General features: G+C 49.1%; 3 protein-coding genes across 7 annotated transcripts; 1 reads left to right on the forward strand and 2 right to left on the reverse strand.

The window, feature by feature from the left end:
- Positions 1-5,636: 5,636 nt before the first annotated feature.
- RSAD1 (radical S-adenosyl methionine domain containing 1) lies at positions 5,637-15,956 on the reverse strand. 2 transcript variants are annotated; one of them, XR_011145170.1, is made up of 11 exons: positions 15,822-15,956; positions 15,310-15,443; positions 15,000-15,204; positions 12,214-12,579; positions 11,964-12,027; positions 11,407-11,557; positions 11,142-11,196; positions 10,150-10,253; positions 9,810-9,970; positions 7,089-7,327; positions 5,637-5,647 (listed from the first exon to the last, which is right to left on the reverse strand). XR_011145170.1 is itself a non-coding variant. In XM_068977042.1 (10 exons), the coding sequence occupies exons 1-9, from the start codon at positions 15,954-15,956 to the stop codon at positions 9,853-9,855; spliced, it is 1,332 nt and encodes a 443-aa protein (XP_068833143.1). In that variant the 3' UTR covers positions 6,897-7,327; positions 9,810-9,852. The 2 variants fall into 2 exon arrangements, 1 of the variants encoding a protein (XP_068833143.1); XM_068977042.1 differs by lacking the exon at positions 5,637-5,647 and having other exon boundaries at positions 6,897-7,327.
- Positions 15,957-17,658: 1,702 nt separating this feature from the next.
- On the reverse strand, positions 17,659-49,633 carry ACSF2 (acyl-CoA synthetase family member 2). Of its 4 annotated transcripts, XM_068977105.1 has the most exons (19): positions 49,499-49,633; positions 48,941-48,969; positions 39,194-39,205; positions 35,429-35,455; positions 30,415-30,610; positions 29,911-30,039; positions 29,613-29,666; positions 29,192-29,310; positions 28,920-29,085; positions 28,271-28,366; positions 27,981-28,138; positions 27,608-27,699; positions 27,226-27,302; positions 20,707-20,814; positions 19,379-19,530; positions 18,421-18,562; positions 18,229-18,339; positions 18,028-18,096; positions 17,659-17,767 (listed from the first exon to the last, which is right to left on the reverse strand). In XM_068977105.1, exons 1-19 carry the CDS (start codon positions 49,631-49,633, stop codon positions 17,717-17,719), a joined length of 1,923 nt encoding a protein of 640 aa, XP_068833206.1. In that variant the 3' UTR covers positions 17,659-17,716. The 4 variants fall into 4 exon arrangements, with proteins under 4 accessions (XP_068833206.1, XP_068833207.1, XP_068833205.1 ...); XM_068977106.1 differs by lacking the exons at positions 35,429-35,455; positions 39,194-39,205; positions 48,941-48,969 and having other exon boundaries at positions 29,613-29,642; positions 29,926-30,039; positions 49,506-49,633; XM_068977104.1 differs by lacking the exons at positions 35,429-35,455; positions 39,194-39,205; positions 48,941-48,969 and having other exon boundaries at positions 49,506-49,633.
- Positions 22,924-26,957, forward strand: CHAD (chondroadherin). The gene is made up of 4 exons (XM_068978451.1): positions 22,924-23,715; positions 25,734-25,897; positions 26,164-26,309; positions 26,521-26,957. The coding sequence occupies exons 1-3, from the start codon at positions 22,936-22,938 to the stop codon at positions 26,303-26,305; spliced, it is 1,086 nt and encodes a 361-aa protein (XP_068834552.1). The 5' UTR covers positions 22,924-22,935; the 3' UTR covers positions 26,306-26,309; positions 26,521-26,957.
- Positions 49,634-59,290: the final 9,657 nt, after the last annotated feature.

Below are 59,290 nucleotides of genomic sequence, written 5' to 3' on the forward strand. Positions count from 1 at the left end.
CCTTTATTTGTGTATATGTTTTTGTGTGGATATATGTTTTCAACTCTGTGGGATATATACCTAGAAGTGGAATTGTTGGGTCACATAGTAACTCTCTATTTAACTTTTTGAGTAACTGCCAGACTGTTTTTCACAGCAGCTGAATGATTTTGCATTCCCACCAGCAGTGTGTGAGGGTTCTAGTTTTCCCATGTACGTGCCAACATTTTCCTTTTCTAAAATTTTAACTACTTTGGTGAATGTGAAGTGGTATCTCATTATGGTTTTGATTTGTATATCCTTAATTGCTGATAACACTGAGCAGCTTTTAATCTGCTTATTGTCCATTTGTATATCTCCTTTGGAGAAATGTCTATTTACATCTTTTGCCCATTTTGGGGGGGTGGGTAGGCTATGCTGTTTGTTTATTGCAGCATGTAGGCTTTCTCTAGTTGCTCAGGGGGGTCAGTTGCCCCTGACACGTGGGAATCTTAGCTCCCTGACCAGGGATCAGTCCTGTGTTCCCTGCATTGGAAGATGGACTCGTAACCACTGGACAACCAGGGAAGTCCCCTCTGTCCACTTTTTTGGGTTGTCTTTCGGTTGTTGAGTTGTAGGACTCCTTGATATATTCCGGATATTAGACCCTTTTCAGATACATGGTTTGCAGATATTTTCTCCCATTCTGTAGGTTTTCTTTTCACTTTCTTTTAAAAATTTATGCTTATTTATTAAGTGTTAGTTGTGGCACATGGGATCTTCAGCTGTGGCATGTGAATGCTTAGCTGTAGCTTATGGGATCTAGTTCCGTGACCAGGGATCAAACCCAGGCTCCTTGCTTTGGGAGGTCAGAGCCTTAGCCACTGGACCACCAGGCGAGTCCCTTTTTACTTTCTTGATCGTGTCCTCTGAGACACAAAATTTTTAAATTTTGATGAAATTCAGTTTATATCTTTTCTTTGGTTTGTTTCAGCTATGTGTTCCTAACTTCTTGAAAGTTTACAAAAAACAAGTGAGGTAGACAGTATCTTTAGCACCCCCATTTTACAGATGAAGAAATTAGGGTACAGAAGAGGGAAGCACTGCCTGAGATCAAGCAGCTAACAGGTGGCAGAGCTGAACACACGCATTCATGCTCTGGGTCCCCAAGCGGGAAGACCTCACTGCTCCCCTGCTCAATCTCAGTTTGAGGAAGAGGATCCTTAAATTATTCTTGGACCATCAAGACTTGCTCAAGATTAGGCTAGCCAGGCTGACAGTTTTCATGGTTCATCTTTTATTGTTCATGAATTAATCTGAAGGGTAAGTGCGAGGGGAGGGGTCCTCAGGCGGGGCATGTCTACGGCAGCTTCCCCAGTGCTGTGAAGCAGCCTCTGTGAGCCCAGGCCCTGCCCACCTTGCCCTCCATCGGGACTGCCAAGGCCTCAGACGGAGGATCTTGCCCCTCACTTTGGTCCTAATCAAAGTAAGAAAGTTCAGCCAAGAAAGTGAGGCCTGTGTAAGCTGGTCAGGTTCAATGGTGGGGGGAAGTCCCATGCTAAGTCAGGGAGAGCAGGAATGGAGGTAAGGAGACCCAAGGTCTCAGAAGAGTGAGCAGTGGGCACCAGGAACGACCTAATCCAGAGGCAGGGGCAAAGGAAAGATATGCTCTGGTGGAATTGTCTCCCAGGTTTCAGAGCCTGGGAGGCAAGTAAGGGCAGCGCCACCTGCATAGGTAGCCACCTGAGGAATGGGGCCATTCCTGACTGACCTGCTGGGGGAGGGCAAGGAGCACTGGTCTGAGGAGTCACCTAATGAGGGGCCTTCCTTCTGCTTGAGTGACACTGCATGGAGGCGGTCAATTTGCCCTGTGGCCCACATCCACCTGAAAGGTAGCAAGTTCTACACTGGGCCAGAGGGGATTTTCCAGAAACCCAGGGCTACCTACTGACAAGTTTCAGCATCACAAAGAAATGACAGGTGTTCCTTCTGTCTTGTCAGGAATCAAGAATTCTTGCTTGGAACCTCTTTCCCTAGGGCTAGCATGCCCAAGGAGAAGGCGATGGCACCCCACTCCAGTACTCTTGCCTGGAAAATCCAATGGATGGAGGAGCCTGGTAGGCTGCAGTCCATGGGGTCACTAAGAGTCGGGTTCACTTTCACTTTCATGCATTGGAGAAGGAAATGGCAACCCACTCCAGTGTTCTTGCCTGGAGAATCCCAGGGACGGGGGAGCCTGTGGGCTGCCGTCTATGGGGTCACACAGAGTCGGACACGACTGAAGCGACTTAGCAGCAGCATGCCCAAGGCCCTGTAAATCACAATGAAAACCCTAATAGTAATAACTACCACATTTGGAAAATGTGCATTTTGTGCTAGGAACTGCACTAGGCTCTTTCCATCCATCCATCCATCATCTCCAACCCTATTAAAACCCTGACTGAGGTGTGATCCCTGCTTGCCGAGGTGAGGAAATGGAAGCTCACAGACTGAGTGACTTAACTAAGGCCACCAGCTAGTAATGACACTGACCCCTCACAGAGGCATTGCTGTGGCAGCCTCTCAGGCCATAGCCCAGGAGCTGGACTACCACCCAATCTTACCCCCACCCCCGAGGAAGTAGGAAGAAGGGGCTGCTGCTCAGGCTGGATGTGAAATGGGGGCTGTGACCCAAGAAAAAGGGGCAGGGTTAACTGGTTTCAACAGACACAACAATGGCCAAGGACCGTGGCCTCCTCTCACTTACTACTCAGAGAGCCCAGCCCAGGGAACAACCTCTGACACTGGCTGGTCCAGAGCTTCTGAAATATGTCTGAGCATCAGGTTCACTGGAGAGTATTTAAAAATACAGATCCCTGGATACAGAGATTTGGATTCTACAGATCTTAGGGGAGCCTAGGAATGTGTGTGGAGCCTCTGGTATTTCTGATGCAGAGCCAGGTTTGACAGCCTGGGGCTGGTCCAATCCCTTCATTAAAGTCAAGAAAACGGATCTCAGTTGAGGGAATTCTTACAGGTAAGAAGCAGAACAGTGGAGATTTGGTCCCAGGAAGACACACCCTCAACATTAGATGGGTCTCCTGGGAGGAGAAAGCCAACTTGAAAGTTGACCATATCTCTGGAGCTCGGAACTGACAGAAAAAGTCCCAGGGCAGAAGACAGACTCGATATATAAATATTTGAATTTTCTAGAAAACTCACTTTCCAAAAAGCAAAATCTACACAAGATAAAAAGGACAACATGGTGGAAGTAATACTTGCAGCAAATATGACAAAGAGTTAATATACTTATAATTATTTATCTATGAAAATATTTCAACCTGATCAGGAAATAATCAAGGCTAAATAAGCAACTGGCTAAATAGAAATAAGCAATGAGCTTAAATGTGCACAGAACACACTATTTAGTAAACAAATATTAAATGGAGGGGCTTCTCTGGTGGTCCAGTGACTAAGACTCTGCACTGCAGATGCAGGGGCCTCAAGTCTGATCCCTGGTCACATGCCACAGCTAAGACCTAGTATAGCCAAAACATTTGTTTACAAACAAATACTCAATGGAGAACATTTGATCTGGCCAGAAAACTTTAAAATGTAAATTGAAACAAGGTACCATTATGACACATTAGACTATTTTTTAAGCTATATTTGTATATATGTACATACATATGTAAATAGAATAGGATTTGGAAAGAGTTGTTTTCTGATTGCCTCTTAATATCTATTTTTACCGCCCACCCCCCCTTTTTTTTTTTTAATTAACCAAGCCCTTCTATTATGGGGAATGGTGAGGAAGCAGCAACATGCTTACTACCTGGAATGCAGACATGATGGCTGGAGCTCCAGGGACCACATTAGACCATGTGGAGACCTTAGGGATGGATGCTATGAAACAAGGATACAGTGTATAGAGTTAGAAGCCTGGATTCTTCGTGAACAACAACCTTGGGTCTACTAGGCTAGCCCTGAAATGTTTTGTCCAGACGTCTTCTCTATGGAAGAAGAAGACAAGCTTAAGCTTATGTTATTTTCTGCTATGTGCAGTTGAACCTAAACTTATCTGATACATGTATCAACCTCTGTAGAAGTAGAAAGGTGACTATACTATGGTAATGTTTACATTTATTATTATTACCATTTTACATTTAGAATATATTCATGTATTATGTATGTAAATATCTGTTTTGGAGCCTCAGTGAACTCAGCTTGCCTATCACCTCCTAGTGATGTGACCTGGGGCAGTCAATTTGTTTGAGCCTGTCTGCTCATCTGTAAAGTGGGCATGATAATAACAACACTTATCTCACTGGGTTGTTGTGGTACTTAAATGAATTAATGCAGATAAAATTCTTGCACCATGCCTGGCTTACAGCTATTACTGTACTACATTATGCTATCACATTACGGCAGATCCAACCAGAAAAACCTAGGACATATTGTTGAGTAAAAGAAACAGGTTGCAAAGCTGGCACATGAGTATGATCCCTTTTGTGAAAAATTATTTTTATTTCTACATAGATATGTATATCAAGAGATGTCTCGTGGGATGGTTGGCCAAATGTTGTAGTGGTAATTCCTAGATAGTAGAAGTTTTGCTTTCTTCTATATGGTTGAAAAAATCGTTATTATTTTTTGAGCAGGAAAATTTCTAAAAAAAGAAAAGTCCCTTGGAAAACAATATAACAACTCATACCAAGAATCATTAAAGCATCCATACCCTTTGACCCAATCACTCTTGGGAATCGATCTGAGGAAATAATTCAAGTGCAGGAAGAAGCTATATCCATAAAACCATGTACTACAATATGATTTGTAGTAGAGAAAAATGGGGAACCATTTAAATGACATATTAGGGTAATACTTACTACAATTATCTACTTACTGGAACACTGTGCAACAATTAAAATGAGTAAGATGATGACCATGTAACCATATGGGAAAATGCTTATGACAGACTGAGAAGGAAAAGGAGCAGAATGCAAAATTAGGTCTGTGTCAGGAGCATAACTAGGCGAGAGTCTTGGATGCATTTGCATGAGGACTGGGAGAGAACACAGACACAGCTGAGTTTGCTGGGACCACTGACTGTGGACATTTTTTTTCACTTAAAATTCTGACTGTTTCTATAATGTTCTTTGTATAATTTTTAAAATTGGCTTTGGGACTTCCCTGGCAGTCCAATGGTTAAGACCTTGCGCTTCCAATACAGGGGTGCAGGTTCGATCCCTAGTCAGGGAACTAAGAGGCCACATGCCACGGGCCAAGAAAACAAAACAAAAATTGAAAAAGTGGCTTCAAAAATCCCCTCAGGGAAAATAAAGGAAAGCAGGAAGGAGAGGACGGAGAAGATGATTCTCCCAGAAGTGGGGTCTGGATGAGGAGTTCAGAGGCAATCTGAACACACGGGCACAGTTTCAGCTGGGTCTTCCACCAGGGGGGAAGTGATCAGGTGGAACAAAACAGTTGCCCGAGTTAGGGAGACAGTACCTTAGCTGATACTAACGTCAGAATTAATAGTGCTCTCCAGACTGAAATCCTCTGGAAAAACTGACCATGCTTGCCATTGATGACCAGTGAGCTGGCAAGGGCGTGAACTGCCAGGCCTCCTGGAATGCGGTTTGGCACTGTGTATCCAAATGAAGGATGCGAATCTCCTTGGAATCAGCAACCCCACTCCTTGGGATTTAGCCTACATGTAAGGAAATGATTGAGCCAGTGCATAAAGATATTTACACAAGACATTCATTATAAATGAATTCATTATAAAGTTTATAAAAGTAAAAAAGTAAACCTTCTGCTTCACCAAAAAGAAACTGGAAAGCTAACTTTGGGGATGACCATGCCGCGGTGCACTAAGAAGCTACACTAAAAATTGGGGTGTAGATATGAATTTGACAAAATGCCCACCACATCTGAGGGAGAATAAGAAGGCAACGAAAGCAAGATGCATGTTATCCCCTTTTCGTAAGACTTTATCTAAAGATGTTCATTCGCATATAAGAATCTCTGCTAAGATACACACCAAGAACTAAAAGTAGCTGACCTCTGAATGGCGGGATTACAAAGGGGGTCAAGCAGTACAGCCAACTGTAATCAGCAACCCCAAGTCTCCTGGTTTAAACAGTGAGTGTTACCACCCCCTCTTGCTCCTATTTGCTGTGGTTGGCCACTCCTCTGCCCAACATCTTCTCCACTCTAGGACCCAGGTGAATGCAAGGGCCTCTATTTTAACACTGCAGGTCTCTGTGGTGGAAGTATTAGGGGAAGCACACTGGCCGAAACCGCCCACCCTGGCCAGGCGTCACAGTAACTGTTAGAATGAATTGTTCTATGACAGGAGGTCCTGGTAAGGACCACGGAACTAATAAGCCACCATGAACTGGGAGAGTTCAGGAAAGGTCAAAAAGGGACACCACATGTCCGACCACCTCCCAGAATCCTCCTCACTGGCATCCATCTTGGCTGAACAAGGAGTGCACTCAGGAAGGACTCTGAGTCAGAATGATTGGCTAAAGACAACTTGGACACTAATCCCATCACCATAAACCCCGAGACTGCAAGCCACTGTGGCAGAGTTCTCTGGGTTCCCTGCTGCTCTCCGCCTGGGCACCCTTTCCCAATAAAACCTCTTGCTTTGTCAGCACATGTGTCTCCTCGGACAATTCATTTCTGAGTGTTAGACAAGAGCCCAGTTTCGGGCCCTGGAAGGGGTCCCCCTTCCTGCAACAGGAGGAGATGGTGGACCACCCACTGGCTCTTACAATCTGTGTTGGGCAAGTTTCCTGGCCCTTCCCAGGTTCAACAGAGCAGGAATATATACTCGTAAATATTTTGAACAATAAAACAAGTTACCATGTAAGTTATTTCATCCTTGTCTTAGCACATTCAGGCCGCTAAAACAAAAATACCATAGCCTGGGTAGCTTAAAGAACAAAACGTTTATTTCTCACAGTTCTGAAGGCTGGGAAGTTTAAGATCAAGGTGCCAGGAGATTTGGTGAGGGCTCGATTCCTGGTACATAGCCATCTGTCTTCCCTCCATGTCATCGCATGGTGGAAGAGGCCAGGGAGCTCTCTTTCATAAGCACATTAATCCCTTTCATGAGGGCTCTATCCTCATGACCTAATTACCTCCCAAAGTGCCGTCCCTGAAGACCGTGCCTCCAGGGATGAAGTTTCCACGTATGGATTCGGGAGGAACACGAACATTCAGTTTACAGCAATCCCATTACTTAAAAGTCCTTTCTTTGCAGGATGCAGTTCCTTTCCAGGAAGTGGATGGTCTCTCACAGATGGGACACGTGGGTTCTCCAGCAGGGAAAACACCGAAACTGAGACCAAGCACCAAGGCAGAGACGCCAGCTTTAGGCCTGAAGCAGAGGGGCCAGAGAGAGGTCAGGATTTTGGCTAGTTTAAGAGACAGGTCAGTCAACCTGAGCCATGGTCAGGATAAAATGACAATGTGACAGAAAGTTCTAAATGTGCACAAGTGTTACACCAGGTCTGCTGCCTTGCTGCTTATATGACTTGGGTCGACTTAGATGGCCTCTTCAAATGTCCCCATGTGTAAAATGCAAGTCAAGACAGCTGTCCGGCTTACCTTACTTGGTTGTCAATGAGGGTGGGGGTGGGTCCACTGTCAGCCCTAAAGCTGCCAGCACTCCAGGTGGGGAAGGTTGGTCCTGCAAGCTGTAACCACACTCACACACACACACACACACACACCACATTTCTCTAACTCCTCTCATCACCTCATCATCAGAGTAGTTTGTTCACCCTTCTTATTTGTATCCATATGCCTTTCAACAAGGCTTCCCTGGTGGCTCAGACAGTGAAGCGTCTGCCTGCAATGCGGGAGACCCGGGTTCGATCCCTGGGTCGGGAATATCCCCTGGAGAAGGCAATGGCAATCCAGCAGAAGTCTCCACATGCAGGAGGAGAACCCCTCTGATGAACGACCCTGAGAAGGCCTGGATGCAGAGGCAAGGACCGCACTCCACTTGGCCATGTCTGGAACTAGCCTCATTCCCCTTGTTTCTCCAGATCCCCAGCTCTCAGAATGGAAGGCAGGACAGGATGGGGTTTCTCAGCCTGGCCTGACTACTAGAGCCACGATTGAAAACCAGATTCCTGGCTTCCACCTTCTGGAGACTCTGATTCACATGGAGATGGGGGGGGGGGGCGGGCGCTGAATCACAGAAGGTGACCTGTGCCATCCCCACTGTACTCCCATTCAGCCCCTCTGCACAGGCCTCGTGAGGTGCCCCCGCAGGGAGGACCCAGGCGCCTCAGGCGGCACGAGCCCTGGCAGCGGGGAGAAACCCGAGCGGGCCCGGGCTATCTGATGGCACACCCGCACTGGCCCTGTGCTCGCGTCTTGAATGTCACGATCAGGGGAAGGCTCGAGAAGAGGCTCCCGGGCAGAACGCACAGGTCACCGTGCAAGCTATGCTGGGGTCAGAGGAGGTAGTAGGAAAAAGGCATTTCTCCTTTTCCGCTGTCAGTCCCTCAGAACCAAAGGCACTGCAGGCTTCCCCAGCTCCTCTGTACACATTCACTGATAGCCCTGGAGTTTCTCTCTTTATGTCTGTCAACATGGTGGTTAGTGGCTTGAGGGCTGGGTTAGGTCTTACTCCTCTCTGCTCAGTGCTGGCACACAGTTAGTGCTTGCTGAATATTTCATGAATAAAGGAGAGGTGGTAACACTTACCATGCTACCACAGGTAAAAAAAAAAACTGATACTCGCACCCACTAGGCACACGGGAAATGCATGTGCTCACCTCTGAGGGGTGGGGAAACCACCCAGCTAGAGGCTGAGCTTTGCATGCCCTGATTTGCGAGGGTACTAAATTACCTTTGGCAACAGGGAACCCTTTGACATGATAAATTATTTGCCTCTTCACAGGAAATACCTTCCTCTCCACTAGCCTCCCCACACTGCATAGAATTATTAGGTTAAGAGTATCTGCCCTTAAAAAAAGAAAAGGAAAGCTTTTTTTTTTATGGACACATGCCAGTTATTGAATGTAGATGGAATGATAGAGTCAGAAATTTACATTTTGCAACTTCCAACCTAACCACTGATTCAGGCAAGGATAATTGATAAAAGCTAAGACCACAGCCACATGATGAGGTTCAGGAAGGAATCTCAGCTCTACACTGATCCTCAAGCCCCCAAATCAGGATCCCACACTCCACTGAAGCCCAGACAAAGGAGAGGACCACAGTTAAGACAGGCTCCAGACAGGCTTATTAGGTTATTTAAATAAAATCAGGTGACCATTTCTGCAGGTAAAAGGCCAGGGGAGAAACACCAGGCTCTGATCTTTCCTGAATTCTCCCCTCCCCTTTCCCTCTCAGCTCCCCGCATCTTTACTCTTTCAAGGGAAGGGCTGCAGTGGGAAGGGAGAAGCCTGGGGAGCACTCTGGAAGATCCGAGGCTCCTGACACCCACACATACCCTGGCTGCCCAAAGAGTTGAGGCAAGTCTTGCTCTGATCTTTCCCATTGTTCTCAGAGTCCAGCAGGCTGCAGTGCTGGACACCCATGTCCTGTCCTGTCCTGTTGGGGCAGGAAGCCTGAGAGCTCTATTTCTCAGAATCTTCTGTCACCCAGGATTTGTTTAGAGTCTACTGATGAGAGGCACCCACAGAAACCACTGTCCCTTCTTTGGAGTAATGCTTCTCTGGCAGTGGTGGGTGCACTTGATGCCAGTCCCCAGGCCAGAGAAGTCCTCCCATCCGCCTCACTGTAGCCATTCCCCTGGGGATGCCAGGGCTGGGCAGTGGTCAGAACCAGGACAGCACCTGCCAGCGGTGATGTCCGCAGTCACCCCAGCCCCCAAAGCCTACCTGCAGAGTCCTGGCTGCAGAACATGTGGCTCTCCTCCAGGGGCTATCCTCTGGGCATGGAAGAGGGGGTTCTCTGCTGCCAGGCCTCTTGGAGCCGAGATAGAAGGGACAGCAACAGAGAGTCCAGCACAGCCAGCCCCTCCCAGGAACACCGAAGACCCCTGCAACAAGAGGCCTGGCTGTGACTGCCCCCTCTTACTAGTTTCAATCCTCACCCTCTGCCAATGCCAAGGCCCTGGCACCAGAGGCCCTTCCTTGTCAATCTTTCTCACTTCTCTCTGGTCTGCAGATGTGTAATCAGGGTTCCCTGGGGTACCTAACCACTGTCCCCACAACACACCTGTGATCCAGCAGCAACAGGCCCTGCTCCTGTAGCTCCTTCACCTCCTTGCTGGCTCCAAACAGGTCCCACAGGGTCAGCTGGGGCTCAAACTGCTGCCAGTGCTGGGAAAACAAGAAGGGGCAGGAACCACAAGGTGGGGAGCGGGCAGGGGCTATTCTAGGCCACCTGCCTGGGGGTATAGTGAGGGGTGGCTCCAGTCCAGCACAGAGATCTTAGAAACTGACTATCACGTACACCAGGACCAGGTCAATGGGTCAGCAGGGAGGTGGGCTCCTTCACTCCTATTCCACGTCCAAACCAAATCTGGCTCCCCGCCAGGCCAGGTCTTCCTTTGCTCATTCCCCTCCCCGTTCTGGTCAGAGTATGGCCAACCCTAGTTGGAGCTCTCACTGGAAACGACCCCAATGATGGAAAAAGTTGAAGGCAAAAGATGAAGGGAGTGGCAGAAGATGAGATGGTTAGATAGCATCACCAACTCAATGGACAACATGAATTTGAGCAAACTCCAGGAGATAGTGGAGGACAGAGGAGCCTGGCACGCTACAGTCCTTGGGGTTTGGAAAGAGTCAGACGTGACTTAGCAACTCAACAACAAGTCCAGGTGCTATGGCTCTGATTTCATCTAGAGCAGTTCTGGGCTTCACTGATCTTTATTGCACATACTATCTGAGCTTTTAGCTCTGCTTAAAAAACATTTGAAAATTCTTGTTCTAGCCAATTCCCTTGGATGGCTGAGAAAGTTAATATTCAGAGGTGAAAGGCTGTGCGCCTAAGGGTGTAGTAGACAGGGACTAGAGCCCAGGTCTCTGTAGCCCTGGTCGAGGGTTCTCACCATCGCCTTCCTGCCCAGTGCTCCCACCCATCAGGTCTCAGCTAGACCAAGGCCCTACCTCTAGCTGCCAGTGCCAGAGGAATGGGAGGGGGTGTGTGTGTGTATAGAAGAGAGAGTGAGACAGAGTGATTGTTACCAGGTAAAATAGACCTCCTACCTGGTGAGTGATGCCCACGTCTGTGCGAAGCCCCATGGCCAAAACTTCCTCCAGCCTGAAAGAAAAAGCAATAGGGGGTCTTGGAGAGGAGACTTATACTTCTCCCATTCTTCAGACTCTAGTTGGGATATGTGTACGGGGGATTTATGAGGATCACACAGCATGGGACAGGGTGGCGGAAGGGCAAGGCAGGAAACAAAGATGTGTAGGTGGGTGGTTCTTGGGGTACAGGGGAAGCCTGGGTGAAATGCCCTCAAGCGCTTACAGCTCCAGCTCACTCAGGGGGATGCGCCTCCGGGTGCCGTGACCAAACAGCATCACCTCCTTCATCCAGCTGTCAGGCTCTAAGGTCTGGATCCGAGCCTCTCGGGTGTGGCCCCCGGCGGCCCCCTGGGGTATAAATCGCCCATGGGCCCCTGACAACATAAACAGGTTAACAGCAGCTAACACTGTGTGTTTGCTAGATGTTAAGTCAGTGGTTCTCAAAGCGCGGCCTCTGGACCAACAGCATTTCATATGCTAGAAATGTAAATCCTCAGGCCCTGTCCAATTCCAGAAATTCCAGAATTTGGTTGGGATTCAGTTAGGTTGTAACAAGCGGTCCAAGTAACTCTGATGCATGCTAAAGATCAAGAACCACAGTGCCAGGTACTATCCCACGCGCCTCAAAACGCATACTTAAGAGCTCTACCAAGTAGCTAGTACTTTTTGCCACACATTACATATGAGGAAACAGAGGGCCGGGGAGGTTAAGTGGCGCAAGAGCACACAGCCATGACTCTGCTCTCCTGAGTCATCCCATCTGTGGTTCATGGCACTCACCAGGCCCAACGCCAAGGTACTGACCACACTGCCAGTAAGTCCAATTGTGGGTACTAAGCGCCCCCTGTCGGGAGGGAGGGAACAGTCAATGGAGAAGGAAGTAGGTGGGCCGATCCCTGTTCAGCTAAGAGGCACCTGGTTACAATGTCCCACCATCTCAGGCCTTGGAAGCACCCTTCTCCCCAAAGGGCCACAACTGCACTGTCACGCCTTAGCCCGCCCAGGCCCCACCTTCAGCTTTAGGACTTACATTCCGGGCAAAGTTGGAGACCTCATACTGGCGAAAGCCAGCTTCCCGCAGGACTGCCCGTCCCTCCTGATACATCTCAGCGGCCAGTTCAGGGTCTGGGGCAGGAAGGGCACCCTGCTGCACCTGGGTGAAGAGTGCGGTGCCCCGCTCCAGGGACAGCTGGTAGAGGGACACGTGGTCATCACAGCAGCGCAGCAGTTCCTGCAGCTGCCTGAGCCACGGCCCCACCTGCTGTGCCGGCAGCCCTAGCATCAGGTCCACAGAAACACGCCCTGGGAAGAGGCGCTGGGCCTCCGCCAGGGTCTGCAGAGCGTCCCTGGCCGAGTGTGTCCTCCCCAGCAGCTGGAGCTCAGTGTCATCTAGAGACTGGAGAGAGAGGGTGGAGCATAAGCATGCAGGCCAGCTCAGAGGGAGACAGAAACACCTGGCTGGACTTACTGAAGACACAGATCCAGGGGAAAACGCAGGACATGGCAGGGAGCCGGAAGGTGGATGGTCAAGCCAGTAGCAAGGGTACCATTCACTAAAGGGCTACCATGTGCAAAGCATTCTTAGGCAATATCTAATTTATGCCTGGAACCCTCCAACACTAGCTCCATTTTACAGATGACAAACTGGAGTTCGTTAAGTAGCTGGCTCAAGGTCAAACAATGGTGAAGTCAGACCTGGAAATTAGGATTGTCCAACTCCAAAGCCAACAATCTTTTTTTTGATCTTACTTTTTATTTTGAAATTTTCAAACTTATAGAAAAGTTGCAATTAACATTTTTGCCACTTTTGCTTTGTCTCTCTCTAAATATGTGCCAAGTTGCTTCAGTTGTGTCCAAGTCTTTCCAACACTATGGACCGTAGCCAGTCAGGTTCCTCTGTCCATCGGATTCCCCAGGCAAGAATACTGGAGTGGGCTGCCATACCCTCCTCCAGGGGGTCTTCCTGACCCAAGGATCAAACTCGTGTCTCTTACATCTGCTGCATTGGCAGGCGAGTTCTCTACCACTAGCACCACCTCGGGAGCCCCCTCTCTAAATACACACACATATTATTATTATGTTGAATTTTCTGAGAGTAAGTTATAGACCATGCTGTCTAAAAGAACCATGTGGGATGACGAAAATGTTCTGTAATTGCACTGTCCAATATAATAGATACTAACCACATGTAGTTGTTTACATTTTAGAAGTTAATTAAATTTAAATACTCACATTCTAAGTGTTTCCTAGCATGAGGTCAGTGGCAACTATACTGGTCAGTGAAGATTCAGAACATTTTAGTAGAATATGGTAGCCATTGTTCACAGGCTGGTAGGCACTCGTAATATCGTTATCTAAATGCAAAAAATATTTCTTAAGAATAAGGACATTCCCTTACACAGTCACAATCTAATTACAGAGTTAGGAAATGTAACATGGACACAATCCCCTTATCTAACACACAGTCTTATTCAAAGTTGGCCAACTGTCTCTAAATGTCTGTTGTAGTGATTTCCTCGTCCCACCCCAATTCAGTATTCAATCAGGGGTCACACATTGCATGCAGCTGTCACTGTCTCTTTAGTCTCCTTTAGTTGAGATCCTCATCCTGCCTTTGTCATTTATGATACTGACATTTTTGAACAGTACAGGTCAGTTGTTTTGAAAACTGCCTCTTAGGGAATTCCCTGGCAGTCCAGCGGTTAGGACTCAGCGTTTTCACTGACAGGGGCCCAGGTTCAAAATCCCTGGTCAGAAAACTAAGACTCCACAAACTACACATTGTGGCCAAACCCCACCCCCTCCAAAATCTCTTAATTAGTCCTAGAGATCTCCTGTACATCACTGTGTTTATAGTCAGCAATACTGTACTGTACATTAAAAAGTTAACAGGGTAGATCGATCTCATGTTATCTGTTCTTATCCATACGTGTACAAAGTCTCTTAGGTGTCCTGATGTTTTCTCACAATTAGATTCAAGATATGTAAGTATTTGGAGGCCAGAAGAAATGGTGTGTCCCTTTCAATATGTCCCATAATGAAAAAGCCCTGACCCCAAACTCTTTGGTAAGTGGTACACGTACTTGAAATGGGTGTGTGTGGAGTCGGGGTGGGGATACTGGCTATAGAAATACCAAGGGCCAACCTGAGAGGAACACATGTCTCTCCCCACTTAAAACCCTTCAGTGACTCCCTTGTCACCATGAGGCAAAACTGCAAGTTTCCTAGTCTGGTGCTGAAGACTTCTGGGCCCCAGCTTGCAACTTTGTCCCCAGCCTCTCCAGTCACAAGTAAAGGCTCAAAGGTCCTCCCAAACAGGCAAGCTCTTCCAAATCCTATCTTTCCCCCTCAACACCCTCCTCTGATGGACTCCTCTTCCTTATTCAAACATCACCTTCTTCAGGAAGGTTTCCATGATTTTGTCAGACTGACATGCCCTTCAGGCCATACTCTTGAAAGCCTTTTCTGGAGACCCCATTCACAAGCAGACTTTATCATGCTGCAATGATCTGACCACCTGTCTGCCTCCTTCTGTGTCTCCAGTCAGGTAGTAAATCTTTCAAGCATCTACTATGTGCCAGGAATTGTAGTGGCTGCTTGTAATACCGGGATGAACAAAAAGGCACACATGATCCCTGCCTATTAGGGCTTGTAGTCTAGCATTCAAACAGGCAAGTAGGTGTCACCACACACTTTTCAGTGCCTACAGGGCCCTGGCACAAAGAAGGAGCTCCACAAATATTTGCCCTATGAATGAATGTGACTGGATGAGAGACATCCTGGATGCCCCAGGATAAGGTGGGTGAGATGGGTTACCTGGAGGCCAATGGACAACCTGTTGACTCCTGCTGCCCCAAATGCTGCCAGCCTGGAGCCTGAGGCCGAAGTGGGGTTGGCCTCCAGTGTGACTTCAGAGTCTGCAGGCAGGTGAGTTGCCTGGGCCACTGCCTCCAGGACCGCTGCCACAGTATGGGGGCTGGCCAGACTGGGGGTACCCCCACCAAAGAACACAGACTCCACTCTAGGGAAAGAGAATGGAGATGAAGACGTGGGGGAGCCCTCCAGGATGCCTGCAACCTGTTCCGCTGCCCTACACAATTCCCAAGACCCTGCCCCCAGTACCCACCGTGGCACTCCGCTGAGTCTCAGCAGCGTCTGAGCCTCGGTCACCAGACAGCGCCTCAGAGCAGCCTCGTCCACACCACGGGGGATGTACTTGTTGAAGTTGCAGTAACTACAGCGCTTCTCGCAGTACGGCCACTGGGGGCAGGGGGCATGTGAACCGGATGAGAGGTGACCCTGGGCTGCCCCGGCCATTTCCAGGGTTCAGTCGCACACACCCCCATCCTGATTCCGAGGTCCGTCAACCTCTTAGCCACACAACTCTCCAAGGGGATTAGTAAGCCCACTTCAGTAGGAGAAAACTGAGGTTCGGAAGGGAAATCACTTGCCAAGGTCAACGAGATTGTGCACACCAGAGACTTCAGTTCTCCAGACCAAGACCTTTCCCAGCCAGGGAACAGGTCCCAGACCTCGTCTCGGGCCGGTGAAGGACGGCAGGCGGGCCCGCGGCGTGACAAGCGCCACGGGGGCCCGCGGCCCTGCGCCCGCGCGACCCCGCCTCCCCTCCCCACTCACGTGGACGTAAAGCGCGGCGCGCTGGCTCCCGGGCGCAGGACCCCGGGGTCCTCCCGCGTCCTCCGCGCGGCGGCGCCTCTGAGCCATCTTGGCGGCCTTCACCCAGCCGCGGGCCTGGGACCGCGGGAGGGCCATGGCGCCCGCTTGGCTGAGCGGCCCGTCGCGCGGGTCAGGACGCGAGCCCGAGAGAAGCCCAGGGTAGGGCGTACGGTGCGCGCAGAGCCGGGCGGGGCGGGGGTGGGGGTAGGGGAGCGGCCGCCCCGGCGGAAGGACTGGGGCTGCGTGGCCGCGCCCTTTGACGGAGCACCGCGCTAAGGGCTCGGGGGCGTAGCGCCACCTGCTGGGCACCGACGCCCTCACCGCAGCCGCTCTGCCGTCCTTTCTCGGGCGGCTGGAGGTGTAGTGGGGCAGCTCCGCACTTTTTGGCACCACATCGCGAGCGAGTTCCTGGATCGATCCAGGACCTGTTAGTTCGTTCAGTAGGTTTCTTCACGTTTTATGTGCCTGGCTCAGAGTTTCGGCGCTGAGGACATCCAGATGCATAAGATTAGGGCGAAGTGCAGGTACACGAGACAGAGGAGACGTAAACCAACAAGCGACAACAGGCAACCGATTTAAATCAGCACCTCCTGGACGCCAGGCCAGTGTGCTTCGTGCTGTAAGGTTGGTCTGTTACAAGGGCTGTGGAATCAGTGGAGGAGGAGAGGGCACTTGGACTGAATGCTGCAGGGACAGAAAATCCCTGCTTGGTCAGGAGCGTAGGCTGTCACCAGGGTCGGGCCAACCCCAGGCATCTGCTGTGAGGAGAGTCAGAGATGGTGTATGTGGGACAGATAGGGTTCAGAAGAAGGGCTGGACAATCAGACACCCGAAGAACTGTCCCAGGAAGTGGAAAGACCATGGGCTTTGGAATCAGGCAGCTGGGTTCTAATTCCAGCTGTGTAAATTTGGGCAAGACACTGAACTTACTGAGCTTTCAGTTTCAGCCTTTGTGAAATGGGGCTAATGCCTGCTTGACTGTGTTCTTGGGAAGATTTCAACCGGAAATGTTGGATGTATCTGGATATGGATGTGTCTGTATGTATACAGTGACTGGCACTCTAAACACCCTAAATTTATGTTCATTTTCTAAAAAGTAAAGATGAGGCTGCTGCTGCTGCTGGGGGCAAACAATGGGAGATAAGGCTTGCAAGCAGAAGGAACTTTTCCTTCTGTCTCTGAACTAGAAATCGACGTGCTCAGCTGTTTTTTATTTCTTGGCTCAAGCTACAGCTTGCTTTATCCTGCTTTAACTGCCCATTAAGGAAGCCCTGGTTTCACTGATTAAGAAAAAAGATAAAAATTGGTTTGGTTGGGAGGGATGGGGGGGTAGGGGGATGTAGAATGATAGTTAAAGGGTATAGAGTTTATTTTTAAGAGGGGATGAACATTTTTTATGTTGACTTTGTTGATCAGTGCACATATCTGTGAATATACTAAAAGCCATTGAATGTAACACTTTAAATGGGTGAATTGGGTAGTAGGTGAATTATAACTCAATAAAGCTATTTAAAAAATAGCTGCACTAATCTGGCAACAATGTGAAAAGAAATGTGTGCTGATATCGAATTGTGTTAGATTAGATAACACCCTAATTGTGTTGATATCTCAAAGGGATGAGCGAGGATTAAATGAAGTAGATAATGCACACCAAAATGCTTAGCACCATCGTTGACAAGGAATAGGAGTTTTAAAGTGCTTTGGGTCTCTTCCCTTCTCCATCCTGTAGCAGCTGCAAAGAGAGCACACCAGCAAGAGACCAGCCAAAGTAAACAGAGAAGCTCTTTATGCCAGACCACAGAGCAGACGTGGGGAATGTGGGAGGAGGGCAGGGAGGAAGGATCTTCTCCCTTCATTCACAGGTTTAGATGTTGCTCCATCTGCTCCCGAAGTTTGAATTTCTGGATCTAGAGGGAAGAGAAGGAAGTGAGAATTAGGCAAGCTAGCTAGGGTGTCCAAGCCCTGCTGGTTTGCCTGCGGCTGAAGAGTTTCTCAGGCTAAAGCCAGGAAAGTTCAGGGCAAACCAGGATGAGCTGACAAACTTGTGACCCAACTGCCAGCCTCTCAACAGACTCTGGCTCATCACTCTGGGAGGCTCAGGCAGGGCCACCTGACCTTCTGCACCTGGGCTCCAACTTCCCTGCCCCTCCCTAGTCTCCTTACATACCTTTCCTGAGACGGTGAGGGGGTAGTTTGTGACAAAAACGATGTACCGGGGAATCTTGAAGTGGGAGATCTGCAGGCCGGAGGGGGATAAAGCATGAGGTTGGGCAGGGTCACGGTGGGCAGTGGGCTGACAGGTTGGCAGGTAGAGGTTATTAGAGAACTGAGCAACACGGTGATGCTTGGGGTGAATTGAGGCTCCCACCTTCCCTTTGCAGAAAGCCTTGATCTCCTCTGCCGTGGTCTTCTCCCCTTCCTTGAGCCGAATGCAGGCACAGATTTCCTCCCCCATTCGGTCATCCTTCACTCCCACCACCTTCCAGAGTCAGAGACAGATATCAGACATCCCCATCTGCGTCCCCTGCTCTTGGGCTCTCACCTGGGCTGGGTGCCTCACCTGCACTTCCTGAACCTGTGGGTGTGTGTGAAAGAAGTCCTCGAGCTCGGCAGGGTAGATATTCTCGCCGCCACGGATGATCATATCTTTAGACCGGCCCACAATCTTGCAGAAGCCCTGCTCATCCATCGTGGCAATGTCTCTGCAAGGAAAGCCCAGGAGCGGCCTCTGACATCTGCCTCATCCGGCTGGCTCACTCACTCTCTCCCAAACACTTAGGAAACACCTACTGTATGTCTTACGCGACTCTAGACTCTGGGACATATGGCACGAACAAGACATTACCTGGATCATACGGGAGGAACTATCTCACGTAGAAGGCAGACCAAACCGAGTAAACCCATGCCTATAGCATATGTTCTCTCTCTCTCTCTAAACATATCTATGCATACACCTTTTGGGGCTGGCTTCTTACCATTCAGGTTTCAGCCCAAACATTTCCACCTGAGAGAAGCCTCCTCTGATCACCAAAGAGAAAAGAATCTCCCTTCTCCACCACAGCCACTCTCTCTCCTGTGACCCTGTCTTATTAGTTGTGTTTATGAATGTAGGAAATGACCTTGACTGTATCTGTCTCCCTCCATCAGACATGTGGGAAGTAATAGCAGGATCCTCCCCTTTGCTTTCCCCTGGACCACCAGTGTTTAGAACAGTGCTAGCACACGGCGGGAGCATAATTGGAATTTGTTGAATTAAATGACTGCCTGAATCTAGGCTCAGATTTTGCAGGCACTACCCTAGGAGTTCTCATCTGTACTGTGTTTGGTCCTTCCAGGAGCCCTATTTGGAGAATATGATCATCCTCATTTTATACATTTTTGAAACTAAGTCTCCGAGATGTGAAGGGGCTATCTTGACAACTGGTTCTCCCAGTTCTAGTTCAGTGTTCCCAACTCAGCCTCAGGACCCCCAGCTTCCCCTTGGCAGCCGACCGCTCCACCCTGCCCTGCCTTCTCACCCCGTCCGGTACCACTTGTCCTGTCCAATTGCTTCCTCGGTCTTCCGGGGCTCACCCCAGTAGCCCAGCATGACGCAGTACCCTCGGATGCACAGCTCTCCAGGTGTGTGCAGCTCTGTCAGTGTCCCCGTCTCCATGTTCACAATCTGGGCCTGGGACCAGGCAGCTTCAGGCTGGGGCCTCCCACCCTCTCACTTCAGGATGAGGGGCCTCAGGAATGGGGAGAGCTTTGCCTTCTTTCCCCCTATAATGAAGCCCCCTGGCTCTGCCCATCCCCAAGGAATGGAGACGCAGGCTGAGTAGATCTGTCACCAGTTGGGTACCTGAGCTGGACATGAAAGGACAGCTGAGGCCCAAGTCAGGAGGTGCTGAGGAAACAGAGTGGGTGGGAGCTGCTCAGAGAAGGAGGCCAGAAGGGGGGCCAGGCCAGCTAAAGAATTATAAACTGTGCAGAAGGAAGGGAGTCTCCTCTTACTTCCCACTAAGCAGTAAATAGAGAAGCCAAAGAGGGTGGCAGAGCAGGGCCACGTGAACAGGAGAGGCGGCAGACAGGCAGAATCTGAAAGCCTGGTCGAGAAATGAGCCATAACCGTTGGGCAAGGAAAGCTTAGCCCCTGTGCCTCGTGTCTGCATCTGTGAAATGGGGAGAACCGCACCCGGCCTGTCTGCCTCACAGGCGGGCCTCTCAGTGAGTGACACATGGGAGGGACTGGTGTCACTGCACACTCACTTTAGGGAGGAGAGAGGTTGGCCCCAGGGGAAGCACACTGGCAGTAATCCCAGAGGGGCAAGGTCCAAGGTGGGAGGGGAAACAAGGAACGCTGGCATAAGCACCAGCACTGGAGGCTGGGAATTTGAGAGTGAAAGGTGCTCTGGGTCAGTCTTCAAGATGCAAGGGACTCCCAGAGGGAGAAGCTATTTGGGAAACTGTTTATGCCAAGCACAAAGAGGAAATCTGCTGAAATGAGGGGGGGGGGGCGGGGGAAGGCTATGGGAGAGAAAGAGCTGTGTAGGAAAAATCTCTGTGCTCTGGCTCCTCTATGAGGCTGTTCTGGCTGCCCCAAAACAGACAGTGGGCTTGGCAAAAACACACCTCAGACAGGAAGGGAGGCTGCAGAGAAGTTCAGCTGGCAGCTGGCCACTGTTCCAGCTCTTCCCAGTTCAGGCCTCAGCCCACAGAGAAAGCCCCAGGCCAGGCCCAGGAAGACCTCGTGGCTGGGGGCTCTCAGTGTCTGGAGTGAGCTGTTTGGATCTCTTATTTGAAAGCAATAAATGTCCCAGGGGCCGCACCCAGGTGAGTGGTGGGAGAGGGGGTGTCTGGGGCCCACCTCTGTGTGAGGCATGACTCTGCCCACACTTTTTGCCTTCTGCTCCACAGTGTCCTCGGTGAAGTTCATGAAGGTCACGGGGCTGTTCTCTGTGGTTCCATAAGCCACCTAGAGGAGCCAGAAAGGGTGTTTGGAACAGAGCCTGGGGAGCAGAAGGATGGGGAAGTTACTTTGAGGGAAGGACCTGGGGTGGGGAGTGGGTTGTGGGGGATGGAAGCAGTTGAACAGTGGGAAAAGAGGTATATTTGGCAGAGGTCAGGGGTCAGGAGGCAAAGGCACTGGATATAGAATCAGACTAGCTCAGCTAGCAGGAGGCCCAGATCTGAAATAAAATTGAGACCAGGGAAGCCATTCTCTTCCAGCCAGGCTCTCACTCTTCCTGGTTGCTTGCAGCAACCACATGGTTTAGCCTGTGGCTCCCAGTTACCAACATCTCAGCTTCCCCACCCCATCCTCAGGCTGCCTTAACACCCTCTTCCTGATTTCAGGCTATAGCATCCCCTGCCCCTTCTTTCCAAGCTGAAGAATCCATAAATTTGATGAGAAAGCCAGCCCACCTTGGCCCAAACGGGAGCTACACAGATACCAGCCACCTACCCCTACCCTGCCCCATCCACTCGAAACCCAGGATAAATGCCTGGTCTTGGGGTAGGGTGCCCCCCCCTTCAAATTCTGGAAAGTTTCCTGTAAATTTGTTTTGCTCAAAATAAAAATACAGCCAACGCAAGGGTTTACAAAGCCAGTGGCACACACCCCAGCCCCCCTTCTAGTGGTTGGAACATCCTGAGCAACAGAAAACCAGCAGTCAGCCTTGGAGGAATACCACAAGACAGTGTTCTGGCCCAAGTATGACCCCCATCCAGAGGCAACGGCTGAAAGGGGCTTAGGAGACGGCAGGCTTCCGCACCTGAGCGCTGGATGAAGGGAGGGGCTGGTTAGGTTCCTTCCAGCCAGCAAAGACACCAGACCTCTGTTCGTCCCGCAGCCCTACCCTACCCTCAATTTCCTCTGTGTTAGCGGGCATGAATCACGCATAGCTGGGGTCTGGCAAGACTTGGGGTCTGGTTCCTCCTCTCACCCCCCAACACAGACAAGAACTCCTACCAGTCAGCCCAGGGCTTGCCTTGGGGCCAGAGCTGTGACTCTTCCTGCCCACCCTCCCGTTTCCATCGTGGCTCAAGGAGACACACAGAGACCCAGTTGGCCGGGGTAGGCCTGCCCACAGGACCTGGGGTCGTGAAGCCTGAGCTGTCCGGACCCAGCCCTCTCACCCACCCTTACAGTCCTGGGGCCACTGCCCAGGGGTGGCTTCTGCCAAGTACACCTTGGCGCCACTCTGGCCACCCCCGAGAGAACCACCCCCCACAAAGGGTCCTGACCACCGCAGGGTGGGGTGGGTATGAGGAGATGTGGACATTTTAGGGAGATTAAGGAGGGGGGAAGACAGCGCCACCGTGCCTGTGGTCTTAGGTGTTTGCTGAGGCCTGTGGGTCATCCCCTCGCCCCCAGTTCCCACTTTTCTGGTTGCCTTCAGTCGTGGCAAAGGGATACAGGGGGTGCAGGGGACAGAAAGCCAGCCTGAGGCTGGGAGAGAGAGGCCAGGGCCAGTCGAGGGCGGGGAGGAGCTCCACCTCTTGAGAGCAGCTGGAGCGGGGAGCCCGACGCCAGGGTGGCTCTCACGCTCCGCCGGCGCCGCACAAGAGCCCCATTAAAGCGCCGCCGGCCTGCGACCGCGGCGAGACTCGCGTCCGGCTGTCCGGCCCTGCTTCCTCCCTCGCTGGGTCCCGGGCACGCGGCCGAGGGCGTCTCGGGGGAGGCGTGGAGGTACAGACTTGAGCAAACAAATAAGTTCAGGGGCTGCCCCCCTCCCCGACTCGGGAGTAAACTCCGGGTCCTGGACACACCCATACCCTCCCCCGCCCCGGGCGGAGAGAAGGTCGGGGTGGGGAGGGAGCGGGGTCCGAGGGCAGGGAGACAGGGGCCCGAGCTAGGGGCCGCGTTTAGGGGCCAGTGCGGCCCCCCGCAGAGTCCCCAGGGTGGGAGGGCCCTTCCCCGTCGAGGGCAGGGGCGCAGCTCTGGGCGGGAGGGAGTTAACCCGGTGGCCTCCGGCTCCACGTAGGAGCTGGCTCTGGCTGCCGGCTGCGGTCAGGGCCACCATATAAATAGGGCGGGAGACCGAGCGCCGAGGACTTGCCGCTGCCCCTTGCCTCGGCCCCAGACATCCCGGCCATGGCCCGCCTGGTGCTCCGGCTCAGCCTCAGCCTGGGCCTCCTGGCCAGCCTGCTGCCTGCGCTGGCCGCCTGCCCCCAGAACTGCCACTGCCACAGCGACCTGCAGCACGTCATCTGCGACAAGGTGGGGCTGCAGAAGATCCCCAAGGTGTCGGAGAAGACCAAGCTGCTTAACCTACAGCGCAACAACTTCCCCGTGCTGGCAGCCAACTCATTTCGGGCCATGCCCAACCTCGTGTCGCTGCACCTGCAGCACTGCCAGATCCGCGAGGTGGCCGCTGGCGCCTTCCGAGGCCTCAAGCAGCTCATCTACCTGTACCTGTCCCATAACGACATCCGCGTGCTGCGTGCTGGTGCCTTTGACGACCTGACCGAGCTCACCTACCTCTACCTGGACCACAATAAGGTGACAGAGCTGCCCCGGGGGCTGCTCTCCCCTCTGGTCAACCTTTTCATCCTGCAGCTCAACAACAACAAGATCCGAGAGCTGCGCTCAGGCGCCTTCCAGGGCGCCAAGGACCTGCGCTGGCTCTACCTGTCGGAAAACTCACTCAGTTCCCTGCAGCCCGGTGCTCTGGACGACGTGGAAAACCTCGCCAAGTTCTACCTGGACAGGAACCAGCTGTCCAGCTACCCCTCAGCTGCTCTGAGCAAGCTGAGGGTGGTGGAGGAGCTGAAGCTGTCCCACAATCCCCTGAAAAGCATTCCTGACAATGCTTTCCAGTCCTTCGGCAGATACCTGGAGACGCTCTGGCTGGACAACACCAACCTGGAGAAGGTGAGCTCCTGGTTGTCGGGGCTGTGCCCTGGCTCCTTCTTCACTGACAGGAGGCCCAGGGATCCAGGGCCACAGCTGGGCACCATCCCCTCTCCCCTAAACTTGCCTCTTTCTGTGGCTGTCTCCAAGATGTGGAGCTCTGTCATCTCATCACTGCTGCTGCTGCTAAGTCGCTTCAGTCGCGTCTGACTCTGTGCTACCCCATAGACAGCAGCCCACCAGGCTCCCCTGTCCTTGGGATTCTCCAGGCAAGAATACTGGAGTGGGTTGCCATTTCCTTCTCCAATGCACGCATGCATGCTAAGTCGCTCCAGTCTTCTTGTCACATCCCCACCCCAAATCCTGCCCTGCTGTCCCTGTCCCTAGTCTCAGCCACTGCCCTCCTAGGATTCCTACTTATAAACAGAGCCAGGCTATCCTGGCCCCACCAATGGCCCCCAGGAGGCATATCCAGGGCCCTCAACACCCCCTGCTGTGCGCAGAAGCCACCTCTTCCTGTTGGGCCTTCCACCCCTCCTCTGCTGTTTTTTTCCTGCCTCCAGTAAACCTACCACCCCATAAAGGGAGGTTTGTTTATTGAGAAGCCTTCCAGAGGAGCTGGGCAGATCAGGCCCACAAAGAGACCCTGTTCCTGGTGGGGAGTGTGCATGAGTGCTAAGGTGGAGTGGGGGGCTGGGGAGTGAGCAGGGCGCACATAACTGAGGAAGACCGCCTCCATGCCTCCCAGAGGCCCTGGTGGGTCCCCCACCCCACCCCCAGTCCACACACATACATTCCACTGCATTCTCAGGGCCATTTCAGCTGAGTGGGGACCATGGATGAGGGTCCTGCCCCAGGTTGCAGGCATGGCATCCATGGGTTCCATGAAGGGGAAAAGGCAAGAGCCACTCACTACCATCAACCTTCGGCACAAGGACCCTAGGTGTCTCCTCCCCACAGGAAAGATTGGCCATGCCTCACTGTGCCCCAGACCACTCACTGCCCTTTGCCCACCCTTGTCACCAGACCCATCTCCTGACTTTGTCCTCCTCAGTACTTGGTCTCCTTTGATGCCCAGTGCCTGGCCAGATGCTGCTGCCTTGGGACAGGGTGGAATCCCTTCTTGGGACTAGAAAATTGCTCTGGCGCAGAGGCTTCCCCAGGAGGTTGGGCAGGGCACAGGGTAAGGTGGGAAGACAGTCATCAGAGCAGTCTGATTACCAGGGAGCTTCACACCCTTCCCTGGACCGCAGGCACAGAAATGAGGGCAGAATCGTACCTGGATGGCAACCAGCCTTCGTCTGGGCGGACAGAGCCTGCCCGAGCCTGCCCTTCTTCAGCCCCGAACACTCCCCAGCTGAAGTCGCAGTCCCCTGTGACCCATTATTGCCAGCGTGGCCTTTCAGTGGGAAGTAGAGCGGGGAAGCAGGGGCTCATTTGGGGCAGGCGAGGCCAGGCAGGAACCGTGACGTCTGGGCCAAGATGTGGCCACCAATAGAATGTTTCCTCTGGAGCCAGCCAGCCTGGCCCAAGACTCCACCAAGGTGGCTCCACAAATAGTGCCTGGCAGGCAGTGAGGGAGCAGGGAGGACAAAGCTTGGGGGACATACAGGACCCTGGGGCCTGTGGGGAGCCTGGGCCCACTGCCCATCCCACCAAACACTGACCAGCTTCACTCTGTGCCAGCTTGGGCCGCTGGGGCCAAACTCTGGCTACCTCCCCAGTCCCAGTGTTTGCACAGAGAGCACGGTGCCAGAGGAAGAGGAGCTGGATGTGGCCCTGCAGCTACTGTTGACTCCCTAGTGCCACCCTGAGCAAGGGACTTAACCTTGCCCCGCAATCTACATATTGAAAAGTAAAACTACCTAGCTCCACAGACCGAATGGATTAATCACCTGAGAAAACTGGGTCACGCTGTGAACCTGCTCCAGGTGCCACTGCCTGCATTCAGGGGTGGACCCTGCCCCATGGGAGCATAGAGCTGGGAGAGGCCAGACACTGGGACTGAGCTGCTCACCCACACCCACCCTGCTCCCTAGTTTTCTGACGGTGCCTTCCTGGGTGTGACCACGCTGAAACATGTCCATCTGGAGAACAACCGCCTGCACCAGCTGCCCTCCAACTTCCCCTTTGACAGCCTGGAGACCCTCACCCTCACCAACAACCCCTGGAAGTGTACCTGCCAGCTCCGGGGCCTTCGGAGGTGAGAGGGCCCCAGTAGTACCCCTAGAGGCCATCCTCGTGCGATGGAGTGGAGACATACTGACCCTGCACTAAGACATCCTAGGCATATGTCCTAGATTTGCCCCCTAAGAGGTGTGGGACGCTGGGCATTCCCCCATTTGTAAAATGAAGATGACAGTTCCAGACTACCCTAAAGCAAAGTCACCCTGACCCCGCGGTTCACTGTCCTTACCTCCAATACTCTTAAATCTCTTCCCCAACCCCAGCAACTCTCTGTCTCTCCAGGTGGCTGGAAGCTAAGACCTCTCGCCCTGATGCCACTTGTGCATCGCCCGCCAAGTTCAGGGGCCAGCACATTCGTGACACGGATGCCTTCCGCGGCTGCAAGTTCCCCACTAAGAGGTCCAAGAAAGCCGGCCGCCATTAAACAGGTGGGGTCCAGTGGGCATGGCCCCCATTCTCTCTCTGGAGGCTCTGGAATTGAGGGTGTCCCAAGACACTTCCATTTTTACAGGGAAAGGAGGGGAGGACTGGGGCTCCCTCCTCTAAGGGGGAAAACGATACTTCCTAGGACTCCCACCATTCTCTCCAAACATCGTCTAGACTGTTGCCGTCCTGACACCAGTCCTTGCCTCACCACAGGTCCTGACCCAGCCAGTCCTGGTGACTGGCCTCTGCCTTCTGCCGGAGAAACTACTGATCCTCTCACCTCTGACTCCCATCTTCTCTCAACACCCTCTGCTGATACATAGATCTGTTCACACCTAGACATGTCCTGGCAGGGCACCTGGGCACTCCAGCACAAACCCAGCTCCACTTGAGGCTGAGAGCTCCAGCATGCCTGGCCTCACGGCCACAGCTCCTCTCAGAGAAGCTGTTGCTAAGACCCCCAAGTCCTTTAGGACCAGAACAGGGTGACCATCAGGATGGCCACCCTTCCAGAATCCTCCTCTCGATTTCCCTTTCCCTGTCATTCGGAAACAAACAGCAGATCCTTGCCCTACCCCTTGCTTCTAGGAAGGGTCTGAAGCCCCTACCTTCAACTCCGCCAGCCCCCCCCCGCCAGGACACTGGTGCTTTGCCACACATCCTCCCATGCTGCATTTCTTCCCCAGATTTCTATAAATATAAATTTATGTATGTATAATATTTACTCCCCTGTCACCTGTCTTTGTGACTTGAGAGCTGTTGATGAGGTCAGACTGCAGTTTCTCACATCTGCTTTCTAGAATGAAGGCCAGCTGAAGGGTCTTCCTTGGAGACCCAGGCTGGACTCCTCGACACATCCAGCAATCTGTTCTGCCCAGCCCTGGCCTGGCCCCCACCCCAGCCCCTGCCTCTACTTACCACTAGCTCCTTCATGTTCAGCTTGTTGATGATGGCTCTGATCAGCTCTGGGGGTGCAGGAGACCCAGCAATCACACCTGAATCGGAGAGAGGGCTGACACAGCTCCCACCTTCTCCAGGTTCAGTAGACTGCCATTCACCTGTAGCCCTTTTTAGGAAATAACATTCCCTTTGCTTCCCGACCCTGAACTGGTTTCTAGACCCGGCAGCTGTCCTTAGGCTGATGTCTAGGCAGCTGGTCTTAGGCTGATGTCTAGGGACACTGGGGATTTCCCTCCCTCCCACCCATGTTTAGTGGCCTTTTTGCCCCTAAATGAAAGATTGGGCACCTATGTAGCTCACTAGGCTAGTCCTGGTCTCACCACTCTTGGCCCCATCCCACCTCCACGTATGGTTGAGATGTTGTAACTGGAGAAGTCTGGTTGGTTCAGAACGTCCACGAACATTGTGGGGGTCCCATACAGGAAGGAGCCTCTGTATAAGGGAGGTGCATCTCAAAATCAGGCTTGGAAGTAGAGGGGAACTTCCTCCTCTCACCCACCGGACTCTAACCCTCTAGTAAGGGCCACAGCTGCACTGTGGGATATAAGCAGAAGCTCCTTGGAGGGAGGGACTGGTCTCCTGAGAATCTCCCACTACCCCATCTCCATTTCTCCTGATTGGAGGGCGGAGACGGCTTGGAAAGGAATCAGGGCCCAGGAGTGAGGAACACGAGGACCTTATCGGCCCACAGATAGCTGCCCACTGATGCCCACCTTTCTCTGCTGATGGCCTCCAGCGTCTTCTTGCCCTCAAAGACTGGAGAGCACAGGATAAGGGTGACACCGTGCATCAAGCTCACCATTGTGCCCCCCACAGAACCCAGGCAGTGGTACAGGGGGCTGGGCAGGACTACCCGCGATTCCTCTGGCGTCTGGAGATGGAAGCAGGAGCTGGGTCTACTGTGGGGCCAGAAGTCCTGCTCCTCTAGCCAGAAGGGGGAACCCAGCAAGCCCCCACCCCTGCAGGGTGCCAGGAAGCCCTTGCTGGGCCAGCACCCCCTCACCTTCTGGTGCAGTCTCAGGCGCTGTCCTATCATGTTGGCGTTGTTGACAATGTTGTAATGGGAGAGCGTAGCCCCCTTGGGGCTGCCGGTTGTCCCCTGACAAGACAAGAAGCTGATAGCTTAGCCTCTTTCATCCCATCTCCTTCCCACCCTGGGCCACGGCAGGGAAGGGCACTGGACTGGGAGTCAGGAGACGGAGATTGTTGCCTTAGATCCACCTATTCACTCAGTACATTTTTACAGAGATTTGCCTTGTGCCTGCACGGTGCCAGGTGTTAGGATTCAGAAATGTGGCAGAGAAGGTCTATTCTCAGGCCACTTATAAGGTGGCTCAGAGGCTCACCAGCAGATGGCCTCTCTGGGCCTCAGTTTCCCCATCTGCCAAATGAGGGGCTCTGACCTGTGGTGGCTCAGCACATCTGCCCCTGTGCTTGGGGCAAGAGGGCCAGGGGAGAGGAGCATGTGACAAGGACTCTAGTTGCTGGTGTTTCCAGGGCAGAGGGGACAGCGAGGGCAGGCCCCAGGAGACGAGCGCTCTCCTGATCTCTGCCCTAATCTCTGCTGCCTCCTTGTTCTCAGGCGCAGGTCACAGGGCAGGCAGGTGTTAGCATGCCAGCCTGGGTTCAGGGCCTGGAGATCGCTGCCGTACCGAGGTGAACTGGATGTTGATGGGGTCATGGCAGGACAGGAACTGCTGGGTGTGCCGGAGCCGGGCCAGATTTTGCTCTTGACTGCCAGCTGCCACCACCTCATCCAGGAGCAGCGTCCCTGGCAGATGGGCATCCACCGAGATGACTGTGGTCAGATCCGGAAGCCTGGCGGTGGGGAGCATGACAGGAGGCATGGCCCACAGAGATGGGTAAGGAGTGAGCGGCCCAAGATATGGGATGATGTACCCCTCCCAACCCGGGACACCCCCACCTCTGACTCTTCAAGGCCCCTGGCTGGGCCTTCTCCACCTCTGGACAGATCTGCTTCAGGATGTTGTAGTAGTGCTGAGTCTTGAATTGCTTGGGAAATACAAGGGCTTTGCAGCCCACCTGTAGAAGGGCAGCCCCCCGCCATGGTCAGCAGGAAGCCTCAGCCTGGGAATGTGGTGGAGTCCTGACAGTTGCTCTCTCTCCCATACACTGACACCGAAATACACACAGCCGCCACCCCTGACACACACACTGGCCTGTCTGACCAACCATCCCCTCCTCCCGCCCACTGCCTGAAGAAGGACAGACTCAGGGTGTCACCTGTGCATGCCCCCACCGCTCTCAGCCTTCTGTGACAGCTGGAAGCCCCCTGTGCTAGGTACTAGCTGGCTTCCCCCACAGTACCCAAGGAATGCGCCCACCTTCTTGAGGGCATACTCCAGCTCCATAGCCTGGTATGCTGGATTCACAGATACCTGGTGGAGACAGTGAGGGTACGTCACGTGTCCTGGGCAGATGCTGTCCCACTTGCAGCCCCTCCACCCTCAGAGGCAGCACCCTGTACCTTCAGGCTTCCTTAGTGGGCTTAAGGAGAAAGCACTAGCTGGTCTGAAACCAGCCAGGCACTGGTGTGATTCTGGGGCCAAGGGTCCAGGGAGCTCCCCTGAATGATGCCCTCCCCCCTGCATACCCAGCTATGCCAGGCAATCCCCTCCTCACCAGAATGATGCCAGCCTGGGCTGTGGCCAGCTGCATGAGTACCCATGCATAGGAGTTGGGCCCCCACATGCCCAGCCGGTCACCCTTGCGGAGGCCGATACTCAAGAGCCCAGAAGCAGCTTTATCCACCTGGAATAAACAGAAGGGGAACAGAGGGTGAGATGTAGGTGAGCAGAAAGGAGCCCATGACTCTGACTTTAACCTTTGGCCCAGGGGTTCACACCAGAACCACTTGGGAATGAGGGACAGGCAGATACGCAGGCCTGAGATCTGGAGGGGACTTGGGAACATGCATAGTTAACCAGTATCCCAGGAACAACTGATGCAGGAGGCATCTGGACCACCTCTGCCTCAGCCCTGCCCTCCACTGCTGATATTCCTTGGGGGCTCTCAGGCAGCCCCAGCACCCTGCCCCATAGCCGGGCACCACCCTTGCAGCTCCACCAAGCTTGGCACCTGGGGGCCAGCACCTGCCCACTTTGAAGGTTCAAAGTCAGGACCCACCTCCTCCTTGAGTTGGGCAAAGGTCAACCTGATGTTTTCATGGTGGACAACCAAGGCCTCCTGGTGTGGGATCCTCTGTGCTGTGGCATCCAGGCACTGCCCCACAGTCTTGTTACTAAGGTGCAATCCGACGTGGCCCTGGACATAGCTGAAGCCTCCGACGGGCAAGGGGACGGTGTGATCCAGCTCTCCAGAACTGTGGGGAAAGGGGCTATGGGTTCAACTACACCAAGCCAGGCCTCCCTGGAACCAAAGGCTGGCACATCGTGCTAGGAAGCAGGTTGCATACAACGTGTGCAGGAAACTCCAGAAACTGTCTGATCTGCCCCATTGCCAGGGACCCATTTAACTTAGGAGCTACTTTGCCCTTGGGAAATCAAAACCTGGAGGCTGACTTCTGTCCCTAATCAGAGAGAAGGTTCTTCTCCCCACCCTTCTCCTCAGTTTCCACTGAGTGCCAAGCGTCTGGAGCCTTGGTATCCAAACCCTAGAAAGGGACACTAAGGTCAATCATGCTGAGAGGTAGCCTGGGAGGGCTGGGAATGGCCTCATTCTAGACACCACTTCCTCCTGGTAAAAAGACCCCTGGGTATCTGTCAAAACCCACAGAATGATCTAACACAAGGACTAAACCCTGATGTAAACTTGGACCACAGTCAACAATAATGTACCATGTGTGCTAAGTCGCTTCAGTCTAGTCTGACTCTTTGTGACCCTATGAACTGTAGCCTGCCAGGCTCCTCTGTCCGTGAGATTCTCCAGGCAAGAATACTGGAGTCAGTTGTTGTGCCCTCCCTCCAGGGATCTTCCTGACTCAGGGATTGAACCTGTGTCTCTTACACTGGTGGGCAGGTTCTTTACCACTAGCACCACCTGGGAAGTCAGTAATGTCCCATACTAGTTCACTAATTGTAATGTACCATACTAATGCAGATGTTAATATCAGAGAAACAGTGCCAGGGATGGGGTCAGGGGTGGGCATAATGAACTCTATGTATGATCTACTCAGTTATTCTGTAACTAAAACTGTTATGAATTATTAAAACAATTATTTTTTTTTATTTTAAAAAAAAGGTCCCCAGAAGTCTAAGTATCATAAGCTTAGGCCTGCTTATGCCCATTTGCCAGAGCTGGGTGACAGGTGCTGAGCTCCCATCCAGGCCCAGAGAAGTATATGACAGCTCTCAGACCCTGTTCTTATCTGAGAGGGCACACTCCAGATCCAGGCTTTCCAGACCACCACCTCAGGGTGGTGTGGGCCCTGGGGACCCTTCCTGATGATTCAGTCCTACAGTTGCTGAGCTGCAAAGGCCAATCCTAACCGTCACTGATTGGCTGCTTCTGGCTTATGGGGGAGAATTTCAGGACAGAATAAAGTATGCAGGGCAGAGGGGAGCAAAACTGGGTTTCCCTATAAATGAGAGGAGACCTCACATCACATGAGGGTGTGTCCCAGTGCAGGCTGATGGGTAGGTTGTCCTGACTTCAATAAAGATGAGTCACAAACTGGAGAGCTTGGGGCTTTTGGTCTCATCCCAGGTGTGCCGCTTGCTGGGTGGGAGATTGTCACAAACACCTTCGGTGTCCCTTGCCACGTGTCCTCAGCACATTTCTAATTTCACTGATAGGGCAGTTTCTTGAGGTTCTGTCCTCAGTGACTCCCTCAAGTTTCTCCTTCTGTGGCTGGGCAGTTCTGGGAGGCATCAAGCCTGGAGGGCGTGGGTAAGATCCTGGTTGCCCACACACGCTCCATATTGACTTCTTGTCTCCTCTCCATACTCCCTCACTCCTGCTTCCCAAGATCACAAATAAACCACCTGCACCCACGTACTTGTTCTCAAGAAAATCCAAGTGAAGATATCTGTGTTTTCTCCTCTCTGGGCCTCAGCCTCCCCACCTATAAAGTCTGAGGACTTGGATCAGTGGTTATCCTCAAAGGGATGCTATCTAGATCACCTTCCTGGGCAATCTTCTCAAAGACTGTAGTGAGCCACCTAAGCCAGCTGGTTTCCTCAGGTGTGCTAGGACAGAAAACAGCCAGAAGTCACAGGCCTCTGAAGCCCTGCCTGCCCCCACATTCTACCACTCAGGCTGGCAGACCTAAATAACTACTGAGGTAGTTCCTCACAGTCACCATGACACCCCTCAAAAGAGACTGTGTACCCACATCCTTCCCTCACAGGCATAATGTGGAGGGTGCCCATTTTTGCCCGCTGGGAAACAGATGTGCTCCTTTCTTGGGTTTGCCAAAGTGATCGGTGTAAGAGCAAGCATGTAGAGAAAACCTGCTTAGGAAGAAAGTCAATACAGAGAGATGGACAGACAGACAAAGACAGAAACAGACAGGAAGACCCAGGACAGACTTAATCTTGAGCTTGTCAAGTGCCTAGATACAGTCTACCTGCCTCTGGACTTTTCACTGTCACCAGTCAATTAAGTCCCTCTTTGAATTTAAGCTATTTGGTGAGGGGAGAGAGGAGCTGAATTCCATTTGCAACAACATGGATGAATCCAAAGGACATTATGCTTACGGGAAATAAGCCGGAAGCAGAAAGTCTAATGTTGCATGATCTTACTTATGTATGTAATCTAAAATGTGAACAAACCTTTAAGCTGGTCTGAGTTGGGTTTCTGTTGCTTACAACTGGTGAATCCAAACTAAATACATCTTTTGCATTCAGTGGTTCACCACTGCCCTTGAAGCCTTGGCAAGCCACCTCCCAACAGCCCAGGATCTGGATTAGAAGGCAGAAAAACACAGACTTCAGCCAGTTCAATGGTCTTGTTGTCAACAAAGCATTAAAAGTGGGGAGTGGGGGGATCTGTTTCACAACACGGATCCCCTTATTCTCAGAATGTCCCAGAGTCCTGTTTGGTGCGGAATATGATTTTCTACACACTCACTATGGTTTTCAGTGGCCTCTTGGAATGCCTAGCTGACAAATCAACAGGTTGATGTATGCACGCCTCCCTGGTGGCTCAGACAGTAAAGAATCTGCCTGCAGCGTGGGAGACCTGGGTTCGATCCCTGGGTTGGGAAGATCCCCTGGAGGAGGGCATGGCAACCCACTCCAGTATTCTTGCCTGGAGAATCCCCCAGAGGAGCCTGGTGGGCTATAGTCCAAGGGTTTGCAAAGAGTCAGACACAACTGAGGGACTAAGCACAGCATCCCCAAATGTAGTTCAGAAGTGTACTATCTCCTTTATCTTCACGGCGGCTCTGATAGGTGGAATGACAGAGACTCCCAGTAGCCCCTTCTCCCTTAATAATACACCCTCAGATGTTTACCTGGCCATAGCCATGTGGAATAGACACCACATTTCCAAGCTTCCCCAGTAGGTGGTCTGGGTGAAGAATAAAGTCTGGCCAATAGGATTTAAGCAGAGGTTGTGCGTATGTGTGTGCACAGCTTCAAAGAAGAGCCCTTCAAGGCAAGCACGTCTTCTCTTTTTCTTTCCTGCTGGCTGGAATGCTGCCTGTGATAGTTCTCTTGGAGCACATGGTGAGCTTGGCATCACAGAGCAACAAGACAGACGGACATGGAGCCTGACAGCAGTCTGTACCACACCAGCCACACACTGGCCATTTCCTAGAAAAACTCCCACCTACTAAAACCATGGTGAGAAGGGGTTTCTCTGATACACACTAAGCTAATTCTAAAAAACACAGGTGGGAGTTATGAACTCTCTTTGTACAGGTAAGGAAACTGAAGTGCAAAGAGGCCAAGTGGGCTGCCTAGCTGGTAAATAGCTGAACCTGAAGTGGAGAATGGAGAATCCAGTACCACTACCCCAGCATGATAGCCTTGCCTGCCCAATTTGGGGAGAAAGGATGGGATGGGTAATTCTCTTCTCTGGGCTCTGGATTTAGTCCTTATCTGATCACTAGAGATTGTCTAATCTCAATTTTATTTTTCCACAGTTGTTTACTAATTGAAGCCAAGAAACTGGGACTGGGGTAGGACAAGGTTGACGTGAAAACAGGTTGTTCCTTCAAAAGATTGAAGAGTGCGAGAAACTCAAGTCAATGCATTGCTCATAAATTTAAGAACCACCCACCATTTCAAAAGCCCAAGTGCAAACACCACTGATTCTAGTTCTCTCCTTCCTCAAACACACCCAAAACACCTCAAGCAAGAAGGGCGGCCACTTCTTTTTCTATTCTTAAACAAAGTGGCAGATACCCCATTTAAACCTGAAAAAGAAAATAGATTTGGTTTTAGGAAAAGTTGTCTGTCTGTGGAAAGTTTAAGGAGCTGGAGCAGGACGCCAGGAGTCCCAGGTGCTCCCAACTCAAATAACTAGAGTAAGTCTTTAGCTACTTGGATTGGGTGTTATAAAATGCCAAGTGGGAGTAAGTCAGCTAGGCGGGAGCTGGGAGGGAACTGGAGACAAAGCACACCCCACCTAAAGGTGTGTGCAGAGAATGGGCATGTGAGAATTCAGGCCTAGATCTGCTGCCAGATCTTATTTCATAAGACAGGTTAGGAAACAAGGATTATTTTAAAAAATAATTGTTTTGTTTGGCAACTAATGGGTCCACTGTTTTGTCTTCAGTGCCTCACAGGGCCTGGAATGTAAGAAGTGCTCAAATGAATAACCAAATGCATGAATGATAAATAATGCACATAACCCAATTAAAAAATAAGCAAAGGACTTGAATAGACATTTTTCCAAAGAAGACATATGAATGGCCAACAAGCACATGAAATGTAAACTGAAACCACGATTAAATAGCACTTTGAGACCAGTCCTCTGTGTTCATCGGAAGGACTGATGCTGAGGCTGAAACTCCAATACTTTGGCCACCTCATGCGAAGAGTTGACTCACTAGAAAAGACCCTGATGCTGGGAGGGATTGAGGGCAGGAGGAGAAGGGGACGACAGAGGATGAGATGGCTGGATGGCATCACTGACTCGATGCACATGAGTTTCGGTGGACTCCAGGAGTTGGTGATGGACAGGGAGGCCTGGCGTGCTGCAATTCATGGGGTTGCAAGGAGTAGGACACGACTGAGCGACTGAACTGAACTGAACCGAACTGTACCCACAGGAAGGTATAAACAAAAAACAGCATAACAAATTTGGGGAGCATGTGGAGAAACTGGCTCTTTTGCATTGCTGATGGGAATGTAAAATGGTCCAGCTGCTGTGGAAAACATTTTTGGTGGTTCTCCAAAGAGTTAAACACAGAGTTAACATTTGACCTGGCAATTGTACTCTTAGGCAGATACCCAAAAGAAGTGAAAACAAGTTTTCAAAGATTTGTACACAAATGTTTAGAGCAGCACTATCCACAATAGTCAAAAAGTGAAAAGAACCTAAATATTCAGCAATGCATAAGTGGATAAACAAAATGGGGAATATCTCTACAATGGAATATTATTTGACCATAAGAAGGAATGAAATACTGATACATGCTACAACATGGATGAACCTCGAAAATACTGTAGTAAGTGAAAGAAGCCAGACACAGAAAATGACATATAGTATAATTTCATTTATGTCATGTTGAGGTTAGGCAAATCTGTAAAGACAAAAAGTAGAGTAAGTGGTTGCTTAGAGCAGAGGGGATGGGAGGATAGAGAGGTGATAGCTAAGGGTGTGACTTACACATATCCATAAACACAATAAAAATGATTGAATTGTACACTTAAAAATAATGTACAAAATTCTATTCCTAGGTATACAGCCAAAAGAAATCATACATGTGCCCACCAAAAGACAGGATATTTGCATTTGTATCTCCAATATGGAAACTACCTACTCAACAGTAGAATAGATAAATAAATGGTGATGATTATTTACAATGTTATATAGCAATGAGAACAAATGAACTATGACTACACCCAACGATATGAATGAAACTCATTAAAAACTGTTAAATGAAAGAAGCCAGAGAGGAAAAGGTATATACTGTCTGATTCCATGTAAATGTACAAAACAGGCAAAACTATTTTCTATGCTGTTAGAAGTCAAGAGAGTGGCTAAGGAGGTTCTGGTTCTATGGGTGTGTTCAATTTATCAAAAACTTATCAAACAAGTACATAAAATATGTGTACTTTCCTGAACCTATGTTATATTTCAACACAAAGTTAATCAGCTGGCTCGGTGGTAAAGAACCCACCTGCCAACGCAGAGATGCAGGAGACCTAGTTTCGATCCCTGGGTTGGGAAGATCCCCTGGAGAAGAAAATGGCAATCCATTCCAGGATTATTGCCTGGGAACTTCCAAGGACAGAGGAGCCTGGTGGGCTACAGTCCGTGGGGTCACGAAGAGCCGAACACAACTGAGTGAGCACAATGGTGCACAATGAAGTTAAAAAGAAGAGCTCTCTAGAGCTTAAACCAGTGTTGACAGAAACACAATTCATAAACTAAATTTAGCAACTGATTATGGTATTTACCATCCTGTCAGAAAAATAAAAGCAGCATGTATTGCTTCTGTGCAAAATACATGCATACATTAATACTGGGCAAGCCAAGCAAACACTTCTGTTTGTGATTTCCATCTTAGAAACTGCTCAAGAAAATAAATAAGCTCAGTTTTGAATGTAGCAGAGTTTTCCTTTCTGAGAGTTCCAACAGATGAGAAAGCAGTTCTGTGTCCTCTGTGGAGTTCCTGTTACCCCGTGACTGCTGGCCCAGGCAACTGGTTTCCTACATGGATGCATGTTCCCTACATTCAGCAGAATAGAGCAGATCAGGACACACTGCTTACTATTTAGAATGTGGCTTACTGGAGGCAAAGCTTTGGCCTTGCTCCAGTGGGAAAACAGGATCCACCAAAGAATTGTCTACTTGCAGATATAATTTACAGGAATGTCTGTAGAGATGTTTAATGACAAGTGGGAAGTGTACTGATTCTGATTTATGAAAAAGATGGGCATGCTCAGTGAAGAAGGGCAGAGATGGGTAAATTTCCTGAAGGGCAGAGAACTTAAGGAAGTGAAAAAACAGTGAGCATGTCCCCTGTAATGCTGTCAGGCAAATCATCCCAAGTGTGCATATCCCTGTCTTACAAATGGAGAAACGAGAGAGAAGTTAAGCAGCTTGTCCAAGATGCCACCATAAAAGGTGGTTAAAAAAAAGCCTCGTTATTCAATCACAAACAGCTTTCCACAAAAAAGACAAGTGACATTGACACAGGAAACACAAAAATAGCCCTATCTGCCACAAATGCACAGAAGAAAGAAGACAAGTGCCCAGTAAGCAAGATGTCCATGTCCCAGAGCAAACCAACCATGAGAGATCAGCAGAGATGGAACATATCAATAGTATGATGTCTGTGATTTATTTTCAAATGGTGACCAAAACTACGTGCGTGTGTGTTTATAAACGGTATCTATAAAAAGGATAATTTTTTATTAATGAGGCAAGAGATTCATTTTCTTCAGTTTCCCTGTCTGGGTGGGTGCCAACCCTGGGCCTCTTTCGGTATGTACTGTTCTTTACGCTGCAGCCCATCCACAGCCTCATTTGAGGTTGCGCAGGACCTAGCAGCAGACCTGAAGCTAATGGCGCCACAGGCCCATGGAGAACCACCCCCATTTACTTCCCACCTTCCAGCCCTCAAGCACACGCTGGCTCTTTTCCATGACTTACTTGTGCTATCTGATTCATCTTTGCTGCCTCTGAACCCATCTTTCCAGCTCACTTCTAGTACCAAGCACACTGGCTTTGCATGCTAACTCACAGTCCCCTGGTTATAGTCGCCTGTGCACTGCTGTTGGCCCTCCCCAGTGTAGCCTAGCCTTCCAGCAGTACCTGGTCCGAAAACACGGTCTGCTTAGCTCAGGGAACTTCTGTGAGCAACTGCAGCACTCTGTGACACTCCAAGGCAGATGACCAAAGTCAGGGCCAGAGGCTCTGTAAGCACCAAGGATCACAGGTCCTGACAGGGTCAGGCAGAGACCACAGGCAGAGCTGGACGCTGAAGGAGCCATGGAGGCAGGGATGACCACGCCACCTGAGTACATAGGTATGAGGATATACTTGGGAGAGCAGCAGTTTGTCTTGCCTCTTATTACATATTACTTGCTGGGTAGAGGTTTCTGGGATCTGGGCCAGGAGCTTGCAGGTGAACCCTGTCCCTATCAGAAGCTGGAATAACCTCAGGTCTTGCGCAAGTCCTCTTAATGCTTTCAGAAGCCACCAGGGAAGCATGGTGACTAGATGTGAGGGGTCCATGGACACAGGAACAGCCCCCACACTGAGGCCGACCACTGTTGCCCTGGGCAAGGTGCCACGCCAGCCACCAGCAAGAAAGCTTTAATAAATAGTCTGCTTCTGTTTCAAGTCATGGACTGGCTTCTGCTCCTCCCCTCACAGGCATCTGATGCCAGTCTGGTTCCTGCGCTCTAAGAAAAAAAAAAAATCATCAACAAAGCTAAAAGACAGCAACTGCCTGGGTTTTCAAATTTCATTTTATATATAGGAGACAAAAGATTCACATTTAGCCTGTATTAAAGGGGAAAAAAATTCCCACAAATCAATAAGGACAAGTAATCTAACACAGTAAATGGGCAAAGAATATGAATATTCACAGAATACACTTCAAAAGACACCCAATCTCACTGGTAATCAGGGAAATGTAAATCAACCCACAGTAAGAACACTTTAGCTTCCCCACCAGAGTGGCAAACACGTTCTCGTTCAGGAATACTAAGTATTTGTGAGGCTGTGGGGAAACAGCGGCTCTCAGTTGCTTCTGGTGATCATAGCAGCACAGCCTCTCCAGAGTAATTTCTAGAAAAGTTGAAAATGCCAACCCTCTAACGTGGGAATTGCACTGCTGGAGATGTTGTCACATAATGGATTTGTAAACATCAGGAAGAAAGAATTACCTACATCTATAGGTGTCGGTGTAAACCGATCTCAAAACATACTTTTGGGTGAAAACAGAAGGGCACTGTGATATAATTTTTGCAAAAATCATAAAAGCATAAGTATTGTTTATGGATAAAAAACAAAGAGCATTTATTGCTTGCTTGACATGATTCTAAGTGCTTTACAAATGATACGCTATTCTGTTTATGGATTCAGAGACATGTTAAAAGCAAAAAATGTGCTCTGACATGACGTACATTAAATTTATGACAGTAGTTCTCTGGTGAGGGGTGAGTAGGAGGAGGCTTACAAAACAGACATCAACTTGAGCCATAATATTTATTTTATTTATAGTTTTGTGTAACAAGTATGGCTATATTTTGGAGAAGGCAATGGCACCCCACTCCAGTACCCTTGCCTGGAAAATCCCATGGATGGAGGAGCCTGGTAGGCTACAGTCCATGGGGTCACGAAGAGTTAGACATGACTGAGCGACTTCACTTTCACTTTCACTTTCATGCATTGGAGAAGGAAATTGCAACCCACTCCAGTATTCTTGCCTACAGAATCCCAGGGATGGGGTAGCCTGGTGGGCTGCCGTCTATGGGGTTGCACAGAGTCAGACATGACTGAAGCGACTTAGCAGCAGCAGCATGGCTATATTTTAATTTGAAGTGGTAGGTACACAGGTGCTTGTTATTTGATCATATGATCATGTTAAAAAAATTTTTTCCATGTGAAGTTTTTAAGAAAAAGAAATATGAGGCTTGATAATCTTCTAAGAAGGGTACTTCAATGTTCAAAAGATAGAACAACTTGCTGGCAGGGACAGAATGACCCACTGGACCCGTTGTATAAAGGGCTAGGACCAGATGAACTTTAATGCAAACAGGAAGGGCCCCCAAGCTTCCCGTGATGCTCACGTGGCATCCTCCTGGGCAAGCCTCAGTCCTCAGTCAATGTACTCACCCTTGTGGGAGACACAGTTCCAGCTAAATGTGCAAGTACATCTAGCTCATGGCAAGTGAGGGGCAGGCTCTCCTCTTCCATCTCGCTTGCTCATCACCCCAAGATTCATTATTCAACCCAGCAGCCCCTGGACTGACCCACACACCATGGGGGCTGCATTCTTACAGGTGTAGAGGGGCTCCTTTCGCTATTTGCAGAAAGACACTAGGCTGGTGGTTATCTGGGAATAGAGATGGCAGATGCTTGTGAAGGAGGGAACAACTTTTAACCTGTAATATCTATTTTACCCTGAAAGAAAGTTAAAATTTTTATGTACACATGAAGATGAGTGCCACATTTACACCAGCTACAACATGCAACCTAGTGTTTAAGAAAATGAAGGTGCTGTTGTGACAGATAAAAATCCAGAGAGCACTAGTGAATGGTCATTTTCTTAATTGATGGCCATTTTACTGCACAGTGGCCACCAAGAGCACAAGAATGACTATAATGTTAAAAGGTCCTCAGCAAAAAATAGGAATTTCAACCTATCTCTTAAGGGAAAAACACCCTTCAAAATAGATCACAGACTTACATGTAAAACGTTACAACTGAAAACATTTAGAGAGACTTCCCTGGCGGTTCAGTGGTCAAGAATCTGCCTTCCAATGCAGGGGATGTAGATTTGAGCCCTGGTCAGGGAACTAAGGCCATGCACTGCAACTGTTGAGCCAGTCTACCACAACTAGAGAGAAGTCTGTATGCCGCAATGAAAACCAACAGGCAGATTTCCCTGCTAGTACAGTGGATAGGAATCCTCCCCAATGCACGGGACACCAGTTCAATCCCTGGCTTAGGAAGAGCCCGCATGCCACAGAGCTACTAAGTCTGTGCACCACAACTACCGAAGCCTGCGTGCTCTAGGATCCTGGAGCCACAACTACTGAGTTACACACCGCAACTACTGAGCCCACATGTTGCAAATACTGAAGCTTGTGTGCCTAGAGCGTGTGCTCTGCAGCAAGAGAAACCACTGCAATAAGAAGACGACGCACCGCAACCAACAGTGGCTCCCGCTCGCCGCCACTAGAGAAAGCTCACATACGGCAACAAAGCCCCAGTGCAGCCAAAAATAAGCAAACAAATTAATTAATTATTTTTTAAAATCTAGAGAAAAACAAGGGAGAAAGGCTTCAGGATCTAGGGGTAGGCAATAAATTTTTAAACTTGACACTATATGCACAACCCATAAACTTAATCAACTAATTTCAGCAAAATTAAAAATTTCCGCTCTATGAAAGATCCTGTTAAAGAGGACAACAGGATGAGCTACAGAGTAGGAGAAAATATTGGCAAGCCACAAATCTGACAAAAGACTAGTATCCAGAATGCATAAAGAACTCTGGAAATTCAATAGTAAAAAACCAACAATTCAACTAGAAAGTGGGCAAAGACATAAAGAGATATGTCACCAAAAAGGAAATACAAGTGGCAAATAAGCACATGGAAAGTTATTCAATATCATTCAGTTCAGTTCAGTCGCTCAGTCGTGTCCGACTCTTTGCAACCCCCTGAATCGCAGCACGCCAGGCCTCCCTGTCCATCACCAACTCCTGGAGTTCACTCAGACTCACGTCCATTGAGTCAGTGATGCCATCCAGACAACTCATCCTCTGTTGTCCCCTTCTCCTCCTGCCCCCAATCCCTCCCAGCATCAGAGTCTTTTCCAATGAGTCAACTCTTCGCATGAGGTGGCCAAAGTACTGGAGTTTCAGCTTTAGCATCAGTCCTTCCAAAGAAATCCCAGGGCTGATCTCCTTCAGAATGGACTGGTTGGATCTCCTTGCAGTCCAGGGGACTCTCAAGAGTCTTCTCCAACACCACAGTTCAAAAGCATCAATTCTTTGGTGCTCAGTTTTCTTCACAGTCCAACTCTCACATCCATACATGACCACTGGAAAAACCATAGCCTTGACTAGACGGACCTATGTTGGCAAAGTAATGTCTCTGCTTTTGAATATGCTATCTAGGTTGGTCATAACTTTTCTTCCAAGGAGTAAGCGTCTTTTAATTTCATGGCTGCAGTCACCATCTGCAGTGATTTTGGAGCCCCCAAAAATAAAGTCTGACATTGTTTCCACTGTTTCCCCATCTATTTCCCATGAAGTGATGGGACCGGATGCCATGATTTTCGTTTTCTGAATGTTGAGCTTTAAGCCAACTTTTTCACTAGCTATTAGGAAATGCATATTAAAAACACAATAAGATATCACTATATACCTATTGGAATGACAAAAATTAAAAACAGTGACAATACCAAATACTGATGAGGATGCTAATCACTCATATATTGTTGGTGAGAATGTAAAATGCTATAGTCATCCTGGAAAACAGACAACTAAACACGCAACTACCATACAAGCCAGCAATTGCACTGCTGACAATTATCCCAAAGAAATACATCTAGCTGGCCCCCTGTATCCACAGGTTCCATACGCAGACGTGGAACAGTAGATAGGGAGAGCTGACTGCACTATTGCCATGTTGTATAAAGGACTTGACCACCACAGATTTGGGGATTTGTGGGGGGTCCTGGAACCAATCTCCTGGGGATACTGAGGAGAACTATAAGCAATTATGTTCCCAGAGAAATGAAGACTTATTTACAATCACACAAAACCCTGTACATGAATGCATATAGCAGCCTTATTTGAAAACAATGGAAACACCCCCAAAAGTCCATCAGTGGGTGAATGGTTAAACCAGCTGTGCATCCATATCAAAGAATACTATTTAACAATTAAAAAAGGAACTACTGATACACAAAACAACCTGAATGAATCTCCAGAAATTATGCTGAGTGAAAAAACCAGTCTCAAAAGACTGTATACTGTATGACTCCATTACATAACCTCTTGAAATGACAAAATCCAATTAATGGGGAACAGAAAACAGACTGTGAGAGGTCCTAAGGAGGGGTGGAAGTGGGAACGAAGTAGGTGTGGCTATAACAGAGACACCTGAAGGATCCTTGTAGTGGTGATGCTGTATCAGTGTGAATATCCTGGCTGCGCTTCTGTGCTACAGTTTTACGAGATGCTATCACTGGGGGAAGCTGTATGAGATCTGTTTGTGTTATGTCTTACCACTGCATGTGAATGTACAATTATCTCAAAATAAAATGTTTAATTAAAAAAAACAGTTCTTAGATGATAAAATATTGAGGACCACAAAGTGTAACTGGGCTGCCCAGTTCAGTGGGCCTAGAGGTCACACTGTCTGCACCACTCTCTCCTGGGACAATCCCTGGGCACATTTGTTACACCTATTCTGAGGACCCCACTTCTCAGCCTGCCTTTCTGTTGCTACACCCAAGAGGTGAAATATTGGGCACAGGAGATCATGTCCTTTTCCCCATGGTTATGCAGGAAAGCTAAATTGTTTAATGTATAACACACGCTTTCATGAATTTTTTTTTTCAAGATCAATAGGTCACTTCTTCCCAAAGCAAGCCTTGGTTTTTGAGCAAAAGAAACTAGACACAAGAGTATTCATTCTAAGATTCAAGAATAGACAAAATTAATCTACAGAGATTAGAAATCAGAATAGTGATAATCTCTGGTTGGGGGTGGGAACTGACTGGAAAGAGGCACTAGAGAAATTTCTCGAGCTGTGCTGTCTCTACGACAGCCCAGTCACATGGGGCTCTGGAACACTTGAAGCATGACTAGTCTGAATTGAAGCATTCTGTAAGTGTTAAATACACACAAGATTCAGAAGACTTCATGAAATAAAGAATATTAAATACCTCCTTAGCAATTTTTACATGATTGATTGCATGCTGAAATGATACTTTGGCTCTACTAAGTTAAAGAAAATATATCATTAAACTTATTGCCTATTTCTTATTACTTTTTAAAATATGCCTCCTGAAAAACATAACACTCCATATGTGCCTCACATTCTATTTCTACTGAATAGCAGTGTTTTATAGTTATGGACAAGTTTTATATCTTGGGGTATTGAGTAATGGGTGTATTCATTTGTTAATATTCATCAAACTGCACACTATGATTTGTACATTTTACAGTTGCATTATACCATAAAGTCCCATGATCTTTCCACCACCCAACATAACCTTCCTGATGGAGTCTACAGCTTAACAAAGAATACAGACTACAAAGAACCCCAAAGTGGTAAGAGCTACAACCAAGATTTTGAGCAGGGCACTCTATATTGGTGAAAGCTTCCATTTTTAACTCAAATAAAACTGAGAGTGTATGCGTGTTTGTGTGTATGTAGAGAAAGTAAACAGGAAATTATTATTTGAGTCCAGTGAACTCAAGAAGACAGAGGGCATTTTCGAAAGCCTGAAATACTTGGGGATGGGAGGCATCTATGCTGCAGATTTTCCACTGAGCCACTGTTCTGAGCTACTGGGGAAAGCACACAGAGGTCAAGGGTGAAGGCTGATTCAGAACACTTGCCCTTGGTGGCATCACTAAGGTACATACATGGTTTGGAAAAGAAAGTGAAAGTGTTAGTCACTCAGTCATGCTCAACTCTTTGTGATTCCCATGGACTGTAGTCCACTAGTCTTCTCTGTCCATGGAATTCTCCAGGCAAAAATACTGGAGTGGGTAGCCATTTCCTTCTCCAGGGTATCCTTCCAATCCTGGAAAGGATCAAACCAACGTCTCTTGCATTGCAGGCAGATTTTTTACCATCTGAGCCACCAGGAAAACCCCACATACAAGGTTTAGATCTTTGCTTTCTAGGGTCAAATCCTTCAATGTTTTCTGTTCACTCACAGAGGGCTAGAGAAAACCAGAGAGTCCAGAGGTTAGGATGAGTTCGTAAGGGTTCAAGCACAATTAAGATTTCATATAAGTATGAAGGCTTCAAACTTCGACCACAGCCCTCTTGGATTCGGGGATCCAAGCCTCAAAGCCCAGCCTCCCTAGAAATCACAAAATGTCCGCAGAAATATTGAAGAGTGCTTCTAGTCCAAGTGGTCTATTTTACAAAGAAACCATGGTCCAGAGAGGTTGAGGGACTTGCCTAAAGCGATACTGAACTAAGCCATACTAAGGCTGGGTTTGCTTTCCTACCACCTGACTCCTAAACTGAAAAACACATACATGCCAATGAGAGTCACAGAACGTGCTTTCCAAACTGGAAAAACAGCTTGTTTATTTCTAAGAGAGAGGCACTTGGCAGAGTTAGTGGTACCCGTCATTTATCAGGACAGTCCGCTAGCAAAGGCCCCTTCAAGAGATGAAACTATATTCTGTACTTTGGTTTGTTCAGCATATAATCGGGGGTGGGGGGAAGCAGCCCTTTATAACTGACACTCGGCATAAGCATGGATAGGTCTGCCAACACAGAGCAGCCACAGCTTGGTTCAAGCAGTTGCCTCTACGAGAACTGTCTTCCTCCTACTCTCCAGGCAAGGCTCTAATGTGTGGGTCTTGGGGTCATTGTAGGAATGTGCAAAGCCACTGTTTCATAAGTATTATCTGTATCACAGTCTCATCAATGCTGTGGGTTGAAAATCTTAGTGCTAGGCTGTGGGTTATGGATTTTCTTATGTGACCTCATTTAATTCTCACAACAGTACAAAACAAAACTTACACAAAACAAAAGTCTTAAGTTCAACTTGGTCCCAAAGCTAGAAAGTGATTCTTTTGAACTCAGATCTGTCTGGTTCCAAAGTCTTTGTAGATTGAATAAATAAATAATGTGGGGATGTTGGGAGGGCTTCATACCCAGGGTTTAAAGAGTTCAAGCACAGGCAAGGGTTTATACAAGTATATAGGCTTCATCCTTCAAACCACAGCTCTGTTACTGGAGGGATAAGACTCAAATTCCAACTTCTTTAGGAAGTCTAACCTAATCCCATTCCCACCTATCAGATCCTTCCCTGCTTTGATTGAGCACCCTTACTGCCTTGAATCAGTGGGTCTGTGATCCTTATCTGCAGATCCCTTTTAGGCAAAGCAGTATCTGGAAACAAGTTTACTCATCCTTGTATCCCTCACTGGACCTCCACAGTAGATTGCATACCAATTGCATGCAAGGCAGGAGACTTAACTAAAACCATTGTGTACCATTCACTGATTACAATGTCCAGTGTCCAAGTTTATAGTTTATTTTCTATTATTACATTTAGACTGGAGTAATGAGTAGGGATATCATTTCCAAATACTTTGTTAATCATCTTCGGTAGATTATGAGAAGAGCATATTTTTGTATATTGATTTCTACCCAAAATAATTCCTAGCTTAATATAATCCCCTGATACAGGGACATCATCTTATAGCTTCCAGTCCCAGTCCCACCTGATTACAGTCATCCCTCTGGAGGGTGTTCCATGAAGCCCACTCACACCCTTGCCCCAACCACCGGCCCTGAGTCACTGGAGGCACCCCGCCACCCCCACTGACGGTCACACCCAATTCTGAGAGGCTTGAGCCGTGGTTCTCTCTGTCTTCACCACCTCTGAGTGCTTCCAACACCCCAGATGCAGTTGCCTCTCAGGCAGCCCCAGGCCAGTTTTAGAGGTCTGAAGGAAACCTGCTTATCATAGGTTCACCAGGAATCAGCATCGGATTTTGTCCTCCAAGGGTGCCTGAAGCTCCAAATTAGATCATCTGCCTTCCCTGGGGAAGCAGGTGTGTGGACAAGGGGAAGGAGTTGGTAGTTCAGGAGGTTTGGAGAGCAATGAACAGTTTCTTCTTTCGTTCTGGAAAAAAGACTCTGGACAGCCCTGACTTGGGTGAATAAGGGATTGTCCAGCAGATCCAAGGGCTAGACTTGGGCCTGGCAGAGGCTGACATCTTGGTAACTAGCCATGAGAGAGAACCAGACGCAAGCAAGAGGACACTTTCTTGAGGGACTCCTCTCCTACCTTCAAATCACTTGAAATTTCTACACAGACCCCATCTGGAGGTTCTCAGAGACCGACCCTGCCCCCCAAACAAAGACTGAGAAGAGCAAGCCTTTGTCAGTACAGCAAGCAGCAGCGTTAGTGACAAACTCCACGTAGGCTCCGAGGTTAGGTAACGTACTTAAAGTCATGTACCAAGTAGGCAGAGGAGCCAGGGCTATAACCCAAAGCAGTTTAGCTTCAAAGTTCTTGCTTTTTCCTAACAGGCAAAACTGGGGATCTGATAAGTAACAGGCATGGGGTGTTGGTCAGCAAGAAAGCAGTCTAGGGTTTCTCTGGTGGTCCAGTGGTTAAGAATCCGCCTTGAAACGCAGGGGACACCGGTTTGATCCCTGGTCCGGGAAGATTCCACATGCTATGGAGCAACTAAGCCTGTGCACCACATCTACTGAGCCTGTGTTCTAGACTCTGTGAACCGCAACTACTGAGCCCATGTGTTGCAACTCCTGAAGCCCGTGAGCCTACAGCCCGTGCTCTGGCCAATAAAAGAAGCCACCACAATGGGAAGCCTGGCACGCTGCAACTAGAGAGTAGTCGCCACTTGTGGCAACTAGAGAAAGCCAGTGTGCAGCAACGAAGACCCAGTACAGCCAAAAAATCAATAAACAAATCCTAGAAAGAAAGAAAGCAGGTTGTATGTGACCAGATCAGAAACAGCAAAGTACAGAAGTCCAGGAGCTTTTCACACCATGGCACCTAGAACAGTGAGTAGTAATCATGCTGACTTATCTTCTCCCTCATTGGACTACAACTTCTGGAAGACTGAGTTTGCTGGCTTTTGTAACAACAGCATCCACCTTGTGCTTGGCATGGTGTGAGCGCTCAGGAATATCTGTTGAATGCTTGAGACTCTTGAGGGTTTCTTAAGGGCAAAGCAGGAACAAAATCAGGTCAAACCACCACAGTCAGTAGGTAACGCCTTAAGCACACGGCAGTGGCAGGCATGGAGGGGAATTAGGCCAAATGCTGAGGCAATCTTTCTCTCCATGGATCTCCTCCTGACAGAGTCAGAACTTCTCTGAGGCCTGGTGCCCCTAATCCGCGACTGTAAGCCTGAGGCAGGCAAGAGGTCTGCTTTATTTACACATAAAGTCAAAGGTCAGGAAGGATGCCATGTGGTCAAAGGTGGCCTGACCTAGCATCGTGAAACATGTTCGCTTTGGAGAGTAAATAAGGAAAGCCCTCACAGTCTAAGGAGCATCCTGAAGACCAGAGGTGAGGCTTGGAGGCTACAAGCTAGCCATGGCAGAGCTTGCCTAGGGAGGCACCGGGAGGTAGTGAGTGACCAAGCTAGAGGAGAATTGTTTTCTTTATCAGAATCCCATCTGCTGACGCGCCTTGAGCCACTGGGTTTCCCCAGGAACTTAGGCCTGGTGACCCGAAAGCACGGCATATGCTTTCCATCTTCAGAAACCAGCATGTTCAAAACACTGTGATCTTGGAACTCCAACCCAAGAAGAGTCTGCCGTCTCCCTCCAACTTCCCTCCTCCTCCTTTTGTTTTTTTAAACAAGCAGTTCTCTCAGACAAGAAACCTCTTCCGGCTTCTTGTCCCTTTTCCATGTCCAGGCCTCCCCTCCACCTGGTGTTCAAAGCTGTGTCCTGACCCCAGCCCTAGTATGTGGCCTAGCTGGGTGGCAGGGCAGACTCACTGGTGCCCAGGCCTCCCTCTGCTGGGTGCTGAAGGTAAAAGCCACCACTGACCACATCAGTGGGAGCCCAGTTCTGCTTCATCAACACAGTTTCACAACTGCAGACTTACACGGAGGTACCATTAACTTACTTCGCTGTTGCAGAGCACATCCTCCACCTGCCAGCCCCCATCCCACCCTCTGCATTGAGGATAGAAGAAAACAGACCCAGTAGGTAGCAAGGAGCCAAGCAGTGTTAGCAGTCGGGGAGAAGAGCAGCCACTGCAGAGCTTAGTGGCCTGGGGTGGACAACATGGGGTGGGAGGTCCCCAAGTTTATCAGTGAAAGGGGTCTAGCTCAGACCCAGTGTCCTGGGGACTGAGCGCAGGCCTTGCCCTTGCCCCTCCCCCTCAGGACAGGCTGCTAGAGGCCCCACTTCTGGTCATCAGTGTGCCCACCAATGGAAGAGCCTAAAGCCCCGGACCAGAGCCCAGAGTCAGTGCAGGGTCCCTGACAGCCACCAGCTGCAGCCACCAGTCTGCGTCGGCAGGCCAGCATTTCCTGTTGCCTGAGTGCCAGGTGCGGGGGTACCTTCACCTTGGCGTGCGCCACCCGGAGGTGGGGCAGCCGAGGACCTCCCAGCCTGAGCGCGATCGGCCCCCAGAGAGGCTCTGAAGGATCCCCAAGACCCCCTCCCAGGGGACTGACCCGTCCCTCTCCTCCAGGGCCGCGTACCTGAGAGGACGGACGCCCCACAACCTCGCTTCCTGCCAAGACCGGGAGAGGCCGACCCAGGCCCCCAGCACCCTTGGGCTCCGGGCGCACAGCCTTGCGACGCGCAGCATCCCGACGCAGACAGCCATGGCTCGCGACGCCCGCGTCCCGGCCAGAGAAAACTTTTAAAGTGCGCCGAGGCGGGGCGAGCGCGGAGCGGGCGGGGAGGCGGGAGGGTCGCCTCTGCCTATGGGTTTCAGAGGACTCGGTGCCGGGCGGGCGGGGCGGAGCGAGGCGAGGCCGAGAGAGGCATGGAGGAAGAGCCTGCTCGCGGGCCACCTTCCCCTGGACCCGCAGCCCTCCCCCTCCTACCCCCACCCTCGAAGAATTGCCCTGGTTTCCCTCCGGATCGGGCGTCCACGGCCGCTGCCCAAGGCAGGTCTCCCTTCCCAACCACCCGGGGCCTGGGTTTGGAGGCGCAAGACTTTGTTGATTTCGTAGAGGGGCAGCCAGCTGCACGGCGAGGTCAGGCCCGGCCACCGCCGCCCCCCCCCCCGCCCTGACCCTGCCACCCCCCATCTCCCGTCCGCGAGCCTTGTTGGCGCGGGGGGGGGTGGGTGTGTGTGTCACGTGTGGGCCTACCCACCCTGCCCGCCCCGGGTTGCAGGCCTGAAGCCAGGGGAGCCCGCGTTCCCAGCGATGCTAGCTGGAGGAGAGGGCCCTCGGCGGAGGGGAGGTAGCTGGGACAAAGGGTGCAGAGCCCCCAGCAGGCCCAAGTACTGGCTGAGGATAGATGTCAGCTTCAGAAGGGGCTCCAGTTGGTACCCCCACATCCCCAGCGTCAGTCTCCCATCTCTGCTCCCGGTGGCCTCGCGCATTGGAACCTGTGCCCCATGCTGTTCCAAAGTGTGAAGGTAAAGTAAACCTCTCTCTCCAGGCCCTCCCTGAGGCCTTGGAGACCCAGATGCAGGTGCAGAATGCCCAGAAGATGAGTGGCCATCTCTGGACCTGGCGAGGCAAAGAGGCACTGGGCACCAAGGCGGCACATGTGCCAGGTCAGCACGTGTGCCAGATCCGCAGTGTCTCTGTGTAGCCATGACCCTTCCTCCAGAGGAGCGGGAGAACACTGGGGGAAAGGCCCTGGCAGGGTGACCTTCCTGCTCCTGACCCAGAGGTCGGGATATACACTGGGCCAGGAAGAACTGGTGGCTGAGGGTGGGACTTGGCCTAAGACCTTTATTTTTAGTTGGGAACTTTGGCTCAATCGGGGTTGTGAGAAGGAGACTACACTGCTCCTCTTCATGATCCTGAGAGTGACTTCAGAACCCCCTGAAACCCTGGCTCCTGGAGAGGGTCCCCACGTTTCAGTGATATAGGATGGTGCAGGAAGAAAGACAAAGGGGCACAGATTATAATGAGCTGGACTTGCAAGGACATGTCTTCCTAACAGACTAACTCACAGACTCTGCTGGCTCAGCCCAAGGAATGTGGGGCCCTAGGGAGTATCCCAAGTCTGGGTACTAAGCCCTACTTGGCAGGCTCTGCTACTAGCTTGCTGGGTGACCCTGGGCAAGTCATTTCTCCTTTCTGGGCCTGTGAAGTGGAGAGTAGCTAGTGACCTTGCAGGCCCTTGAAATTTCCTGGCTAGTCTGAGAGTCCTGGGGGGAAGGGTCGGATGAGTTCCTTCCTGAACTTTGCTCCAGCCTCCTCTTTGCATACACTGGGCTTGCCTGACTTCCCAGACAGATGTGGAATCACAGCCACCAATTTCAAGATGTACCTCCCCAGACTAGACTCTTCAAGGATGTTATCTCTGCCCTCACAATCAACCTACTAAGAATAGGAATGCCTTGGAAGGTGTCTCTATTTTTATGGATAAAGAAATTGAGACCCAGAGAGGTTCAGCTACTTGCCCAAGATCAAAGTGGGCACAACAAGCACTGGCCAAGGCTCTGTCTATACTCAGTGTGAGGCTTTGGGCAAGTCACAGGGCCTTTCCAGCCTCAGTCATCTTTAAAATGGGAATAATACCAGCCTCACCCAGAGGGCCAGGGTAGTCACTGAGTACAGTAACAGAGACAGTTTTCACTGTTAGGTAGTTTCTTCTCCCATCTTCTTCCTCCTGTGTCTACACTCTGACACCTTCCTCTGCATGAGGTATATTGCAAACTTTTTGGGGGGAGGAGGAATTACTTTTCATCTCTGCAAAGCCTTGAGACCTGTGGTAGGCACGAGTTCCAAGGAAGGTGAGGAGGGTTGGGGGAAAGGAATACGGAAATGCCTGATGCAAGAGTTTCTGAGTCCAGGAAGCAAATCATGGTGATCAGAATTCTTCGGTCACATGGAGGGAGTAGTGAGCAAGGGAGCTGGGCACCTTGGTCATTGAGGCCCTCCAACTTTCTTCCTTTTTCCTTCAACCAGCTCAGTTCTTCATAGCTCCCCAAGGGGAGCTTTCTGCCTGATCCGAGCATATCTGCTTTGTGCTACACGTGACTTGCATGATTTATGAAGCTTGTGATTTTGCCCATGCCATTGGCTGTCCTGAGAAAGCCCTATTCCTTCCTCTTTGTCAATTCCCTCCCCTTCCTGTGCTTCAAAATCGGTCTCACACTGTAAACACCATTTATTGATTAAAAAAAAATTCTTAGCATCAACCTATGAAAAAGTCCAGAAGACTTAATTGAAGTTAGGAAATAGAATGTAAATGCTACAAACCTTGGAAGTCACTCTTGACAGTAGCTGAGAGGTAAGAAATAGGAGATGGAAGTGGAGGCAGATATTCTTACCTTATAAATTGAGGTGTCAGGGAATCCTGTTTATTGATAATGGAACATGAAATAAAGGAGTATGTCATTTAAAGTTACAAAGCAACAGTGTATGTACAAAAATAGCAATAAAACTATATTAGAAGGACTTGAGAAAAGATGAGAGTGAAAATTCTTACCTCTTAAACAGAAAATCAAGAAATGGCTGAATAAGTATATTGTTTAGAGATAAATAATAGAAGATAAAACAGAAACAATTACAATAATGCAGATGGTTCCCTTTGGACTTGAATAGACATTTCTCTAAAGAAGATGTATGAATGGCCAATAGGCACATGAAAAGGTACTAAACATCACTGGTCATTGCTGCTGCTGCTGCTGCTAAGTTGCTTCAGTCGTATCCAACTCTGTGTGACCCCATAGACAGCACTGCTGCTGCTGCTGCTGCTAAGTCGTTTCAGTCGTGTCCGACTCTGTGTGACCCCATAGACGGCAGCCCACCAGGCTCCCCCGTCCCTGGGATTCTCCAGGCAAGAACACTGGAGTGGGTTGCCGTTTCCTTCTCCAATGCATGAAAGTAAAAAGTGAAAGTAAAGTTGCTCAGTCGTGTCTGACCCTTAGCGATCCCATGGGCTGCAGCCTACCAGGCTCCTCCATCCATGGGATTTTCCAGGTAAGAGTACCGGAGTGGGGTGCCATTGCCTTCTCTGATAGACGGCATTAGGGAAAAACAAATCAAAACCACAGTGAGTTACTGCCTCACATCCATTAGGATAGCTTCTATCAGAAAGCTAGAACAAGTTTTAGCATATAGGGAAATTGGAACAATTGCTGGTAGGATTGTAAAATGGTGCAGTGGATGTGGAAAACAGTATGGCAATTCCTCAAAAAATTAAGAACAATTACCACATAATCTAACAATTCTGCTTCTGGTGAAAAAGTGAAAGTGAAAGTCACTCAGTCCTGCCCGACTCTTTGTGAACCCACAGACTAAACAGTCCATGGAATTCTCCAGGCAAGGATACTGGAGTGGGTAGCCTTTCCCTTCTCCAGGGGATCTTCCCAACCTAGGAATCAACCCAGGTCTCCTGCATTGCAGGCGGATTCTTTACCAGCTGAGCCACAAGGGAAGCCCTCTACTTCTGGGTATGCACCCCAAATAATTGAAAGTAGGGACTCTAGAGAAGGAAATGGCAACCCACTCCAGTGTTCTTGCCTGGAGAATCCCAGGGATGGGGGAGCCTGGTGGGCTGCCATCTATGGGATCGCACAGGGTCGGACACGACTGAAGCGACTTAGCAGCAGCAGCAGCAGCAGGGGCTCTAAAGATGTTTCTACATTAGTATTTAGTGCAGCATTAGTCACAACAGCCAAAAGGCAGAAACACCCCCAAATGTCCATGGACGGGTGGATAAACAAACTGTGGTGTGTAAAACAGAACATTATTCAGCCTTATAAAGAAAGGAAATTCTGGGACTTCCCTGGTAGTCCAGTGGCTAAGATTCCGTGCTGTCAGCGCAGGAAGTCTGGGTTCGATCCCTGGCCAGGGAACTAGATCCCATATGCTGCAACTAAGAGTTCTCATGCTACAACTGAAAGATCCTGCAGGCTGCAGTGAAGACCCAAGATTACATGTGCCACAAAGACCCAGCACAGCCAAATAAATAAATAAGTAAATAAACATTTTTTTTAAAAAAAGGAAATTCTGACTCATGCTACCAGAATTATCCTTGTAGCAATATTTAAGGTATGCCAAGTATGATAACTGAAGTGTCCCTGGTGGTTCAGAGGTTAAGAACCTGCCTGCCAGTGCAGGAGATGCAGGTTTGACCCTGGGTTGGGAAGATCCCTTGGAGAAGGACATGGCAACCCACTCCAGTATTCTTGCCTGGAAAACCCCATGAACAGAGAAGCCTGGCAGGCTCTATGGTGTTGCAAAGAGTTGGACACAGCTTAATGACTGCACAACAAGCATGATAAGGACAATTACTGTATGATTTCACTTACATAAGGAATCTATAGTAGTCAGATTCAATGAGACAGGAAGTAGAATGATGGTTGCCAGGGGCTGTGTGGAATGGGACGAAGGACTTATGGGTACCGGGTTTTAGTTTGGGAAGATGGAAAACTTCAGGAGATGGGTGGTGGTGATGGTTACACCAACAACGTGAAGATACTACTACTTTTTGATAAAAAGCCTTTCTCTTTTTTTTCCTAAGACAGTGTACATGCTTTCTCTTAATAATTTTGTTGTTGTTGTTGTTAACAGCCCAAGGGAGGCATCCTGACTAGATCATTTACAGAGCCCAGCGTGTTTCCTGAGGTTCCCACTGAGTACCAAAGTGTTACATAGGTACTGTAGTTGGCCTCGGGAGAATCTGGCTCTGCTGCGTTCGCTCTCAATGACCTTGAGCAATGTTCTTTCCTCTGCTGTAGTTTTTTAAAGCTCTCTGTTGTAAATGACTGTTTCCAAGTAGTATATGAAAAATGTCTTTTTCAAAGAAATTTCTTCCCCATAAGACTGAGAAGGGAACCATCTAATGTGAGATGCAGCAATCATGAAGGAAAGGTGGGGGAAAAAGGAGAGACTACTGGCAGCTACATAAAGAGGAAAGAGGAGGATGAGGAAGGAGTTTTAATCTTGAAAGAAAAGATGACAGTGACTTGATAAATGATGGTTATATTCTGCCAATCAGATCCAGTAGCCAATACCAAAAACAAAGCAAAGCAAACAAAAAACAAAGTTAGCAAGAACTGTGCTAAAAACAATGCTTCTGATTTTCAAACTGAAAGTGAAAATAAGGAACTCATTCTGAACTGCTGTGTAAAGTAAAAACTGTTTTGATCACAACTAATAGTTGATGGCAGACACAGACATTTGTGATCTTAGACAATCAGTATTTTCTTGCTGACAGCTCAGAATTGAAAAAACTAAAGAAACTGCAGTTCCAGCAGTTGCCAAAATTTGTGAAAGCTTTGCTTTCAAAAAGAATATAGGACAAAAATCTTTCTTTAGATGATGTAATTTTTAACTTTTCTTGGGTCAAAGTCAAGAGCTAAAGTTATCTGTCAAGCCTTGAGTAAGACCCAGTATTATCAAACCAAATCTAATTTATCTTCTTCCACTCAATCATTGGTTCAACAGACATTCACTGACTGCCCATTCAGTTCAGTTTAGTTCAGTCGCTCACTCGTGTCCGACTCTTTGCAACCCCATGAATTGCAGCACGCCAGGCCTCCCTGTCCATCACCAACTCCCGGAATTCACTCAAACTCATGTGCATCGAGTCAGTGATGCCATCCAGACAACTCATCCTCTGTTGTCCCCTTCTCCTCCTGCCCCCAATCCCTCCAAGCATCAGGGTCTTTTTCCAATGAGTCAACTCTTCGCATGAGGTGGCCAAGGTATTGGAGTTTCAGCCTCAGCATCAGTCCTTCCAATGAATACCCAGGACTGGTTTCCTTTAGGATGGACTGGTTGGATCTCCTTGCAGTCCAAGGGACTCTCAAGAGTCTTCTCCAACACCACAGTTCAAAAGCATCAATTCTTTGGCGCTCAGCTTTCTTCACAGTCCAACTCTCACATCCATACATGACCACTGGAAAAACCATAGCCTTGACTAGACGGACCTTTGTTGGCAAAGTAATGTCTCTGCTTTTTAATATGCTGTCTAGGTTGGTCATAACTTTCCTTCCAGGGAGTAAGTGTCTTTTAATTTCATGGCTGCAATCACCATCTGCAGTGATTTTGGAGCCCCCAAAAATAAAGTCTGACACTGTTTCCCATTAGATACTGCCAAGTGTGGGCTCTCAGGCTGCAGATATGAATAAGACAGGGTTCTGCCCCCAGGGAACTCACTGTCTAGTAGAGAACATCACCTCTGAAACTGATGGTGGTATGTGATATGGTCAGTGCCGTGAGAGAAGGGCGCAGGGGACAGGCACTACTCTAAGTGTGTCACCAAAGGGCACTTAGAGGTCTGAGCTGAGTGGGTAGTGTATTGGTTTGGAAATGGCAACCCACTCCAGTACTCTTGCTTAGAAAATTCCATGGATGGAGGAGCCTGGTGGGCTACAGTCCATGGGGTCGCAAAGAATCGGACACGACTGAGCGACTTCACTTTTACTTTACTTCCTAATACTACTGGAATAAATTGCCAAGTTTAATGGCTAAAAGCAACAGAAATTTATTCTCTTACAGCTCTGGAGGCCAGTCTGAAGTGAGTCTTATGGAGTAAAACCAAGGTGTTGGCAGGGCTAGTTCTTTCCAGATATTCCGGGAAGAATTGTTCCTTGTATCTTTCAGCTTCTATTGGCTCCAGGCTTCACTCTCATCTCTGCCTCTTTAGTCACATTGCCTCGTTCCCTTCTATGTTCAGTCTCGCTCTGCCTTATAAGAACACTTGTGATTTCCTAAATAATCTCTCTGTCGCAAGATCTTTAATTTGATTATATCTGAAAAGTCTCATTTGCCATATAAGGTAGCATATTCACAGGTTCCAGAGATTAGGGCATGGATAACTTTGGGAGCCATTATGCAGCCCACCCCAGACAGGACTGGAAGGGGAAACTGTGGACGGTGGGATATTATAGGGGCAGAATCTATAAACAGGGGTATGGAGAAAATATATGTGAAGACAGGGAGCATGTACATTCTGGAAGTTGTTAGTATTGCTATGGGACTGCATTTTTGGGAGTCGTGGGAGGCAAGGCAGGGCCTATAAGAGAGGTAGGCAGAGTGTATAATGGTTATGGATTTTATTTCCAGCATGCTTTTAGCTAGCATGTGGTATGTGGTAGGTACTCAATATATCTTGAGTGATTTGAGTCAAACAAATGACTCAAATTATATTCTTAGCATGCCTACTATATATAGTAGGAGATATAAATAGAAAAAGAATCTCCATTTGGTGGTATTCAAACCCTGTGACCAAGAAATGAGGCCTTTCAAGGCCTAGGCATCAGGATGCTTCCAAACGCTGGTACCATGACCCAAGCTAATCCCTCTGCCACTCTCATTGGAGAGGCAGTATAATCCCTGATGGTTTCATCATGGCAGTTCCAGGCATCACACACAGACAGAATCAGCAGAGAAGCATAGCATAGCCTTCAATCAGCAAGGACAGCCTTTCTTTTGAGCTCTCCAGCAGACTCCCTGGGGTTCAATCATTGTTATCCCTGCCAACAATTCTAATGCAAAGGGCATGGGGAAGCCATAGGGCATCAGGGGAAAGAGATCACTTTTGGTTGGGGTAATCAGATAAGGATTTCTGGAGGAGGTGGCATCTAGACTGGGCCTTGAAGGATGAAAAAATGGTGGTAGTGGAGAGGAAGGAAGGGACATTTTAAGCTGAATGGCATGAGCAAGGAGGAGGAGGTGGGAACATGCAAGAGTTGGTTGGTTTTATAGGAATTATTTCTTAAGCGTCTTCTAGGGAAATTTGTCTGAGAACTTTGTGTATTTTTTCTAAATTAATCCTTATTGAAAACATAGCTTCCCCTATAGATGGAAATTTATGATGAGGAAATCCAGGATTGGAGAGATTAGGTGATGTATCCAAAGTTGGCAGAACCAGGACTTGGTCTCAACTTTGTCTCCAACCTATAGTGATTTTATTCATTCATTCATTATTTATTTATAGTAAACTTTTCTTCATTGTAATTTATTACAAAATTATAATACGTGCACCTTGTAACAGATGTTCAAGGTAAGTAAGGTTAAAAATCTGGATGTTCTGTACCTTTCCCAAGCTCTTACACAACATGAAGACTTCTGTAAAGGTCTTCCTTGGTGACTCAGATGGTAAAGAGTCCATCTACAATGCAGGAGACCCAGATCTGATACCTGGGTGGGGGGAGGATCCCCTGGAGAAGGGAATAGCAGCCCACTCCAGTATTCTTGCCTGGAGAATCCTATGGACAGAAGAGCCTGGCAGGCTACAGTCCATGGGGTCGCAAAGAGTCAGACATAACTGAGCAACTAAGCACAGCACAGAGATACGTAAATGTTTCTTCACCTCTCCCTTTATGTATTTTTCCCCAAAATGAAATCAAGCTGGACAACTGATGAAATCTGAGTAAGGTCCATAGACTGATAATAGTATTGATCAATGTTAAATTGTTGATTTTTTTTAATTGTTGATTTTTATAACTATCCTGTGCTTATATGAGTTCTACTTGTACCTGAGAGAGACACAGTGATGTATTTATGGATAAAGGGTATCACATCTGCAACATACTCTTAAGTAGTTCAGAAATATGTAGATGTTTCTGTAGTAAAATGTTAACAGTTGGAAAATTTGGGTGAAGGGTATCCAGGAATTCTTTCTTCTATCCTTGCAACTTTTCTGTAAGTCTGAAATAAGGTCAAAACTGTAAAATGCTATGCCATGCCTCTAGTGACTTCCATTTTTTGCTTGAGCATATACAACAAATATTTTTTTCCAGGTCAGTACATGTAGTTCTATGCATTCTTTTCAATGACTGCATAATATTCCACAGTGAGGTTTCATAGTATAAATACATTCTAATTTGTTTGGCTCTCCCCTTTTGATGGATTTGACTATAAATACAATGTTAATTCTATATTAAGAACTGTATGTGTTTCTAGACTCTCTGTGTTGTTCCACTGACACCTGCCATGACAATGCTATACTGTTCTGAGTTTTGTCACATCTAATATATGGTTGGGCAGAACCCGAATGAGTATTTTTTCATTTCATGAAGCGTTTTTGGCCATTCTCATGCATCTACCCTTTGATCTGAACTAGAATTTTTTCGTCTTATGTACGAAAATCTTTTAGGGATTTCTAATTGCAGTTGCTTTAAATTTGAAGTTTACTTTGGGACAGACTCATTTAGAAGAACATAAATGTATCTCTCTACACGTGGAAGTATTTAAAGCAAACCTATGTAAATAAGTAAACTATATAAACAAAGATCATGAGCCTTAAAAAGTACACTGGGGCCTCCAACCTTCAAGGGCACTCTGAGTCTGCCTGATTTTCCAGTCCACCTCCGGCTGTGGGGCAACACATGAAA

Source organism: Capricornis sumatraensis, chromosome 8 (genome assembly GCF_032405125.1).
Source record: "Capricornis sumatraensis isolate serow.1 chromosome 8, serow.2, whole genome shotgun sequence".
NCBI lineage: Eukaryota > Metazoa > Chordata > Mammalia > Artiodactyla > Bovidae > Capricornis > Capricornis sumatraensis.

Excerpts from the sequence above, each read along its gene's own strand:
- RSAD1 (XM_068977042.1), bottom strand. The coding sequence starts at position 15,956 with ATGGCCCTCCCGCGGTCCCAGGCCCGCGGCTGGGTGAAGGCCGCCAAG. Across the intron at positions 15,205-15,309 it reads AGACTCAGCGGAGTGCCACG|AGTGGAGTCTGTGTTCTTTG; the intron begins GTGGGTACTGGG and ends CTCTTTCCCTAG. Across the intron at positions 9,971-10,149 it reads CTGTTGCTGCTGGATCACAG|GGGTCTTCGGTGTTCCTGGG; the intron begins GTGTGTTGTGGG and ends CTCTTGTTGCAG.
- ACSF2 (XM_068977105.1), bottom strand. The coding sequence starts at position 49,633 with ATGGCTGTCTGCGTCGGGATGCTGCGCGTCGCAAGGCTGTGCGCCCGG. Across the intron at positions 28,367-28,919 it reads TCAACATCCAGTTCACCTCG|GGGACAACCGGCAGCCCCAA; the intron begins GTACGGCAGCGA and ends TTGTCTTGTCAG. Across the intron at positions 17,768-18,027 it reads CCCTCACCGTCTCAGGAAAG|ATCCAGAAATTCAAACTTCG; the intron begins GTATGTAAGGAG and ends TCTTCCCTCTAG.
- CHAD (XM_068978451.1), top strand. The coding sequence starts at position 22,936 with ATGGCCCGCCTGGTGCTCCGGCTCAGCCTCAGCCTGGGCCTCCTGGCC. Across the intron at positions 23,716-25,733 it reads ACAACACCAACCTGGAGAAG|TTTTCTGACGGTGCCTTCCT; the intron begins GTGAGCTCCTGG and ends CCTGCTCCCTAG. Across the intron at positions 25,898-26,163 it reads CAGCTCCGGGGCCTTCGGAG|GTGGCTGGAAGCTAAGACCT; the intron begins GTGAGAGGGCCC and ends CTGTCTCTCCAG.